A 68,786-nucleotide genomic window follows, 5' to 3' on the forward strand; every position below is an offset into this window, starting at 1 on the left:
CCACCACCAGTCACATCCACCACAGGATGTGTGACGATGTGTTCTCTGTCAGGACTGGCCTCCTCCTGGGCCTGCCTGGCTTCCAGGCCCATCCCTGGACTTGCCCTGGACGGGGGGGAGATGTTGATGAGAGGGGAGGCTACAGGGACCCTGGGAGGGCTGGGGGCACCAGCTGGTGAGGGGGGAGGAGAGGAGGGCGGGGTCTCTCGGTGCTGCCTGAGGAGGGGCAGTGCACCCTGCCTGGGGCCCCCTACCAGGCCTGGTGGAGATAGCAGCCTTGCTTTCAGTAATGAAATTTCCCTACCCGCCCTTTCTCACCAAGTGCACTCAGAGCAAAGGGCACACAACTAGGGAGGGACTGACTCCAAAAATGAACAAGGTGGGTTATGGCCAATGCTTCACTGTCTTCTCCCTTCTTTTCTGCTTGTTCTCAGTTTCCTATAGTGTGGATTGCTTTCTGGGACAACTGGGGACAGTAACAACTGTTGTGTGATAAGTGAGTGCAGGGTGCGTGTGGTGGATGAGACTCCTGGCCTGGGGGAGATAGGACTCAAGGGCACATAGTGGGTATCCTTGTTGCCAGCTTTCACCAGTGAGGCCAACCCCCTTGGATTTCCTTTTGGTAACCAAGGAAAGTGAGGCTCAGGTCACTTCAGGGCCTTGTCCAAGGCCACATAGCGTGTTGGTGGGAGAACCAGGCTTGGAGCCCAGTCTCCTGGCCCTGACCTGACCCTGACCCTTGTTCCTTCCCCCTTTACCTTGGTCCTGTTCTAAGCTGAGCCTGCCCCGTGAGACACTTGACACATTAAGACTGTTCCTTCAGGAGGGCAAAATCAAGTGCAAATTCCTTCAAGCCCCTAGGAGTTGAAAACAAGAGGCCTTTGCTCCTAGAACACCCGGGAAAGGCCTCATGAAAACCCAGCAGGCGGGGGTGGGGGCCCAAGGCTTGGGGCCCCAGGTGTCAGAGGGGTGGAAACAGGATGTGAGCAGAGAGGGGCCGTGAGAAGCAAGGTGGCTCCCAGCAAAGGCAGCCACCTGGTACAGCGTGTTCTGAGGCATGGAAAAAGACCCTGGGCTGCGTGGGAGTTGTCACATCCTGCTCCCCGACAGGCCTCCCCCACCCTGCCTGGCTCCCAGCCAGGGCAGAATCCGACCCCTGGGTGAAAGGGCAGGTGAGAGGACAGGAATGTTGCCTTTTGGAGAGATGGGGATTAAATCTCCCCAGCCACCCCAGGGAGGCCTCATACCCAAGGGCGAAACCAAACATGAAGGAAGAACAGGGCAGATAGCTTACTTGTCCATCCAGTGAACACTGGCGTGGGACTTGTTCGGGCCAGGCCTGAGCTACGACTGAGCAAAGTGAAGCTGCCAAGACCCATTCCCTGACTTCAGGGAGGCCCAAGTATTGGGAGGGTCTCCTGATGGGGCCCATGAAGGGCAGAGGTGAGCCTGGGCTCTGGGAGGCCCTGGGAGAGGCCCTTGGTTCAGCCGGAGGATCTGGGAAGGCTTCCTGGAGGAAGTGAGGCCTAAGGGAACTCTTGAAGGAGGGGCCGGTGAGGGGTAGGTAAAGGCATCCCAGACAGGGTCAGCCAGCACAGGGTGCTGGGGGACACCTGGCCTGAGGTGTGTGCATCAGTGTCACTGGGGGGCTCTTTGCCCCTGGCCAGAGCCCACCCCCTTGGCCTGCTCAGGGCTTGCAGTCTCCCCTCTGGCCTGACCCCTCACTGGCACTGACACTGACTGGCATTCTCTTCCCTTGTCAGCAGCTCCCCTCCCCCGCCCCACATCCCTGCAGCAGACCTCAGGTCCCTTCCCCTTGCAGTCCACTTGTGGAAGGCTTCTAGACGCTCGCTTCCCAGCCTGGCCCAACTGCAGTGTTGACCCTTGCACCTCTCGCCACGCTACCAGCCCCCTCTGGGTGGTTCAGAGCTTTTCCTCGGTTGTAACCAGACTTTTTCTCCTAGAGTGTTTTCTTTTTCTTTTTTTTTTTTTTAAAGATTTTATTTATTTATTTGAGAGAGAGAGAGCACATGAGAGGGGGGAGGGTCAGAGGGAGAAGCAGGCTCCCTGCCGAGCAGGGAGCCCGATGTGGGACTCGATCCCGGGACTCCAGGATCATGACCTGAGCCGAAGGCAGTTGCTTAACCAACTGAGCCACCCAGGCGCCCTCCTAGAGTGTTTTCATACATATTTATGTTTATATGGAATATAGAGCTTTCTCTTTTTTATAAAAATAGTATCATACCGTATGACCTTATCTGTAAGTCCTCTTTTTCTGCTTGGTCTGCATCAGTGTGTGTAGATTTACCTCACTATTCTTTTACAGATGCTTGGTAGAACTATAAAAATTGTGTATTCCATTTCCCCCCAATACAGACAATGCTGCATTGGAAATCTTTGTATAATTCTCTTTCCAGAGTGATACCCAGAGGGAGGGGTTGTGGGGTCAAAGGGCGTGTGCTTTCAACATCTGGATAGGTCTTGCCAAATTGCACCCCTCCTCCCCAAATGATACCAACGTACATTCCCACCAAAAGGGCACGAGGTAACCTGCTCTTGGTACTGAATGTTTGCCAACCCGCTGAGCAAATAACACCATCACATTGTTCCCGTGGGCAGAGCCTGAGGGCGTCATGTTTACTGGACACCTGCATCTCTTGACCTGAGAATTCTATGTTGCTCTTCTTTGTCCCTTTTTCTATTGCGTTCTTTGGCTTTTTCTTATTCAGTGTTGGAGGGCCTCACATCTTTGCTTTCCTTTGCCACACTCCCTTTCCTCCCTGTTTATTGTTTTCTGTGACTGCCATCTGACATATGACATGTTTCTTTCTTTCTTGCCTCTCCCTCCCCGCCCCATGAGAATGGAAGGACCCGGAGGGCAGAGATTTTGTTATTTAATGTGTCCTGCACCCAGGACAGTGCCCGGCACAGAGAACGCACTGCCAAATTAATTGTCCTATCAATGAGTTGAGTGAGTGAAAAATAACCCTTTATCTGTTACTTGTTTTTCAAATATTTTCTCCATGTCTGTCACTTGCCTTTTACCTTTGTTTATGGTGAGTCTGATCAGACAGAAAAAATTAATTTTTTTTTCAGATTTTATTTATTTATTTGACAGAGAGAGACTCAGCGAGAGAGGGAACACAAGCAGGGGGAGTGGGAGAGGGAGAAGCAGGCTTCCCGCGGAGCAGAGAGCCGGATGCGGGGCTCAGTCTCAGGACCCTGGGATCACTACCGAAGGCAGATGCTCAAGGACTGAGCTACCCAGGCGCCCAAGAAAAAATTAATTTATATGAGTTCAAATCTTTCAGTTCTTTTACATGAGGCTTTTGTGTTCTGCATTTTGCTTATGGCTTTTTAACCTTGAAGCTATAAACATATTCTGGTGTGTATTTGCCCTAATATTTGCATATTTTGGTCTTATTTTAAGTCATATATTCCACATGGTATGTATTTTTGTGCGTATGAGATGTGGATCAAAAATTTTGAAAAAGTGGAGAGCCAGCTGTCACTAGTGGGCTTTCGGACCTTCTAATCGGTTCCATTGCTCCATCTGCCTATTTCTGTGACAGAACCACATTTTAAAAATCACTAGACTGGGCCCCTGGGTGGCTCAGTTGGTTAAGCGACTGCCTTCAGCTCAGGTCATGATCCTGGAGTCCCTGGATCGAGTCCCGCATCAGGCTCCCTGCTCGGCGGGGGGTCTGCTTCTCCCTCTGACCCTCCCCCCTCTCATGCTCTCTCTATCTCATTCTCTCTGTCAAATAAATAAATAAAATCTTTTTAAAAAAATCACTAGACTGTTATAGTTTAGTTTTATATCAAGTGGGACAAGTCCTCCCTCTTTGTTCTTAATTTTCAAAAATTTCTTTGCTATTTTTGTACATACTCTCTTTCACATGAATATGAAAACCAGCTTGTCAGATCCCATTAAAGCATCTCATGATTTTGGTTGGGTCATAATGCATTCAAAGATCAAGTCAGGTTGGACCCCACATCTTTATGTGGAATAATCTTGTTATGGGGCATGACATAGTTCTCCGTATACTTAGCTCTATCATGTCCTTCAACCAAATTTTACAGCTGTCTTTTTAAAAAATCTATATATATATTTTAAAGATTTCCTTTATTTATTTGACAGAGAGAGAGAGAGAGAAGGGAACGGCAGGGAGAGGGGGAAGCAGGCTCCCGCTGAGCAGAGAGCCCGACATGGGGCTCAATCCCAGGACCCCGGGGATCATGACCCGAGCCAAAGGCACATGCTTAACTGACTGAGCCACACAGGTGCCCCTTTATAGCTGTCTTCGTATAGGTCTTATACATTCCTCTTAGGCTTGTTTCTTGGTATCTTACAGTTTTTGTTAATGTTTTGAATGGCAAAATTCTATTACAGTTTTCCATTGGTTTTTGGTTTGGTTTGGTTTGGTTTGGTGTGAAGGGAAGCAACGATTGTTGTATGATGATCTTGTCTCTGGTTACCTTGCTGATTTCCCTTTATAGTATGCATATTCATCAGATGATTCTCTTGGATTCTTCTGACTGGTAGTTATATTTTCTACAAATAACAATGGTTTATGTTCTCCTGCATCTCTTTCTTGTCCTATTAAAAGGCCAGGAACCCCCCACACTCGGCCCAGCAGCTGTTCTAGTGGGCTAGGTTGTCTCGTTCTTCCTTCTAGAAGAATGATCCTGTAGGCTTCACTATTAAGTATGATGTTTGCTGGACTTAAGAAGGCTTCTACTTTTCTATTTCTAGTATTCTAAGAATTCTGCTTTTTTATTATCTTGAATGAGTGTTAAATGGGGCGCCTGGGTGGCGTAGTCGGTTAAGCGTCTGACTCTTAGTTTTGGCTCAGGTCGTGATCTCAGGGTCATGTTCTCAGGGTTGTGAGATCGAGCCCTGGGGTTGGGTTGGGCTCTACACACAGTGGGGAGTCTGCTTGAGATTCTTTCTCTCGTTCGCCCTCTGCCCCTCCCCCCCAACTCTCTCTCAAATAAATAAATAAGTCTTTAAAAAAACAAACAAACTGGTATCAGTTATTTGACAAGCTTGCCCGGTGTGGTAGAGCCTGGGATTTTAGCTGGGCACACAGCGGCTGAGGATACTGGAAGCCTTCCTTGCGGTTAGGGGTGGCCCAGGTCCAACCACTGGGTCACAAGCCTGTTGTTCCATAATTTTTACATTATTTACACACACACACAGCCCTTCAGAGTTTCCAAAATGCCTTCCCGGAAGGCGGCTCATTCAATTCCCACAACCGGCAGACAGGCAGGCGAGGCGGCGCTGCTCTGGCCCCTTCCGGGGGAGGCAGCTGAGGCTGACTCAGTGGCCACAGCTCTGGCAGGGGGCTGCCTGCCCGGCTCACTGGGAAGGGGAAGGAGGCGCCTCAGTGCTGGGATGCAAGCAGTTCCTGTTTCCCTTATTTGACGGGGGCTATGGTGTCTCCTCCCACTGAGACCTGCCACCTGCCTAGGACCAGCCTGGGGCAGCTGCCCTGGCCCCCTGCAGGGTGGGGGCTTCGGAACCTGCCGGCTTCACCTCCAAGCTTCCAGGCTGCTGGCGACTGCCTTGCCCCGTGTTCCCCAGACCCATGTGGCCACCCCACCACTCCAGGTGCTCCAGCACCCATTCCTTCCACAGCCAGGATGCAGTAAACCTCTCCTCCGGCCCTGAGGCTCTGGACAGGGAAGTGGGAGACCACTGAGGCCAAGCCCAGCAGCTCCTCTGTGACCTGCCCCTGCCCCTTCCCCACAGGAACCAGGGCTGTCAGCTGTCCAGAGCCTCATTGCTCAGCTTGGCTCTGGCAGGGGGCTTTTTGGGGGTACACTGAGGGGACTGTGGTTGGCCCAGGGGCAGGAGAGCTCCGGAAAGGGGTAGAAGGAAGGGAGTGCTGCTCTAGGCCGTTTAAACAGGACCTGTCCTCCACTCCACCAGCCCCCTGCTCTGGCCTTGGCCTCTTTGGACCTGTTTCCTCATCTGTAGATTAGGGCTGATGAAAATCCCTGGGACAAGGCCTGGATGAGGCAAAGCAGGGAAAGCAAGGCAAGAGGCACAGAGCGCTTTGCACCTACCTCCTGGAATCCAGTCCTATGCCTGGTGCTGAGAGACAGAGAGACATCATGCAACTTCACAGGCAAAGGAAGGGAGGGCATCCTCGCTCCACCTGAGCACACGAGGGAAAATCTCTGAACCTCAGTTTTTTTCATCTGTAAAGTGGGGAGAAGTAATTCCCATCTCTTTATTTTTTAAAAATTCATTTGAAAGAGAGTGCGTGCACACAAGCAGGGGGACGGGCAGAGGGGGAGGGAGACTCTCAAGCAGATGCCCCGCTGAGCGTGGTGCCCACAGTGGGTAGGGGGAGGGCTCCGTCTCATGACCCTGAGATCGTGACCTGAGCCGAAACCAGGAGTCTGGACGCTTAACTGATTGAGCCACCCAGGTGCCCACCTATCTCTTCAAGTGACATAAAACTAATGAGAAATGTGAAAAACTGTAGCCAACACATGGTAGGTCCACAATAAGTGTGAGTTTGAAAACATTGCCAAGTGGTTCTTGCTTTCAGCTAGGATGAGGCAATACTCAGATGCCTGGGGCTACTGGAACAGAACTGAGGAAGCCCTGGCGGTTCCTGGGGTCTCCAATGGGGCAGCAGAAGGCAGGCCCTGGGCTTCTTTCAGGGCCGGTTTGGCCTCGAGGACCTGGAGAAGGTTGATGGTGTCTGGATAGCCCTGTGGCTGGGCCCATGAGCCATAGACATTCTGGGCTAGAGTCTGAGGCCTGGGCCTGGTGGGCGAAGGGTACAGGGAATTGATATTCTGATGTGTGGGGAAGCCACCAAAAATCTTGTTCTACCTGGTGAGCATCCTGTGCTGGAAGGAGCTGTCTAGGTCATGTTTGCCATCCCCCTGCCTGAGCAGGGGCTTCAGTCCCCAGGATAGAAAGATGTCCCCAGGCTCTGGGGCAACTTTCCTATGGAGGGCAGGGGAAGTTCGGCATTCTGACCTTGGCTGACCTCAGAGTGCTGCTTCCTCTCACTCCTTCAAGGACAAGTGCCTCAGGCTGGGGATGGACCTGACCCTGACACCAGGGAGAGGTGGCTGGGCTCCTCCTGGGGGGTGGGGGGGAGGGGGGGCAGGCCACCCCTCCGCCACAGGGAGTGTCCCTAGAGTGGCAGCTGTGCTGGGGTGGTGTGGGGCCGCAGGGCAGGGTAGGCTCCCAGAGACACTGGGCCCAATGGGAAATCCGCACTAGAGCCCAGGAAGTTTTCCTGGAGAAGGTGGCTCTCGCCATCCAGAGGCAGGGAGGAGCAGGGCAGAGTTTGGAAGCGCAGGATGCAGGGAGGATGGGGGGCATGGTGAGCCCTCAAGGCCAGGCCCAGGAGTGGGGACGGGCCATCTCCACATGCGGTCTCTGAACTGTGAGAGGTGGGCTCCACACTCAGGCCAGGCGTGTCATGAGGGGCCCCTGCCCTTCCTGTGCGAGAGAGGAGGCTGGTGGCCTGGGGGGAGGGCCCGCCCAGGACCACACAGGGTCTCTGCTGGGGGGTAGTTAATAAAGAGGGCTGAGGGTGGGAGTAGCTGGAAGGTGGGGGGGGGGGTTGCTGGGGGAGGAGAAGAAAGTGGGAGAGGCGAAGGGAAGAGGAGGGAGAAGGCAGAGGGGCCGGTGGCCTCTCAAATGTGTGTGGCACGAGATGTCTCCCTGGGCACTGCTCCGCTGCCCTTCTGTGGGGCCTCAGGTCCGGGCGAGGGCAGCACGCCCTCTGGCCCTCCTGTGTCCTTGGGGGCCCTTCCTGGATTTCTAGCCTAACGACTTGTCTCGGGGGCTGCCTCCTGGGGCCCATGGCCTGGGTCCAGCCTCCTGCTCTTTCTCACTCAGGCCCACTGCTGGGTGATCTTGCAGCCTCAGCCAGCCGGCCCCATGACGGCAGGAACAGCAGGCATCTGGGCCTACCTGGCAGCTACCTGCAGGTAGTGGGGCCTAGGTGACTACTGGTGACCTGCCTGGCCTAGCCTCCAGGGGCCTTTCCTGTGTCAGACTAAATCTGAGGCCCACCCCTGCCCCTGGGGAAACTGAGGCAGGCACTCCTTGCCCAGTTCCTGCTCTGCATGAGTCAGGCTGGGGACAGGGCCAGAAGCTACCCCTAGGAAAGAAGCAGGGACAGCAAGGTTAGCCTTTCTTGGTTGGGATGCTCAAAAAGGACCCGCCGGGAATAAGGCCAGACCTGGCCCCTTGGACAGTTCATCTGTATAGCCCTCTCTCTGAAGCAGGGGTTCCTGACTTGGGGTAGTGGGTGGGCTCTAAGGAATTGTGTCAGCGGGGATGCCAGCGAAGCCCAGCTCATAGTGAAGTGTCCCTGGGGCACCCAGAACAGTGCCTGACACCCAGGGGAGCCCTTGCCACTGTATGTGCAAAGTCGAAGACGAAGACGGGCCATCTTGTTTAGCCTTGAGATTGTCTAGGGTGATCTCCTGTCCACGGAACAGCACTGATGATGGAGCTCAGACCTTACAAGGAGTGTGTGTTTGTGTGTGTGTGTGTGTGAGGCTCCACAGGGCTGAGGCCAGGCCCCGAGAAGTGACCGTGCGTGGAACCCCCAGCTTCTGTCTGGGGCAGTGCAGACAGGGTGGGGTGGCTGTGCAGGGAAGGGGACTGCCCCCTCCCCCGAGCTGTCTCATGAGAAGTGGACCAGGGGGGACTTGTATCTAGGCTGCACAGCGTTCCAAGTTAAACAGGTGGGGCGCTGGCGGGTGGAGGCCGGTGTCGGGCAGGTGGTGAGGGATGAAGATGTGTGGGCTGCACAGGGACAGCTGGGTGAGGCGCGGCTGGGCCCTGGGGCCTTGGGGGCACGACTGCTCACACAGGGGTCTCTGTGGGCTGTCGTGGGGCTAGGGAGGCCACATCCTGGGGGTGTGCTCGGGTCTGTGCTTGATGGGAAGGTGCTTGGCTTTGATCGTGTGTGATGGTCTGTGACACCGTGTGTACATGGACAGGTAGTGAGTGTATGACTCTGTATGCACACATGTGTGTGTGTGTGTGCACGTGCACCCGGCCCTCTCTGGATGTCCAGGGGCAACTCCATGAACAGTGCCGGCTTCAGCTTTTCTTCAACGGCAGCATAGTCTGATCTGTGGCCCTGATCCCCCTAATCCTCTCTGGCGTCCCCCCCACCCCCAGCCATCTGTGTTGCTCCAGCCAGCCCCAGGACCAGGGCACTTCTGGGCACCCTGTCTCCCGCAGCCCCCCAGCTCCTCTCTGGCTGTGGCATAGGCAGCCTCCCTTCTCTGCCCTTTTCCCTCGCACCTGCTGCACCTGCCGAGTAAGGAAGTGGCCCTCTTCCCAACTGTGAAACTGAGTCCTGGGAGGTGGTGAGCACCCGCAACAGCTGGTGTCTCTTGGCTGGCTTCTGGGTCTCCTGGCTGGGGGAGCAGGTGCCTAGGCAGAGCTCTGGGTCAGGAAGGAGGAGAGGGAAGCTTGGCCCCATCTTTCTCTTAGCCAGCCATCCGCCCCTCCTGCAAGGCTCTGTCCACCGTCCCTGCTGGTTCTCCCCACTCCTGATCTGGACCCCTTCTCTGTTTTCACCACAGGGCCAGCCAGGTCCCCGAGCAGCTGCAGCAGCTCCCGACGGCTCCCCACGCAGGTTACATGGACTCTTCTGCTCCCCTGCTGGCGTGTTTACTCTCCGGAACCATTCTCTGCTCTGGGGACCCGGGGGACACCTCTTCTGCTCTGGAGCCAGGAGAAGGTCAGGGTGAGGGGCCTAGCAGGCTCCATCCTGACATTGGCTCTGTTCAACGTTGTGGATTTTCAACTTCCTATGTAATCAGCTTCCTGTCTGAGGGCTAGCTGGGGGCACAGAGGCAAGTTGACATCTACAGAGATGCATGGGGTGCCCAACTGTGGGCTGGGCACTGTGCTTCCCAGCGCCCTGGGCGTCCTGCATCCTCAAGGGGTTTATAGCTGAGCCAGGAGATAGCACTGAGGCCCTAAAAAGAGCCAGGTCCTCTTGGATGGTGGCCTGTGTGGCCAGAGCCCGGCCGAGAGAAGGGCTCTGGGTGGGTGCAGATCTGGACTCTGACGGCAGGACAGAGGGACACAAGATCGTGAGTTCCAACTCCAGCTCTACCATCTACCGACTGTGACAGTTTGGGTAAATTAGCCTCTTGGTGCCTTGGTTCCCCCATTTGTATTTGGGGTACCAGTCATTCCTGCCTCTTCGGGCTGTCTGAGGTTTAAATGTGATAATTCCCATAACGGTTTCAGGACAGAGCCAGGCCCATGGCAAGCATCAGGCAGTGTTAGTGTTTGTAGCCGTCTCTGTGAGGAAAGATGAGACAGGTGTGTGCTGGTGGGAGGGTGGCCACGGGACACATGTGGGCCCTGCAGACCTGCCTGAGACAGGGTAACCTAGTGGTGAAAACCCTGGTGCCAGTCCCAGGTTCCCCATTCATAGGCTGTGCAGCCTTGTTTCCGTCCCCTCCCCACCCTGGGCCGGGGTTTCCCTGTCCGCAGAGAAGGGTAATGATGCCGTCCCCCAGCCCTGCAGCCTAGGTGTGGCGCTGCTTAGAAGGCACGCAGTCCAGTGCCCGTGACCGTGATTGTTTAATGAGGGCACAGAGAGGTGAAATTTCTTGTCCAAGGCCCCGCGGCGAGGACGCAGCCCTGCTGTGTTGGAGCCAAGGCAACATGGCTCCAGAGCCCCTCGGGCTCCCTGGTCCCACAGCTGCCATTGCCCTGCTCATGCTGGTATTACTGGTCTTCAGGGGAGTGGACCGGCCCGGTCCTTGGTGGTGGGAAAGGTGTGGGGGTGACAGGTGGGAAGGAGCGGTCTCTGGCTTCTCTGGGCCTCCAAGCCCCCTGGCCACCGCTCTCACTGCGGCAGCCCCTGGAGTCCTCTTGTCACAGAGCCATGCACCCTGGGGCCGCAGTGTGGTCCCATTTCTGGGAATCCCTCGCCTCTTGCCTAACGGTTCCCACTGGTGACAGAGCTCTCCCTTAGCAACCTCTTCTTCCCTTCTCGGGGACTTCATCCTGAGCCGGGGGCACATCCGGCCGACAGGGTGGTAATGGGACCATTTCACTGGTGCACCAGCCGGGGGCTGGGGGCCCAGGGGGAGCTGGGGGTGGGTGCCTGCCCAGGGAAGAGTGCGGGGAGAAGGTCTCCCCTGGCCCCAAGCCCGGGCGCATCCGGGGGTGCAGCCAGACCCAGGTCACTTTGATGGACATGCCGGTGGAGCCTGGCTCTCCACCAGAGGAGCTGGCTCTGGCCTTGGCAATGGGACTGCTCTCCCAGATGCTCTTCCTCAGGGCTGTGGCCTCCTCTCCCCTCCATGCCTCGTGTCCTCTCTCGATGGGAGACCATGGCGGGAAGGAGAGCCAGACCCTACAGAATGGCAGAGAAGCTGGAAGGGGCTGTCTGGTCCTCTCCTGGGTAACGAGTCCTGCGTCGCCTACCTGTGTCATACTCTTTAACATCTTTGGGTCCCATCTGTACCATTCAACTATATCATTACTCTAGATGGATAACTAGTCTCACTTGCCATGAAGACAAAAACAAATATTATTGAAACAATGAGGTCAGCTCCCTGAGGGCAGTGGTTTGTGATTTATTGCTGTATTCCCAGCACCCAGAAAAGTACCTGGCACATCACAGGTACTCAAAATACATTTTTTTGAGTGAGGGGCCGGTAAATGAACAAATGCAGAAAGGAAAGAGTGATCTGGATATGGATGCTTGGGGAAGGCGCTAATAAAAAAGCCACACCGGGGCGCCTGGGTGGCTCAGTTGGTTAAGCGCTCTTGGTTTCGGCTCAGGTCAGGATCTCAGGGGTGTGAGATCGAGCCCCGCGTCAGGCTCCACACCCAGTGCGGAGTCTGCTTGTCCCTCTCCCCCTCTGTTCCTCTCTCCATTCTTTCTCTCTCTCTCAAATAAATAAAATCTTAAAAAAAAAAAGCCTTGCCAACTCCAAGTGGAAACTTTCTTCTTGACATGCTCATTGTGTGGAGTGGGCTGCCTGCCGGTGCTCCTGCCCCCAGATACATGTGACAGTGTGAGCCACGTGTGTCTCCCCTTCTGCCACGGGAGGACCCTCTTCTGAGTCGGCCTTTCTGAAGGCTGGACGCCCAAGGTGAATGTCCGCTCTGCCCCATCCTCCCCACCATGCTGGACAGGGCCATCTTCGAAGAGCGTGGAGTCTCTGTCCCCGCCTGGCAGGAGCCTGTGGGGGTGGCCGCCACGCCTCCTAGGCAGAGGCCTGGCACAGGAAACCTGATGTCATCCTGACTCACTGCTCAGATGAGGCTGGGGGTGGCTACAGCTCGTCACTCTCACCTTCATCCCTACCTGGCACAAGGATGCTGGCCACACCATTCATTTCTTCCTTCCCCCCTGGGCTTGGGGTGTAGGTTTGGAAGGAGGAGGAAGGCCCACATCAATACAGAGCTTGGCGCTTCATGATTGTGGAAGAGAAACCACTTTGCATGGGGGCTGGGGGGCTGCGCTGGTGGGGGCAGGGGAAGCCAGGAATTCCAAAGGCAGGAGGTGAATGACACTTCACTGTCAAAACAGGTGGTTACAAATAGTACAGCATCCTTTATTCCAGTTTGGTATTTTCATTAAAAAAAGAAAAAATAACTGAAGCTGGGCCCCAAACTGACTCGATGGTGTCTGCTCTGTAACAGCCAGGCCAGGAACACAAAATAACCCAAAGCCTCCGTGTCTGGCACCCCCCCTGCCGCCATCTCTGATGGTCTAGTGATGAGAAGCGGGGTCGTCCCTCCAGATCCTTCCGCCTGTGGGGCATCGGTCTAACCGAGACCCCTCCTCACACTGTCTCCACCTGTGTGCCCAGAGCCCTGCCTCGTCTCTGCAGCGGGAATGGTGTCCCTTCAGGAGGTGGCAAGGGAGGGAAGACATCCGGCGCCGTGACTCACCAGAGGTCTGGGGATCTTTAGTCAGAGCTGGTGTGGGGGTGGGACGTGGGTTTGCCTCTCTTCAAGGCTTTGGGCTTACACACAGTTATTGGGGGTGGGGGTTACCCCAGTTTGGGAAGAGGGGAAGGAGACAAAAGGGAAGCCCCGCTTTCATGGCTAAGTCAGGCCTCCGTAAGCCTGTGTTCCAGAGCCGCAAAAGGGACAGCCCCAAAGCAGGTGGCATTGAGGGGGTGACATACGTGCAGCCACCTGAGGCGGAGCGCTGGGCAGGGCCCCTGGGACTGCCGCTAGAGCAGAGCTTTCACAGTGCACTCCCACTCCCGAGCAGGACTTCCCAGCAGGGCGCAGGCCGTTTTCCCCAAGGAGGGAGAGAGTCTGAGCCCGGCGCGGGAGTCCGGGGTCTGCAGCCCCTACCATTGAGCTGGTTTTCACTCCTGAGCCAGGATCTCAGCTGGCCGGTTCTCTCTTCTCCTCCCCGAGGAGCTGGGAGGCTATGGCTCCTAGCAGGGCAGGTGACGCCAGCCCCACGGGTTAGCAAGACTGGACCTGACTATTCCTTTGCATGCTCTGTAATTTGCCCCCAGAATCAGCCATTAAGTCATTTGCCGGGCTGATGCCAAGGATAAGGGCCACATATCAGCCTCTGGGATCTGTGGCCCAGACTCCCCGGCTCTGTTGTGGGCTTTGCCACATCAGCTTCCAGACTGGCCTGTAGGGAGGGACAGGACACTGCAGTGCCCAGACAGTGGTGTGGCCTCAGCCTTGGAACCAGTGTGGGTGAATAGCTAGCTGGTCTATTATGAACTCCCATCTTACAGATGGGGACACTGAGGCATGAGAGAGTGACTTGGCCCCAGGAATCTTTGGAGTCCTTTTGTCCCCTGGGTCCCCTCTTCCTCATAAGCACACATGAGCTACAAACTGTCTCAAACCTTGTACAACTGCATTCAGATCATGCTCCAACATACACAGACACATCGACACACCTTTTGGAGGAGTTTAGAGTTTATAAACCAAGTGGAGGGCTTGGGGGGTCAACATGGGTCCTATCTGCAGCCCTCCAAGACAGTCTGGACATAGGGGACTGCAAGGGAGCTGGAAGGATCTTACAGAGGGCACTGAGTAGTGATGCAGGCAAATGGGAGCCTAGGGGCTTGGGTTCTGAAATCCCACGCAGCTAGCGGTAGGGATGAGGGCAGCTCCAGGATGCTCTTCCATCCGCCTGAACGTCTCTGCTTTGGAGTTCAGCTGTCAGTATCTCTTGCCCCCAACCCAGGGGCCCCGCTCCTCCCCACCACTCACACCTGGGCCTCACCACATCCGGTCCCTGGGCTGGCAGCCGGGGTGGGGTTGGACGGAAGGGATGTGGATGACCCAGCTTCCCATTCTCAGTGCTCACTGCCTTGCTCAGGTGCCAGTCCGAGGTCCCTGCTGCCCAGGGGGCCTGCTACGGCCCAGGGAGGGCTGAGAAGGGGCACGGTAAAGGGGTGGAAGAGGCAGATTCTGGTAGTTCTTCTTCTTCCCCTTCGTGAGGCTCCTTGAAATTCCCACAAGGCCCCAGGGAGAGCCCAGCAACGTCAGCAGAGTTCCCCTTCCGAGCTGGCCTGTGACTTGGGGAAGTGCTTCACCCTGGGCCTCTGGGGTTTCCCTGGGCCCCAGAGGAAGCCTTGCCCCACTCTTAACTGGAAACGTATCATGGGCCCCCTGCCTCTCCCCTGGAAGGCCCAGGGGGTCCTTCTCATGCCAATGTCCAGGGTCTTGGGCCCAGAGGATAACGGTCTGGACTAGCTTGGCCACTAACCTACTGCAAGACTCAGAGTGCTGGTCTCAGCCATGCCGTGCGGGAGGGGAGGGGAGGGGAGGAGAAATTAAAGTTCCTCCTGGGCAAGGTTTCTAAGTAGAAAAAGAACATCTCAGCATGGCTCCCCATTCCCCGGTGTAGAAATCATGGCCATGTCAATTTTTGTTTGTAACAAATTCCTAGAGGGAAAATCCTGGAACAGAAAGGGAGAGAGGAGAGGAAGCGTGGCAAGGGGCACCACTGGCCCCAAAGTCTCTGGGCATGGGGATGTGCATCCGAGACACCAGTTCCCAAGGACTGAGCGGCGTGGTCAAAGGGTGGGAGCGTTCTTCCAGGCCGGGGCGCAAAAATGGGGGGCTGGCACCGGGGCCCCACTGACCCCGGCAAACCCTTTCCCTCAAGAGCTAGTCTCCGCTTCCTCCCCCGGCTCACCCTCCCCCCTCAGCCCGCCCCGTCCCCGGGGCCGGCCCAGCTCGCGCCCCTGAAGGCCGCGGGGGCGGGTGCCGGCGCCGGCGCCTTCCTGCGCTGCCCTTGTATGGTGACCCGGGAGGCCGGCCCCCGGGTACTTAAGCCGCGGCGCCGCCCAGGGCGCCCAGAACACTCGTTTCGGGCAGCGCGGCCGCCGCGAGAGCCGGGAGCGCGCGGTGGAGGGGGGGCGGGGCACGAAGAAGCGCAGTGAGAGGGGCCGCCGGAGCCTGGGCCGGAGCTATGGGGCTGGAGGCGGTGCGCGAGCTGGACTGCGCGGCGCTGGGCGCGCTGCTGCGGGAGCCGCGGGAGGCCGAGCGCACGCTGCTGCTCGACTGCCGCCCCTTCCTGGCCTTCTGCCGGCGCCACGTGCGCCACGCGCGGCCAGTGCCCTGGAACGCGCTGCTGCGGCGCCGCGCTCGCGGCCCGCCCGCCGCCGCCCTCGCCTGCCTGCTGCCGGACCGCGCGCTCCGGGCGCGCCTGGCCCGCGGGGAGCTGGCCCGGGCAGTGGTGCTGGACGAGGGCAGCGCCTCGGTGGCCGAGCTCCCCGCCGACGGCCCGGCACACGCGCTGCTCGCCGCGCTGCTGCCCGAGACCCGCGCGGGGCCCACGGCCGTGTGCTTCCTGCGAGGTGAGCGCCGCCCGCGCCGGGCCCCCCACCCCCACCCCACCGACCCCCGCGTTCCCACCCACCCCGCCAAACCCGCCGAGCCTCTAACCGCCCCTCGCCCTCCCTGCAGGCGGCTTCGATGGCTTCCAGGCCTGCTGTCCCGATCTGTGCTCCGAGTCCCCCGCCCCGGCCATGTCGTCTGCTGGGGGCGAGAACAGCCGCTCTGACCCCCGGGCTCCCTTCTACGACCAGGTGAGCTGAGATCCGAGCTCCTTTCACTATTCGGCCCCCCCGCCCCCCTCTTTCGCGGGATAGGCACCTCTGGGGAAGGGGGCTGCCACTTGTGGATTCGAGGAGTCTCTCCATGTCCGCACTCACGTGTGTGTGTGTGTCCCCGCAGCCAACGGGAGCACATCTTTGTGTGTCTGGTGCGGGCTGCTCATGAGGGCTCTGTCAGTGTGTGCCTGCAGCGTATTGGGGGCTTTGACGGGGAGGTGTGTATTTGTGAGCGAGTATCTCTGTGTGTCCCCTTGTGTCCTATTTCCCGAGCGTGACCCTGGTCAGGACAGGCTGAGGGCTCCTCTTGCTGGGGCCAGCTGGCCCTGTCTGCCCCCACGGGTGCTCAAGACCTGGGGCGGCGCTGACAAAACCCCCTCCTCATTCTGCCGTTTCTCCCCCCCCCCTCATGCAGGGCGGCCCTGTGGAGATCTTGCCCTACCTGTTCCTGGGCAGCTGCAGCCACTCCTCCGACCTGCGGGGGCTGCGGGCTTGTGGCATCACCGCGGTCCTCAACGTCTCCCGCTGCCCCAACCACTTTGAGGGCCTTTTCCGCTACAAGAGCATCCCGGTGGAGGACAACCAGATGGTGGAGATCAGTGCCTGGTTCCAGGAGGCCATAAGCTTCATTGGTAAGAGGGGGGCCTCAGCCCAGGGAGCCCAAGGGACACCCAGGTGAGGGGCCTGGGGCGCCTGTCACCTCCCCTGCGTCCCTTCGTGCCTGACCCCCCTTTTCCCCATGTCCCTTGCAGACTCGGTGAAGAACAGTGGAGGCCGGGTACTGGTTCACTGCCAGGCGGGCATCTCGCGCTCGGCAACCATCTGCCTGGCTTACCTGATACAGAGCCGCCGCGTGAGGCTGGACGAGGCCTTCGACTTTGTTAAGCAACGCCGGGGAGTCATCTCCCCCAACTTCAGTTTCATGGGGCAGCTGCTACAGTTTGAGACTCAGGTGCTCTGTCACTGAGGCAGGGCCGCACCAGGCTGCCCCCGCCCCCCGGTGGGGGCGGGGGGCACTGATTCCCTCCAGGTCAGGGAAAGCTGCCCCTTCTCCGAAGTTTGAAAAGCCCCCAGGTGGTGGTGCTAGGAGTGCAGGAACTCTGGACTTTCTCACCTGGTGCTCTGCTGCTAGGTTTGAGGGCTGGCCCTCTTCTGGGGACCAGCATGGAGGGCATGTCTGCTCCCCCTCCCCCCTCTGTCTTCTGGCGGAAACTAACTGGACCGCTACACCCGTGGATTCCCACATGTTGAAGCCCTTGGCAGCCTGAGCGCTCCAAGGAACAAGCTGTGACAAGCGGGAGCCCCGTCTGGGGGGTGGTCCACTACAGGCCTGGAGCCTGCGCCTTGTGCTCCTGGGGAGCGCCGCGTCTGTTGCGTGTGGGCGTCTTGCGCACGTGCGTGCATGTGTGTGTGTGTGTGAGCATGTCACGCCTGTATTGGTGCTGGAAAGTTTTTTGTGTTCAGCTGACATTTAACACTCCCTCCCCCACTTCCTCCCAGCCCTGTGGGTGGGGGTTGGAAACTTAGCACTTTATATTTATATGGAACATTGAGGATGTGTCAATAAAATACTGTTTTGTTTAAAAAGCAACGTCTCAAGCGTCTGGTCTCAAGTCAGTGCCTGGGAAAATGCTCACAAGCCGTTTCCTCATCAGACCTCCCCTTTCCTTGGGCGGCAGTTCCTGAGGTGTGGAAGGAAGAAGGTGCTCGTGTGAGCTCCCCCGTAGGAGGGGCCCTCCCGGCCCTGGCCGCCCTGTGTCGGTGTCCTAGCCCGGGCAGCCTTCCGTCTCCTGAGCTGAAAGAGGTGGTTTCTGGGAGGCTGTCTCCAAACCTCATTCCTGTTACTGGCTTTGGGCCCTGTGGGGAGAAGCCTATGTCCATGGCTCAGACCCCACTTCCTTTTTGGAACACGGATGGATATGTACGTGTGTGCACCTAGGTACGTGGCTGTTCCCGCGGCTGTGGGTGTCTGGTGTTCTCAGCTTGCACACACCTGCGTGTCATGCGTGCCTGAAGGTATCTGTGCATGTGCCTGTGTGTGTGGCTCTTCCAGTGGCCGAGCGGGCGTGTGCTAGGCCAGGCCTCCTTTTCCCCACAGTAGGGCAACACAGCCTCTCCCCTCTCCTCTCGCATCCCCAGGCAGGGCCTCCAGGCCTCGGGATGCCCGTTTGTGCTGGGGCTCATGGCAGCCTCTGTTCCAGAGTTCCTTCTTGTCCCCAGAAGCCATGTGGCCTCGTGTCCAGTGCAGAGAACACGTCACCAGGGATGGGCTTAGTTGCTCTTTACACCCACCCACCTAGCATGTCTTGATTGAATATTGATTACTTGCCTGGCTCAGGACTATGCCGTCCGGGGGTGGGGGGCGTGAGTCACGGGCCCAGCCGCAGCCAGAGTGAAGGGGTGCATGCGGAGGCTGCCGGAAACAGGCGCTGTGATTTGCCTGGGAGCAGGGGTGCGGAGGCCCTTGAGGTCAGCTCTTGGACAGCTCCCCCCGCTTCATGCAGCCTCCGCTCCTGGCCACTGGGAGCCTCGCCTGGCTAACTCTTCGTCCTTCCAAACTCAGCTCAAGGGTCCCCCCTGCAGAATGCTGGCTCTTCCTCATGGCATTCTGCCTGCCTGGCAGGGTACGCCTCAGGGGTGGAGTTTGATGGCTAGGAGGCCAGTTTTGCTCCCTGTATTTCAGTTCCCTTGTCTGTAAAATGGGGTTTTGTCACTAGCCCCTGCCAGTTAGCATGGTATGGAGAATGGCGCGAGTCAATTCATTTAAGAGGCTTAGCCCAGCACCTACACGTAGTAGGTGCTCAGGAAATGCTAGCTACTGAATGCCCGTGAGGAGAAGGTTCTCAGGTGTGTAGCTGTGCGTCTCAACCATGCTCCTGAGGGCAGGGCCTGTGGTCTGCTCTGCCCTCGGTGCCAGGAATCTGGCACAGGTCAGCATTCATTCCAACAGGCCTGGTGAAGGACGAGCAGCCTGCCCCGTGCCTTGTTCCCTCTGCTGTCTGGGGGTGGGTGAGGCGCTCCCTGGTCGGAACTGAGCAGAGCTGGGCTTGCGATCAAGGCTTTCTTAGGCTCTGAGTGGGCTTCCGTTTGGACCTGCCAACAACACTTAGCTTGGGGTAGGAGTGGAGGGCAGCTGGGGCTCTGAGTCACGGGGGCCTTCCCAGCACACGGTCCTACCTCACAAACAGCAGGACTGGTGGCTGAGGCCCCTGCCCATCCCACCCTCAGCCCTACCCCATCCCTTCCACCCACCCTCCCTGTCCAGCTTCCCCTACCTGTGTTTTTAAGTTTGTTTCTTTTTTTTGAGAGAGAGAGAGAGTGTGCAAGTGGGGGGAGGGGCAGAGGGAGAGAGAGAATCTCAAGCAGAGTCCACGTGCAGCCCCACGCCGGGCTCACTCTCACCACCCCGAGATCATAACCTGGGCTGAAATAGATCCATTGCTTAACCAACTGAGCCACCCAGGTGCCCCTTTCTGTCTCTCTCCTTCCTTCTTATTTATTTCTTTAAAAATTTTAAATTGTGGGGCTCCTGGGTGACTCAGTTTGTTGAGGAGCCCGCTCTTGATTTTGACTCAAGTCATGATCTCAGGGTCCTGGGATGAGCCCTGAGTTGGGCTCCGTGCTCAGCAGGGGGTCTGCTTGAGGATTCTCTCTCTGCGCCCCTCCCCACCCCCCACCCCTACTCACGCTCTCTCTCTAAAATAAATAAATCTTTTAAATAAATTTAAATCATGGTTAAAAATATACAGCAAGTCCCTCCTTATCCAAGGTTTTGCTTTCTGTGGTTTTAGTTGCCCATGGTCAACCGTGGTCTGGAAGCAGATGATCCTCCTTCTGATGTATTGCTGGAAGGTCAATAGTAGCCTAACGCTCTGTCACAGTGTCGACATCTAGCACCTCGTTTCATCTCATCACGTAGGCATTTTATCTCACATCCTCACAAGAAGGGCAAATTCAGTACAATCAGGTATTTTGAGAGAGAGAGAGACCCTATTCACATAACTTTAATTACAGCATTTATTAGTTGTTAATCTCTTACTGTGCCTAACTTGTAAATTAAATGTTCTCATAGATATTATGTATAGGAAAAAATAGGGTTTGGTATCAACCACAGTTTCAGGCATCCACTGGGCGTCCTGGGATGTATTCCATGTGGATAAAGGGGGACTACTGTATAACATAAAATTTACCATCTTTACTATTTGTTTTAAGTAGTCTCCATGCCCAGCATGCGGCCCAACACAGGGCTTGAACTCATGACCCTGAGATCAAGACCTGAGCTAAGACCATGAGTCGGACACTGAACTGACTGAGCCACCCAGGTGCCCCATCATCTTTACTATTTTTTTTTAAAACTTCTTTTTTTTTTTTTTTTTTAAGATTTTATTTATTTGTGAGAGAGAGAATGAGAGACAGAGAGCATGAGAGGGAGGAGGGTCAGAGGGAGAAGCAGACTCCCTGCTGAGCAGGGAGCCTGATGCGGGACTCGATCCTGGGACTCCAGGATCATGACCTGAGCCGAAGGCAGTCGCTTAACCAACGGAGCCACCCAGGCGCCCCATCTTTACTATTTTTAAGTGTACAGTAATGTTAAGCATATTCAAGATCTCCAGAACTTTTCCATTTCGCAGAACTGCAACTCTGTGCCCATTAAACAACAACTCCCTATACCCCCTTTCCCCTAGGCCCTGGCAACCACCATTCTACTTCCTGTTTCTGAATCTGACTATGTACCTCCTATAAGTGGAATCATACAGTATTTGCCCTGTTGTGAAGGGCTTATTTTGCTTCGCATAATGTCCTCAAGTCAAACTGCATTTCTTTTTCTTTTTTTTAAGATTTTATTTATTTATTTGACGGAGAGAGACAAAGTGAGAGAAGGAACACAAGCAGGGGGAGTGGCAGAGGGAGAAGCAGGCTTCCCGCCAAGCAGGGAGCCCGATGCGGGGCTCGATCCCAGGACCCTGGGATCATGACCTGAGCCGAAGGCAGACGCTTAACGACTGAGCCACGCAGGCGCCCCTCAAACTGCATTTCTTAACTAAGAATCTGTTTCTCTATCCAAGCAGGGTGATTATTAGGATGATTTTAGCCAGCTCTCATCGGATGTGGCCAGTCCATGCATGTTTACATACACTAATACCCGGCCTGGGCGGCAGGGGCATCTGTCTGTTCTCCCCGTGGTTCTGACTGGTATCTTTTGAGAGATGTTGGATTCCAGGCATGGCAGGATGCTGAGAAGCACGTGTGGACAGTAGCTGGTGACCTTGCCTCAGCTCTGTCACTTCCCTTCACTGGGCATTGGTGGGGGAGGTCCCCAAATCCTTCACCTCCAGGATTTAAATCCAGGTGGGCCCCCTGGTGACCAAACTCTGAGAATGGGCATCTCGAGAGGCCCAGGAGCATAGAAGAGGAGGAATATGGGTAAGGAGCTTTAGTTTCTGGATCTGTGAAATGGGGATAAATGCCGATTTTGCACGGCTGTTGTGGGGATGACAGGAGCAGGGTGAGAAGGGAGGCATGGGGCATGCAAGAGTCCAGGTATCCAAAAGCTCCCCCATCTACATGGCAGGCTTCTCTGGGGTGCTGGTTACGCCGGGCGTTCAGTGTGTAAACTTTTCCGGATCCCTGCACTTGTGATTGTCCACTTTCCTCTATGTATATAAACACTTATAAAAATTAGTGACCTTTTCCTTCTTCCACAGATAGGCTGGGGGTGCCTCAGGGTCTCGGGCAGCTTTTCCCAGGTGTGAGCACAGGGCGGGGCGTGGCAGGAAAGGGGTCTTCCCCTGTTGGAGAACGAGGTCCCCTGCCCACTCCCCCCTCCCCGCCCCCCACCCACCTTAGCACCCTTCTGTGATGTTTCCCTGCCCCCTGGTGGTGAGAGGGGACCTCAGAAGAGGCACCCTCCCCAGTGGTACCCTCCCTCCCTGCAGGGTGCTTGGTGCCTGGCTTCTCACCTTTTCCCCCACTTCAGCCAGGCTGAGAAGGATTTGACCTGGGTCCTGAAGGCTCCGGCCTGGGCTGGGGGGGGTGGGGGCGGGGAGCACAGGTGGGAGCGGGCAGGGCTGCAGGTGGTGTTGATGGAGGCGGGGCTGCAAGTGAGGTTGGTTGGGGTGGGGCTGCAGGTGGGGGCTGGAGAAGTCGCTATTTAAGGGCTGGGTGGGGGCGGGGACTGGCGTTAGGTCTGCTATTAGGCGGGCTTGTCCTTGCGGGTGTTTGGGCTCCTGCTTGCTGTGGGGCCAGTGGGGCCCCCCACAGACCGCGTGAACATGGGAGGCCTCTGGCCGTGGGTGCTTGGTCTACTCTCCATGCCAGGTAAGTGGGCTGCCTCGCCCTTCTCTTCTCGAGTTTTGGCTCCAGCCACAGAGTGCGGGTAGAGGCGAGAAGGGTGTGGCCAGAGCCTGCAGGGATCCGAGCTGATCTGAATAGCTCAGAAAACGGGCTCTCCAGGGATGCTCCCAGAAACCCGTTCCGAGGGGTGCCAAGGGAAGGCCTCCTGAAGACCCTGAACGCAGAGGGCCTGCCTGGCAGGAGGTAGCAGGTGCAGGTAGCAGACGTCCCTGTTCTGCTTGCGTGCCAGGCTTGCCCAGTCTGAGTCCATTTTCCAGAGGTCTGGGCTGAGAAGGGAGGCATGGGGCAGGGTCCAGGCTAGCCCGCACTGCCTTCAGTGTGGGTGTCTGAGGTCTGTCCCCGCCTCTCTTCTGCTCCCTCCCCTACCTCATACCCACAGATACTCAGAGCCCAGTGTTGGTCCCCTTAAAGGAGCTCCTTCCTCAAGGTTGTCTAGCTATTGTCACCAGCTGGGACTGAGGGAAGGCCAGGAGGTCTTCCAGGACTACTTTCTGGAGGCCTGCTTTCCGTGAAGGGCCTGGCTCTGGCTGTCTGACCCCCTACCCCCCACTCCCATGTGCTATTGTCCTCTCTCACCAATGAGGGCGCTTCGGGCATCATGGGTATGCACCTGTCTGGGCCAGGTTTGATCCTAGGAGCACCCTCAGCCTGCAGCTCCCCCGAAGCCTGTGGAACCAGCTTCTCAGAGGGCCTCAACCCTGAGGAGACCCAGACGTCCTGGGACAAGGACATCCCTGCGATTAACCAAGGTGAGGGCATGGCATCGTCTTGTGGGGTAGAGGGGCTCTGAAGTGGTCCATGTGCTGTGGTGAAGACCATGCTGAACACGCAGCCGAGCGAACGAGCTAAATAGGTGCCAGCTCACTGGGCTCTGGATGAGCAGCAGTTCCTAGTTCTATGGGTAACTTTTTAAAAAGTCTCTATTTCTGTATCTTCTGTACTGGATTGTCATTTTATAGGAAGGTAGAAAAGCATAGGTTTTTAAAAAATGTCCTCATAAAAGTACGGGTCTTTGGGGTGCTCCAGCTAGTGTTGAGCGAAGTCATTAGTGGGGGTTTGAGATGGCAGCCACCTGGGGCAGGATGGTCTGCAGGTGTGAGGGCGTGCGCTGGGGGGCAAAGCCAAAGCCGCATGAGGCCTCACGCCTCCCTGTCTGGGGATCTCCGCTGAAGAAAGAACATAGAGATAGCCCAGGGTGAAGCTGCTGGGGGGGAAAAAAGTCTGGATTTTGGAGGTTGGAGCTGAAGTGTTCGGGGAACAGGGTGACTGCCTGGGGGGATGAGAACCTCCCAGTGACCGTGTGGTCATGCTCCTCTTTCCTGGGAGCCCCAGCATGGCTGAGCGGGAGCAGGGCCGTGTGCCACCTTTCGGCGACTGGTCCGGAGGGAGCTAGAACCTAGAATCTGAGGCTTCCCCGGGATTGATTTTTTTTTTTTTTCAGTTGCCATAGAGGCTACTTAGCTAGGGCTGCTGGAGGCCCACTGGCTACCTGAGATGCCCTTTACTGGGAAGGACACGCCATCCCCAGCTGCTGGGAATGTTGGCTGCTAAGGTCTCACAGCTGAAGGCCCTTGGCCAGGGATGGCTGGGAAGCTACTCCCTCCCCTGCCCAGGGTGGCCCACAGTGACTCGTAGGGGCCATGGGGCAGCCCCCTGCCTCAGTGTGGGACAAGTGTGTGGTGCCGGTTGGGGTCCAGAGCTCCTGTGGGGTCAGGTTGAGGCTGCACTCCAGCAGAGCCTGGGTCTTCCCCAGTGCCCCCTCAATAAATCACTTGCAGGTGCCTCCCCAGCTCAGGCTCTGCGTCTAGGGAACCCAACCTAATGTGCCTCAGGGCCAGACCCTCTTCCAGGACTCCTCGTAGGGCTGACCTCTTGGTGAGGAGGCTGGGCAGAACGGCTGCCTGCCCTGGCAGAAACCGAGCCTGGAGAGAGAAGCAGAGACAGGCTCACCGGAGCCAGACACCTTCCTTCTATGGTGGTGCGAGCTGGAATTGGTCACTTGTCACTGCGAGGGCCCTGACTATCACACAGATGGGGGATGAGGCTCCAGGAGAGCCCAGGGCATGTTGGAGTGTGGCCTGGGTAGCTTCCCAGCCATCCCTGGCCAAGGGCCTTCAGCTGTGAGACCTTAGCAGCCAACATTCCCGGCAGCTGGGGATGGCGTGTCCTTCCCAGTAAAGGGCATCTCAGGTAGCCAATGGGCCTTCCGCAGCCCTGGCTAAGTAACCTCTATGGCAGCTAAAAAAAAAAATCCCGGGGAAGCCTCAGATTCTAGGTTCTAGCTCCCTCCAGACCAGTCACAGTCACCGAAAGGTGGCACATGGCCCTGCTCCCACTCAGGCGTGCTGGGGCTCACAGGAAAGAGTGTGGCCTGGGTTGGAGAGGGGGATGACATAGGGGACAGCTGAAGAAATGGCTGCTCCTGATTAGCAGAGAGGAAGGAGTTGGGCCTGGATTTGCGTGGGCTGGGGGAGCCATGGACTGTGTTCTAACAAGGGAGAGATGTGATTGGGCTGAGATCCATCATGCATGTTTGTAGACTAGAGACTCAGAGGGACTGTGTGACTTGCCTGAGGTCACACAGCCTCAGGGTCCAGGGAAGCTCCACCTTCAGAGTCAGGAAGGCCAGACTCTGGGGTGGCTGCTGGGCCTGTCCCTAGAGTCTGGATTCTGGGTGGAGGGAGGGCCTGGGGTCATCCACATCCCTCCCTTCTTCCCAGGGCTCATCCCAGAGGAAACCCCGGAGAGCAGCTTCCTCCTGGAGGGGGATATCCTTCGGCCAGTGAGTGTGAGCATGTACACACATGGGTGTGAATAACTTCACAGATAGCGTTAGAGGCCTTTGAGCCCAGCCTCCGGTGTCATGGGGGCGTGATACGTGAGGGATCCAAAATCTGTTGCTCATAGCTTGATAGATACCCTTTCTTGCTAAAGTCACAGTGAATGCTCTAGTAGGAATCAGCCAGACTGAATGGGAGGGAAGGTAACCTCTGCGGTGGTAACAGCAGTCAGCCTGGGAGGCCTTCCTGAAGGAGGGGGTTTGAGCCTTCAAGGTCCATCTTGGTGCTCTGCCCAGGGGAGGTGCTCTGCCCAGGGGAGGTGCTCTGCCCAGGGGAGGTGCTCAGAAAGTACTGGAATGAAGGAAGAGATGAGCACAGAACAGCAGAGGGGCTGGTGGGGCTGTAGGGAAGTGGTGGTGGGGAACCCCAGGGGTGGTAGCCATGGTCTGGGACCCCATCCTGGTAGGAAGGGAGGGGTGGAGTCAGAAAAGGAGAAGGCTGGGTGGGAACTGGGGTGACTTGCTGGGGAGAAGAGGATGCTCGGTGTTCAGGAGAGCAAGGCCATCTTCTTAGGGACTGGGTGGTAGAGGTGTCCTCCTGAACAGGACAGTGACCTGGTGAGAGCAAGACGGTTTTGCTGGTTGGAGGCTGCCCACCATTAGTGCAACATGAGGCTGGGCTGCAGAGCCAAAGGCTGGGGCTGGTGGGTGGGGCGAGGCCCCTGTTCCTGGTCACCCAGTGAGGACAGGGGGGAAGCGCGAATCCAGTAAAACCTGTGGTAGCCAGTGGGGCAGGACCGGCCAGGGTGCCATGGAGCCTATGCCTCGTAGGGTTTTGGTTGGCACAAGAGTGGAAAAAGGAGTTGCTAAGGCCAGGGAAGTTGCCTTAACATCAGCCTGAGAAGGACCCTGCCTCATCTTTCTGTGGACGTTCAGGGATGCTCGGCTGACTGCTGGGTTTCAGGAAGGATGGGGCTGTGGCTGGAGCTCAGCCTTTCTAAATGGGGCCACCCTGGGGAGCTGGCACTCTTCATCAGCCTCCTCAGGAACAAGTGTCAGGTTTTATTCCGCTTGACGGAATAGGTTACAGTTCTGTTCTGTAGGACAAAGGGTCGTGTTGTATATCGTAACTCACCTAGCAGGCCCCCGGATGTCCCATCCCTCTGTCCCTACCCTCCTATGCCTGCGTCCTGCTTCTCCCGTCTTTCGGGTTCTTGGGGCCTGAGACACGGCACCTCTGGGGGCAAGAAGCTTGGCTGACCTGGGTCCCCAGCGGTCCCTGAACTGCCCTCTCTCCTCAGAGTCCCTTCCGGCTGTTCTCAGCGAGCAGCAACAAGTGGCCTAAGAATGGGGGGTTTGTGGAGGTCCCCTTCCTGCTCTCCAGCAAGTACGGTGAGTGAGCGTGTGCACTCCGTCCTGGGAGCTGTGGGCCTCCCTGTGGCCTCAGCCTTATGCCTTGTGTAGCCTGGGCTCTGCTGGGGTTCTTCCCTCTGCCTCTACTCGCCCTCACCACCAAAGAACCCTTCCCCGAGAAGCCTTTGTTCCTGAGGGCCTCGGGAGCTGGGAGGGCTAAAAGCCCGGAAGAGCTAATAGGGGTACATAGAAGGACTGTCTGCTCCATTTCAAGGCCGACTGGCCCAGAGGACAGGGACCTACCCAAGGTTGCACAGCCAGGGCCTGTCTGGGACCCAGCTTCCCCTCCCCGCGACACTCAGGCTGCCCTTTCTTGACCTTTCCATTTTGGAAGAGTGCTTGGAAGCTCCGTTCCCACCCTGCATGCAGACTTGCGAGGGGTCACGAGGGCTCTGGGGTCTCTGCTGGAGGTTCAGCCGCGGTGTCGCCTCCCCCAGATAAACGCAGCCGCGAGGTCCTCCTGAAGGCATTTGCCGAATTTGAGCGCCTCACGTGCATCAGGTTTGTCGCCTACCAGGGCCAGAGGGACTTCATTTCCATCATTCCCATGTCTGGGTACGTGCTCCTGGGGGTGTCCGTGTGTCCATTGGTGGGGGGGCTTCCTCCGCGTTCTTCGGAGTTCAGCCAGGACTTAACCAAGACCTCGTCTAAAACCTGTCTCGAGGCCTGGCTTCCCAGGTCCAAAGCCGCCCTGCCCACTGAGTGGTTTGCTGGGTTTTGGTACAGATACTCAGGGCGGAAGGTGGAGAAGGAGGGGCAGGAGGTGCTTGACTCTCCTCACAAAACCCTGCTCTGCGGAGACTTCATGGTCTGGGGAACAGGTGCGGCTTCTGTGGGGCCCACCTGGCCTCCGATCCAGGTTCCACAGTGTAGGAACCACCTGACACCGGGCAAGAGCATCTGAAATGGGGATGCTGGAGGTACCCACTTCCTAGCTTGTTGGGGACTGAAGATCATGTGTGAAAGCATTGACTCGGGGACCCCTGCATGGGGACGTTCACTCCACGAGCTGCTTCCATTATCGGTGCTCCTCTCCATCCCTCAGTCCTCCTTGTACCCCAGGCTGGGAATGGGAATTCAGTGTACCCATTTCACAGATGGCCAGGCAGTGAAGGGACTTGAGAACAGCAAGCCTGGGACTAGAATCTAGGATGGGGACTACCTGTTGGTGCTCATTCATCCCAGGACCTGGGAGAGGAAGGGGAAGGGGACCTGGGTCTGCTCCGGATCTCTGGGCTGGTACCTACCCAGTACTCTCTCCTGGCCCTGCAGGTGTTTCTCCAGCGTGGGACGCAGTGGAGGGATGCAGGTGGTGTCCCTGGCACCTACCTGTCTCCGGAAAGGCCCAGGCATTGTCCTGCATGAGCTCATGCATGTGCTGGGCTTCTGGCATGAGCACTCACGGGCTGATCGGGACCGCTATATTCGTATCCACTGGAATGAGGTCCTCCCAGGTAAGCCAAGTCACGCACAGCACAGGCCAGGCCTGGGGGTCCTGGCGTGAGAAGCCAATGGCCAGGGCCGGAGTTGCCTGCCACTTAGAAGAGCTTATCCATCTTCCCCACCATCTGCCTGTCTACTGTGGGGAAGGTGGGGCTCCTGGTTCTCTTTGAGACCGGGAGGTGGTCCCAATACTACCGCTCTGGGCTCCCAGCCTTCCATCTGCCTGCCCGTACTCCTGCCTGAGCTAGGGCATCACTATTTGCTTTGTGTCTCCTTTTTTTCTCATGAACACAGCCAGGTACCTGAGGATGGACCCTTGTTCATGGGGTCCTTCCTGTGCCAGACACTGCTGGGTGGGGTTGGGGCAGGGGGCTGTGTTCCAGGTGCACAGGTGGAGCCAAGACCGAAGCCCTGGAAGTAGTGGGCTGTGCATGCCAAGTGTCTGATGCAGGAGGCTGAGGACAGCCTGCAGGGGCTCAGTCCTTATGAGCTGGGTACCAATGGGCATATGGGACAGAGGAAGCCTGGGGAGACCATGTCCCAAAAGGTGGCAGTGGTAGAGCCGAGGCTGTTCCTCCGAGCAGGAGCTGTGTGCTGGGTGTGGGGCTGAGTGGTGGGCATCTGATCTCAGGAATGGTGGGATCCCTCGCTTGTGGCGGTGGGGGGGGGGGGGGCCGGGGGGGGGGGCGGGGGGGGGGAAGGGGGGGGGCCCCCGCTGGGGGGGGGGGGGGGGGGGGGGCACACAGCTTGAGTCAGGAGGTGAGAAGAGCAGAGGCCACTGCTTCATGAGGGATGGAAGTGGGGCAGATACATGATCAGGAATTTGGTCTGGGGGAATGTGGGGGTAAGGGGAAGTGTTGGAAGGCTTCCTGTAAGCAGAGAGCTTCTGGTGGGAGCACCTCCACTGCTGTTGTGGGGTGAGCCAGGTAAAATGGGTGGGGGAGGGTACTCAAGAGACCAGCATGCACGGAGCCCCGGAGAAAGGGTGCCGTGGGAGGGGGGGGGCACTTAGGTAGCACCTTATAATGAGACAAGGGATGGAGTTTGAGATCTGAGATTAGCCTAAGGAAGGGGGTGATGATAGTGACTATACCCTGAAAATAGAGACTTTAATCCTTCCAAGTGCTCATGGAATACTTGGGAAAACTTACCATATGATAGAAAAACTTCAAATTTGAAAACGTTAATTTAAATGTTTTGATCATGATATAAAATAAAAATAACAAAACCCAAAACTTCTACTTAGAAATTAAAGTTTAAAAAAACAACGATAATAATCCTTTCTTTTAGCTCCAGGGTTAAAGAATTGCAGGAATTCTTAGAAAAACAAAAACAAAAACCCAACACACTAGAACTGATGGTTCTCCGCTAAAGCAATGCTCAGGGAAAATGTGTAGACTTAAATACTTCTATCAATAAAAATAGAAAAAATTAAGCATTTCAATCCAAATTAAGAAAAAGGAAAGCAGGAGGGAATTAATGAAGTTAAAGACAGGAATTAATGAATTAAAAAACCAACAGCACTCAAACTCAAGTGGTTTTCTTAAGTAATTTTTCCCATTTATTAAGAATGAAGAAAAATGAGAATATATTTGTATTATGTGTAGAACAAACTGCTAAGATATACAAACTAATGACAGTAATGAACTGGGGATGGGGAGGCAGGACCTCAGAAGGGGGATGGAGTGGGAGGCTTATTATACATCTCAACATTGTTTGACTTTTGAACCAGATGAATGTATTGTCTGTTCAAAACTATTTTAATATCTTAAGGGTTTTTAAAAGGAAGAAGAACTCTGTAGAGGCAGGTATGGCAGTGACGGGGAAAAGTGGGTGCTCTGGCCAGTGGGAAAATGCTGGACTCAAACCTGGGGTGTGGGTGCGCCGGCCCAAGGCAGAAAGAACAAGGTGGCTTGCTGCTGGGGAATGGGAGTTCAACAGCAGCTGATAGGCTAGTGGGTCTCTAAAGCTGGGTTGAAGGGTAGGTACTCCATCTCTTGGGTAAGGGTATTGAAGACACGGAGTGGTATGCGACTCCGTGGAAAAGTGTAGGTTCTACAAAGATAGTTGCATCGGGTGAGCTTGAGCAGGGCTAGAAGTGGAGGGCGCTCTTTAGGAAGTCATGAGGTCCCTGTGCTTCCACATCAGCTAGTGCAGGTCTGGACCCCTCCTGGGGAGGGGAGGAGTAGGCAGAGAAGGCACCAAGGAGGTGGGGACCAGGGACTGGTGGTGGTGGGGCACATCTGGCTATAGTTTTGGATCCTTCAGCTCACATAGGTTACAAGTGGCTGGAAGGCCCCTATCACCCGACCCCTCACTCCCCCACCCTCTTTCCCATCACCAAGTTTTGTGGTTGTTCCTCGCCCCGCCCCGCCACCCCCAGGCTTTGAAATCAACTTCATCAAATCTCGGAGCAGCAACATGCTGGTGCCCTATGACTACTCATCAGTGATGCACTATGGGAGGTGAGGACCCCCTTTCCTTTCTCCCTTCTTCACTGCCCCTCCAGCCCCCATTGTGATCTGGACTCAGGTCCCCACTTGCTGGGTTTCAGGTTTGCCTTCAGCCGCCGTGGGCTGCCCACCATCACACCGATCTGGGCTCCCAGTGTTCACATTGGCCAGCGATGGAACCTGAGTACCTCGGACATCACACGGGTCCTCAGGCTCTATGACTGCAGTCCAAGTGGCCAAGGCCCCCGTGGGGGAGGTAAGTGACAAGGGGCAGAGTGATCTGAGGAATCTGGAGCAGGTTTCTATGTTGAGGGTGGTGTCCATGAGGGTGAAGTGGAAGGACTGAGGTTGCAGGGGTGAGCAGGGCGAAATCATCAAGGGTTTTCCACAAGAGATGTAGAAAAAGCATTTGAAAATTCTCACTTATGATTAAAAACTTAGTAAACAGGAATAGAGGTCACTTTCTTAACCTTAACATGGGTATCTACCAAAAACCCAGAGCAAAAATCATGTTTAATGTAAAAGCACTAAAATCAGGACCAAAACATGTTTTTCCACTATTGTCTCATCTGTTCAATGCTGTAGTGAAGATCTTGGGCATTGCAGTACAGCAAGAGAAATAATGAAAACTCTGAGGATTGGGAAGGAGGCAAAAACTGTCACTACTCATAGATGACGATTATCTACACTGAAAGCAACAAAACCTATTAAATTATTGGAAGCAATTAGAATTTTATCTTATTCTTTAAAGATTTATTTTGGGAGGAGGAGCAGGAGGGGAGAGAATCTCAGGCGGACTTCCCCCTGAGCCTGAGGTGGGGCTCAATACCATGACCCTGAGATCATGACCTGAGCCGAAACCAAGAATGGGATGCTTAATTGACCGAGCCACCTAGGTGCCCCAGCAATAAGAATTTTAAAAGATGTATAGAAATTTCTATATTGATTATATCAGTAGTTGGAAAACGTAATTTTAAAAAACCCATTATAATAGCAATAATAAGGTCCCAAGGAATCAGTCTGACAGAAGTTCTATAAAAAGTTCTATGGAAAATTAACCTTTATTAAAATCATTAAAGATTCTTAAATACATAGAGAGGTGTATCCTGTTCATTAATAGGAAGACAATGTAAAAATGTCAATTCTGATCTATAGATTCCATCAGTTCCCACTAAAAATCCCAAGAAGCTTTTTGGCAATCTTGACAAGGTGATTCTAAAACTTAAATAAAAATACAAGGGTTGGGACACCTGGGTGGCCCAGTTGGTTAAGCGTCTGCCTTCGGCTCAGGTCATGATCCCAGAGTCTTGGGATCGAGCCCCACATTGGTCTCCTTGCTCAGCGGGGAGCCTGCTTCTCCCTCAGCCTGCCGCTTCCCCTGCTTGTGCTCACTCACTCTTTCTGACAAATAAAATCTTTTAAAAAAATTATTAAAAAGAAACAAAACACAAAAGGCAAACAATAGCCAAGATACTCTTGAAGAAAACTAAAATGGTGGGACTTGCCCTAGCAGATATCAAGATATATAGTTTAAAAATATATTTATAGAAATGTATAGAAATGTATACCATACAAAATACATACATGAAATGTATGTATATAAAATGTCTAAATGCATAGAACTAGTGCAAGGATAGACAATTGCCCATTGAAACAGAATGGAGAGTCCATAAATGAATTCTACTCAGAAGTGGAGCCTTGATAAAGGGGCATTGCTGATCATTAGGGAAAGAATAGACTAGTCATTAAATGGCTCTAAGATAACTAGTTATCTATTAAAAATTCCCATCTCATGCACAAATACATTTCAGATATATACAAGACTTACATATAAATAGAAAATACTTTAGGAAAAAAAATAGTAAAATCCTTCATGACCTTGGGATAAGTAAGGATTTCTTTAATAAGACACAAAGCAAACCATAAAACTGGAAAGATTCACAAATCCAACTACATTAATAACTATTATGTAATTATTATAGTATAACTACTAATCAAAAGGCAAAGTGAAAATACAAATTACAAATCAGAAGACAACTTTTGTAACACATAACTAATTGTACCCAAAATACATATTATATAGTTAATATATATATATAATATACATAATAAGAAAAAGCTGGAAGTACAAAGTAGAAAAACAGGCAAGAGACCTAACAAGCATCTCACGGGAGAAACCAAATGAGAAGTAAACACAAGACACTCAACCTCCTTCACTTGTATGTGAGTGCCCCTAACCCCAGCTCTAGATGACTGCCAATCTACATTCCGTCTCTCTAGGTTTGCCTATTCTGGAAATTTCATGTAAATGGAATCCTACAATACATGATCTTTTGTGACTGGCTTCTTTTACTTAGCATAATGTTTTGAGGGCTCATCCATATTGTATCATGTATGAGTCCTTCATTCTTGTCAAATGACACTCCATTGTATGGATATACGACATTTTGTTCCTTCATCAGTTGAAAGATATTTGGGTTATTTCTACTTTTTGGCTATTATGATTAATGCTACTATGGATGTTTGTATATAAGATTTTATGCAAATGTATGTCTTTTCCTTTGGATATATACTTAGGAATAGATTCCTGGGTCCTATGGTAACTCCAGATTTAAATGCTATGTTTTCCAAATTGGCTGCATCATTTTTCACTCCCACGAGCAGTGTGTGAAGGTTCAAATTTCTCCATGTCCTTGCCAACGCTTGCTATTATCTACTCTTCAGATTATATCCATCCTAAGTGGGTATGAAGTGGTATCTCATTGTCGTTTTGATTTGCATTTCCCTAATGATATCTTTATATGCTTATTGGTCATCTATATATCCTCTTTGAGAAATGTGTTTAAATCCTTTTGCCGGTTTTTCATTTGGGTTGTCTTTCTATTGCTGAGTTGTAAGAGTTCTTTGTGTATTCTAGATACATGTCCCTTATCATACTTGTAATTTGGAAATATTTTCTCACATTCTGTGGGTTGATGGTGTCCTTTGAATACAAACATTTTTAATTTCGATGGGGGTCTAACTTCTCTATCCTTTAACTGTGCTTTTGGTGTCCTATCTAAGTAGCCTTTGCCTAATCCAAGGTCATGAAGATTTAATCCTAAGTCTTTTGCATGTGACTATCCAGTTCTAGCACCATTTCTTAGGCTATTCTTTCCTATACATAATATCCAATATTACATGCTTTTTTTTTTTTAAGTTAAAAAGAATAGATGATGTGGCAAGAGCTTTGTGGGTGGGTATTCCAGAGGTTGGACTACTATGAGGAATGGAACTGGGAGGTGGTTGGAAGGGGCTGTGGGTCAAGAGGAGGTTAATCATGATGGTAGACATTCAAGCATGTTTGGATGCTGAAATGACCTAATGGAGACGGAAAAAAGGGTGGATTTAGAGGGCAGAAGGAATAATATCTAGAACATTTGGGTAGGAGCTGCCCTTGGTGGATAGGTCTCTGAGAATGTCTGAGATTCCTTGGACCTAATAAGGAAGACAGGAGCAGACCTAACTTTGCACGTGGATCTTGATGTGCAGATGCATGGGCTTCTGAGGGCTTTGGTCACAAAGCATGACAGGTCACTAGCCTAGATGTTGGGGAGAAGGGGATGAATGTGCAGGGAAAGGTGCGACGCTGCTGACTAGGTGGCAGAAGAACTGGCTGGAGACACCCCATAGGGCTGTGGGTGGTGCTGGGGCAGCTGGTGGCCAGGTGGAGGCGCAGCATAGGTTGGCAACTTGGTTCTCCAGGACTGGGATTTTGTGGGCGGATGTGACAGAGGGGAAGGTGCTTGAGGAGTACTTGCAGTGAGGGCTGTGGAGCCCAAGTCGGGTGCGGAGAGTGGTCTGGAAGCGGGGAGGTGGTAGAGCAGGAAGACCTTGGGGTCCATGTGCTCGGTGGAGCTGAAGAGTTGTGATATTTAAACAAGTGAGCTTCGAAGTATAGGAGTAGGCAGCCAGGAATGGAGACTTCTGCAGTGGTAGTTTCTGGTACTGCCCGCGTCTGGGGGAGCGAGTTGTGAGGTCAATGAGACCAGGAGGGAGAAGAGCCGCTGGTTGAAGCAGATCAGCCCTGATATGGTCAGTGTCTGTTGATGGAAGATTGGGCTCATTGTGAAGCGTTCGGTGCATGGGCAGGTGTGACGGGTGAGAGGCAGCACCGAGGGGATGGAGGGGCCTGGCCAGATATAACTTGGGCTTAAGATGAGTTTTATAAAACTCTAGGGCCATGGTCCAGGAGTGGCCGTGAAGAGCGAGGAGGCCCTGTCCTGCTGAGTGCATGTGCCTGACCGTGATGGAGGTGGTTACAAGTGCAGGAGAAATTTGCAGGGGACCTCAAATGTGGGGTGAGAGGCAGGGGGTCGCTCAGTACAGAGGGCCCCAGGAGGTGGCGGGACAGTGGGGGCTGCTGTGCTATTAGCCCTCGGCTATCCGGTGAGTTGACCGTCCGCAGCTTGGGCTCGGGGTGGAAGGTCATGGAAGATCCCTGTGGCCTGACCTGCTGGTGGTGACTGAGACCAAGAGGGGAGGGGATGGGATGGTTCTGTGGTCCTTGTTTTTCAGTGGGAGCTGAAAATTTGGGTCTTGAAGGTGTTGAGCAGCGGCTGAGCCAGGGGTGTGGCAGGCTGTCTCCAACGAGCTGTGGATAAGACTGAAAATGGCCAGGGCGCTCTACAGCGGGGTGGTGTATCTTCCCTCTGGGATTCTGGGACATAACCTCTTATCTTTCCTGCTTCAGGGTTCCAGCCCCCCAGCGATGGTAGGAGCCCTACTCCTGTCTCTAGACCATACCTGCAGCGGCTTCTGAAGGCATTGTTGGCAGAATCTGGGAGCCCTGACACCGGTGGCCCCAAGGCTGGAGACTTGCATGTTGCTGCAGGGCCCGGAGAGAGCCCACGTAGCTGGGAGCGCCCTGCGCCAAGGAAGTTTGCTATGGGGGCATCTGCAGGGCTGCTTCAGACCCCAGCTTCCTCCCTGAACTCCAGGCCTGGAGCAGGTGTTCCTGGTATTGCTCTAGAGACGTCCTGGCTGGCCCGAGTGCCCTCTGTACCCCCAACCACGGCTCCAGAAGCAGAAGACCAGCTAGTGCCTATCCAGGATGCTTTGGGGACCCCAGATCTGCCAGGAGCACATGTACCTGAAAGTCCTTTCAGGGGGATGCCAGGAGGTCGAGCCTGTGGCTTCTGTCCCCAAGGGGGAAGGGCATCCTCAGTCTCCAAGAGCTGGGTTGTGTAACCCCTGGCCTTCCCGGACAGTACCCGCTCTTCCAGCCCCAAGATGGCTCCCCTGTCTGAGGCCTAGGACTCTCCCTCTGTCCCTTCCTTCCCCATATGTTCTCCTGAGGGCTCCTGGGGACAAAGGGGACTTCTAGTTCCATCGGGGGCGGGGGGGGGGGGGGGAGGCAGGCTTAGAGGCTGCTGGGAAGGGGAGAGGATACTCTCCAGGGCTCTGGAAGCCCAGGGGTCGGGGAGAGGTGGGGCAGAGGCAGGTTCCAGCCCCGAAGGCCCCTGGGCATCCTCCCATGGGTGAGTCCCATCCCCCCAGCATGCTCAGGTACTGCCGCCTCTCTCAGGCCAGGACTTGGGGAGCCTGTGGCTGGGACCCTGGGGCCGGCCTCCCATCCCTGGTGTTTGGGTGCTAGGAATATTACCCTGCAGCCTCCAGCTCCGCTCCCCAGGGGGCTTTCAGCTTGCTACCCTGCAGAGCGGGGAGGCTTCAGCGCCAGGAACGCTACCCCGGGGGTGCTGAGGAAGGGGTGGAGGCCTCCAGCACTGCACAGCGGGGAAACAGCAAGAACAGGAGGCCCTGAACACATGACTTCAAGCTCTTCTCCACCCTGCTTTGCTGTTCCCAGGAGCCTTCCCCTCTCTCTCCCCACCAGCCAGGGACTTGGCCAGCGGAGGTCCTGGAAGATGGGAAGGGGCTAGGGAGGTGGGGGGTGGGGTGGTCAACCTGCTTTTCTTCCTTCAGCAAAGCCCTGTCCTTACCTCCTGGCTTGCTGTGTGAAGGCTTATAGGCCAGGAGCCCCCCAGTCCTGGAGAGGCACTATTCTGGTGGCCTGTTGGAAGCCCTGCTTGGAGTAGGAGGGAAGTAGGAGCCTGGGTCCGGGCCCCGTGGGGCCAAGCGCCTCAGATGTTCTGGGGGAAGGCACAAATAAAATTGGGTACTTGCTCTAGGAACCAGGTACTGGGCTATGCATGAGCGCATTTAACCCTGCCGACTGACGTGGGAGGGGCCCTGGGGAGGAGAGGGACTCGGGGCAGCAGAGGGGCATGGCTGAGGGAGCAGCCCTGCAGGGCTGAGGCTTGCCATGTTTCAGGGCTGGGGAGAGCTTGGCCTTTGCCTGCCTCCTGAGCCCAGTCAGGGGACATGAGGGCATGCTCCTGGGAGGCTGGAGCCTCTGCCCTCGGTCCATCTTGAGTCTGGGATTTTCTCAGACCGAGCAGGGGCCTGGTCTCAGGTATTAGCATCAGGGAAGGATCATGGGTTGGGGAACACAGTCCCTCTGTTTGCCCCCAGACAGGAGAGGATGATTGGCTGAGCGAGCTGAGAGTGAGTGAGGAGAGGCTCGGGCCCCGTTCCTACCGGGGGCGGGGGGGGGGGCATTCCTCTGGGAGATTCCCAAGCAAAGATCGAGAGCATACATAGTACCCCCATTTATCAGAGAAAGGAGTGTGACCGCCTTACCCCTATGGGTCTCTTTAAGTAGTGGAGCCAGGCCTCTGGTGCTGGGTTGGGGTTTCTTAGTGGCCACACTAAGAGGGGGTGAAGTGCTTTGTGCCCTGTGAGGCCCTCCTAGCTCTCAGAGGCTGCCTGTCATTAACCTCCATTAGGATGTGGCTTTTAGATTCTCCAGAATTTGGGTTCTCTAGGTGGGGCTGGCCGAGCCTAGTGGCTCAAGGGGGAAGAGTGCTTTCCCCCTCTTCTTTGGGGGTGACCAGGGCCGAGGCTGTCCTTGTCCTTACCCCATGAAGTCCCGTATCACTACAGACCCCGTTTCCTAGGCTTATTCCACAAGCCCCACCCTGCCCCTGTGGTCCAGCCTTGGTTCAGCCCCTGAAGCCTTGGCATGGGGTGTGTGCTGTGGACAGGGCGCTGGCTGTTAACAAGAAGCTGGTGGCTAGCCACCCATCCCAGGGTCCGTGGCCTATTCCCTAATCCCCAAACACATAACTATGTGGCTTCACTCATCAATTTATTCACTCATTCGACGGAATCTGTTGAATTAGGTGCTAGGCTGGCTCGGCTATAGGAACTGGGAGTAACAAGGTGAGCAAGGCAGGGTTTCCATTCTCGTGGAGTTTATTTGGGGGTGGACGAAGGATGGACAGTAAATAGATAAAAGAAGTCATCAGGGATTTAGAAATGATGGGGGAGGAGGACATTCCTTTAGGATGCTGGCATTTCCACTGGGACCCGAATGATAGACGACTCTGAAAAATCCAAGGAAATAGGCAGTGCAAAGGCTCTGAGGCAGGAGGGAGTTAAGGTGTGAGTAGAGGGATGAAGTGAGGTGGGGTAGGGGGAGGTTGGCAGGGCAGGGATAGAGAGGGATGGTTTTATTCCAAGAGCAACAGGGAGCAGCTGCTGGAGGATTCTAAGGAGCAGAGTGAGAAGATCTAAGCTTTTAAGTCATCCTGGATGCCCCGTGGAGAGTAGATTGGCAGCAGGGAAGACCGGTGGAAGGCACTACAGTTGTGCAAGCCCGAGCGATGGGGCTGTGGAAAGGGGCAGAGTGGATGCTTTTGGAGCATGCTTCGGCAGGTGAGGCAACCGCACTTGCTATTGGCTGCAGGGGCTGAGGGCTTCCCATATGGCACGGAGAGCTCAGGGGAGGTGAGGGAGTGTGTGGGCTGGATGAGCCTGGGGTTCAGGACGGGAGACGGACTTCGGGGAGTCCTCAGCATCTGGTTGGGAGCTAGGGGCCTGGATGAAATTACGAAGAGTTTGGGTCTAGGAGAAAAGGGGCCCCAGGACTGAACAGGGGTGCTGCGACATTAGGGCAGCGTTATTAGTGTTTTGTGCCTCATAATTGTTTGTTGCGGGGGCTGTCCTGTACTTTGTAAGATGTTTAGCAGCATCCTTGGCCTCTACCCATTAGACGGCAGTAGCAACCCCCTTCCTCCTGCGTGACAGTCAGGAATGTCTCCAGGTGCCAGATTGCCAAATGTCCCTGGAGGAGAAGGGGCAAAAAAAAAAAAAAAAATCACTGAGACTTGGTGATTGGGAGTTCGGGGGAGAAAAGGAGGCCGAGAAGAAGGGGTGGCCTCAAGCCTGCAGTGTTCTCAGGGAAGGGGGTAGTCTGTGGTCTAAAATGTTGCTGAGAAATTAGGACACGCTTGGTGGCATGGAGTCACAATGACCCACCAGGAGTAGATGCAGCGGAGGTCAGGGTGCAGATACCCAACGGAGGGTTAAGGAGTGAGAGTGAAGGGTGAGAGATGGTGCAGTGAACAGTCGGAGACAGCTGCAGGAGGCACGGGGGGCTGGCCCTGGATCGGGGGAGGAGTGTTAGTGGGGGGGAGGATTGCAGCAGCAGAGTCCTGGAGGACAGGAGAGGGCTTGGGATACATGCAGAGGTCTTGCCCTTCCAGCAGAGCTGGGGCTCTGGTGAGTGAGTTCGGGGCGAGTTCCTGCCTGAGGGCTTTCATCTTCTAAGTTAGAGGCAAAGTCAAGGCTTGGAGTGGAGGAGGGTGTGCGGGTGAGGAGGATGAGCGGGATACTGGTTCTGAAGAGGGGGAAAGGTGAGCACACTAGGCAAGTCTGGAGATTTGTGGTCATAGCTTTAAAGCGAGGCCAGTCGATGCAGTGAGTGTTTTGCTCTGGAAGGAGCAGCTGTTCTGCCAAAAGCTGGGTGGATGATTTAGGTGGGCCCAGGATTGGGGTTTTGTCAGGTGAGGTGTGATGGGGGAGAGGGTGGCGGACTTGCATTATGGAGGGCATGACTCAAGGGTCTGGGAAGGTGGGGAGGCTGGGGCCTACAGGGTGGTGTGAGGATAGGGTCCCAGGGATTTGAAAGGCTGGGGCAGCTGGGGTGTGAAGCCCAGTTGGGCCTCATCCCCGTGGAGCCCTGGCATGGGAGAATCTGGGGCCACTCTTGGCTCTCAGGCCTAGACAAGTGGCTCCAGGGCTTTCAGCCAAGGGGGCATATCTCTTGCTGTGCTCTCACAACCAGGGATGGGACCACGGTCCCTGTGTCTTTGGAAAAGATGGTACTAGGTCACCTCCCCCCACCCCTTTCCAAGGGCATCCTTTGGGGACACCTTCATTTTAGGACACTACATGAGAGAGGCTCATGTATGTCATCCACTGATGCCAGGCTGCCACCCCCCCATCATTCAGCAATCTTGGCCAATATTGGGGACGGAGAAGGGATGTGTGCTGGGGGGTGGGGGTGGGGGAGTGATGCAGCAAACCCATCCACCAGCATCTCAGTACATCTCCGAGTGCGAACGTGGTACTGTGTACATGGCGTCAAAGAACTTGGAAAGCAGGGTACCTCTTTCTCCCTGGAAGGGCGGTGGGTGAGAGGTGAATGGACCTTGGAGAGTGGGGGGCCCACCAAGCACCTGGGAAGGACTAGAGATGTGGGAGCTCAGGGCATGTCCAGGGATCAACAGGTAGCCTGGTGGGGCCAGGACGGCGGGCCAGTGCCCATCACGGGCTTCCTCTCCCGCTGCAGGTGGCTGGGGATGCTCTAAGGCAGCTCCTGCTGCTGGCGGTTCCGGGTCTGGGTCTGGGATTGAATTCTGCCAGCCTGGTGGAATGCAGGGACAATGGAAGGTCAGCTCTAGTCTGGGGACGGCTGATGCCATGGCCTGAGGCTCGGATTCATGCAGGGCTGGCTGGAGGGCAGCACAGGAGGGTGTATGTGGGGGGGACAGAGAGCTGCAGAGAGGAATGGGAATCTACTTATGTGATGGCTTCTGCTGCCCCAAGAGCCAGCTGCACATCTGGGAGGTGGGGCTGGTAGGGGGCACAGACTCTGGGGCTGTGGCTGAGCCCCACAGGTGCCTGTAGGCTCTCCTGGCTGCCCCTACCTGGGCTTGGGCCCGGTAGGGCGTGACACTTGGTAGATCCAGAGCTGGCTGCCACTTCGGGGAAGGCCCAAGTGGAGGGAAGGGGCAGGGGGGAGAGAGTGAGCAGCCCTGGCCACAGCTCCTTCAGGGTCCTGGTGCCTTTCAAGGAAAACTCGGGCCAGGAAACAAAGGGCTGATGCTGATCACAGTGTCTGGGGAGATAGCCCCTGGCCCCCCAGTGTGAGTATGATTGGAGCAGGTGAAAGAGTGGTCCCTCAGTCCTTCCTCAGGGAAGGGGCTACTGAGACTTCTCCATCTCTGGCAACCACAGGCCCAGGTTCAGCCCAGCCAGCGGGTGGGGGATGCATCCATAAAACCTGTCTCTGGAGGGGCTGTCCTGTTCACCATCAGGGTGTGGCACTTAGACTTCACAAAGGCACTAAGTAGGATGGCAGGAGGCAGGGATAGCCCTGGATCGAGGAACCCTTCCACCCCTGCTGTGTGAGCCTGGGGAGGGGTAAGACATTGTGGGCACTGTGAGGTCATTCCCTGGTCCCGTGAAGATAGAGCAGGCAGGCAGGCAGGTCCAGTATGCCCGCTGTCTCAAGGCCGGGTCTTTTGGAGGAGCCCTACTTTCAGGGGTGGCTCGATGCTTATTTATACAGAGGATGTCATGCAGAGCCACGGGCTATAAATACAAGGCCTGGCTCTAGGCTGGGGTTATAACACCAGGGGCTCCAGGAGTGGTGAAAAAATGTGCTCTTGAGGCTGCCCAGGCTGACACCGGTGGCAGTGGCCACAGGGAGAGTGAGTAGGGCTGGGGGTGCCTGAGGGGGAGCCTATCGCTCTTGGAGTCTGGCATGGGGATGGGGTGGGGTGATTAATCTGAAATTTCTTACCCAGCTCCTTCTACAGCCTCTCCAAGAGGGGTGTGCAGCATGCATGTGGGGGGGAGGGGACTCAGCAGGAATGCTCTGTGTGTGTGTGTGAGAGAGAGAGCGAGAGAGAGAGAGAGAGAGAGAGAGAGAGAGAGAGAGAGAGAGACAACATAGTCAAAGGGATGCTCCTCCTTGCCTAATTGCCCCGGAGACCTACTTTTTCTCTGAGCTGTGTTAAAAAGCTGAGATTGGAGTCCAAGCCAGTTTTCCTCTTACCTCTTTGCCCTTAGTGGAGGAAACCGAGGCATCTGCGGGGGAAACCGGAGGGCTGAAGTCCTAAATCTTTGAGCTTGCCCACCGGCCTTGGGAACCTCAGTGCCCGCAGAGCGCAGCGAGGACGCGGGTCTCCCGGGGGCCGCGGACCACCGCCACGCGGGCGGCAGCAGGGGGCGCTCGCAACCTGGCCGCCGCGCCTCCCAGGGCTCGGCAGGCCCGACGGAGTCCGGTCGGGGCAAGGAAGCACCTGGGGAAGGGGCTCCGGGCAGTCTCCCCGCTCCGCCCTACTCCTTCCACTCGGCTTCCTCCTCGAGCGCCGGGTAGGAGGTGTGGTTCATTACGCTGCGGTGCCGCAACACACCCACCCACCCTCTCCTTGGGGCTCAACCGCGGCGGGAGGAGAGATCAGCCGGAGCCCACCGTCCTAGATCCCGGTGCTCGGACCGGGTCTGCAGGAGAGAGGTCTCCCATCGGTCCCAGCTCCCCGCGCGCACCAACCCTTCTGCGTCTGCAAGCGTCCTTCCCGGAGTCCCGAAGAACCCAGACACCGGTCTCTGACCTCCCGTGGCGCGGAGGCCGGGAGGACAAGGGGTAGGGGCGCCAGGGCGGAGGCCCGGGGCTGCGGGGAGGCTGCGGCCGGCCAGTCCTCCCGCCAGGCGCACCTTCCATCCGTCCTCGGTCCGCCCGCCCGCCTGCCCCACCTCCGTCCCCTCCTCCTGCTCCCGCCTCCAGTCTCCTCCCTCCTCCCGCGCGCTCGCTCTCCTCCCATTCCCCTGCCGCGGCGGACTGCCTGCAGGCGCGGCTCCCGGCTAGAGCCAGCGAGCGGAGCGGGCGCCTCGGCCTCTGCACCGCCTCCCACAACCGGTGGCGCGCCCCCCGCCCGGCCCGCCGGGCCCTGCGCCCCAGCGCGCGTCCAGCAGCCTCGGAGCGGGAGGGCGCAACTTTCCCCCGGTCCCGGGCGGGGCGGGGACGGCAGCGGGACAACTTGGAAAACTTCGGGGAGGACGGCAGGGGTGCCGGGTGCTGGTGGAAGAGGATGTAGGAGGGCAGTGGCTGGCCCCAGGCATCCCTCGATCTCCTAGGCCCCGTTCGGCCTGGCCATGGGGCTCCAGCGCCTTCTGCGCCGCCAGGGGGTTGATCCTCCCGTCTAGCCTAGCAGGGTAGGACAGCGCTGTCGCCGGCTGAGCAGGCGCTGGGAGAGCAGCGACCCCTCTGGCCGCGTCCCACTCCGCCATGGACCACCAGGAGCCCTACTCGGTGCAGGCCACCGCGGCCATCGCGGCGGTCATCACGTTCCTCATCCTCTTCACCATCTTCGGCAACGCGCTGGTCATCTTGGCTGTGCTGACGAGCCGCTCGCTGCGCGCCCCGCAGAACCTGTTCCTGGTGTCGCTGGCCGCTGCCGACATCTTGGTGGCCACGCTCATCATCCCTTTCTCGCTGGCCAACGAGCTGCTGGGCTACTGGTACTTCCGGCGCACGTGGTGCGAGGTGTACTTGGCGCTCGACGTGCTCTTCTGTACCTCGTCCATCGTGCACCTGTGCGCCATCAGCCTGGACCGCTACTGGGCCGTGAGTCGCGCGCTGGAGTACAACTCCAAGCGCACCCCGCGCCGCATCAAGTGCATCATCCTCACCGTGTGGCTCATCGCAGCGGTCATCTCCCTGCCACCGCTTATCTACAAGGGCGACCAGGGGCCCCAGCCCCGCGGGCGCCCCCAGTGCAAACTCAACCAAGAGGCCTGGTACATCCTGGCCTCTAGCATCGGGTCCTTCTTTGCACCCTGCCTCATCATGATCCTTGTCTACCTGCGCATCTACCTGATCGCCAAACGCAGCCACCGCAGAGGTCCCAGGGCCAAGGGGGGCCCTGGGCCGGGTGAGTCTAAGCAGCCCTGCTCAGTCCCTACGGGAACTTCAACCAAACTACCAACCTTGGCCTCTCTGGCTGCTTCTGAGGAGGCCAATGGACACTCTAAGCCTACGGGGGAGAAGGAGGGGGATACCCCTGAAGATCCTGGGACCCCTGCCTTGCCACCCAGCTGGTCAGCCCTTCCCAGCTCAGGCCAGAGTCAGAAGGAAGGTGTGTGTGGGGCATCTCCAGAGGAGGAAGCTGAAGAGGAGGAGGAGGAGGAGGAAGAGTGTGAGCCTCAGGCCTTACCAGCATCTCCTGCGTCAGCGTGCAGCCCACCCCTGCAGCAGCCACAGGGTTCCCGGGTGCTGGCAACCCTACGTGGCCAGGTGCTCCTGGGCAGGGGTGTAGGCACCGCGAGTGGGCAGTGGTGGCGGCGGCGGGCACAGCTGACTCGGGAGAAGCGGTTCACCTTTGTGCTGGCCGTGGTCATTGGCGTTTTTGTGCTCTGCTGGTTCCCCTTCTTCTTCAGCTACAGCCTGGGAGCCATCTGCCCACAGCACTGCAAGGTGCCCCATGGCCTCTTCCAGTTCTTCTTCTGGATTGGCTACTGTAACAGCTCGCTGAACCCCGTCATCTATACCATCTTCAACCAGGACTTTCGCCGTGCCTTCCGAAGGATCCTTTGCCGCCAGTGGACCCAGACGGCATGGTGAGCCACCTGCCCGCCGCCCATGTAGGGTTGGTGTCAGGTGGCACCAGGGCCACCCTGATTCCTGCCCTGTTTTCTGTGGCCACCTCCCTGGGGCTTTCTGGCTCCTGCCCGGGTCCTGCAGGCCTCCTCTTGGGAGCCCCCCTGGAGGGGTAGGGGCAGGGGTGCTGTTCACTGGGGGTCCATTTGAAGCCTCCAAAGCCAGCCAGGATAGAGCCCCTCCCTCCCAGGACCCCAGACCCCGGCAAGCCAATGGGTGGGCTTTCCTTCTGGACTCTGTGTTCCCTGGCCGGTCACTTGTTTGTGGTGGTTTGTTTCTCATCTTCCCCGGGTAAAGAGCAGGAAGCCAGCTTTCCATTTTTCCCAGGAGCACCTGCCACTGAGGAGGAGGCAGAACTGAGGGACCCACGCTGGATGCCCGGGGTCCCCATCCGGCTCTGGGTGGGGGGGTTTATGGTCTGACGCTGCTTCTGGGGCCTTCTCCCCTTTCTACCTACTTTTGGATTTGTAGCTCCTTTAAAAGCCCAAACGTTTTCTGGAATCATTTTCCTCACCTGGCACCCCTCTGGGAGGTGGGTGTGTGCCAGTGGACGCCTCGCCTTGGTGGGGTGGTCTGGAGGCCTGGCGTCTGCCTGACGGGAGATCCCTGATCACTAGCATTCACCCCCTGCAAAAACCCCGGGGACTTGCTGCTGGGAGATGAGAGGCTTTGCAGAAAGCTTTGAGCTCCGTGGGGGAACACACTAGAGAAGCAGAAAATGTGATTGTTTGGTGATATAAAAATCCCCTTTCTCTGTGTTTACCACCACCTGTCTTCCTGTAGACTTTTGTTCTGTGCCTGGGGTGTGTGAATTCTTACCCCAAACTGGACGTGGGGAATGGTAGAGAGAACCACTATTTCTTCGAGAACGTGTTCTTGCGCCTGCAAGGGTTTAGTTATTATGCTGCATGACAACTTCTCGACATTTCATCCACAACACCAACGGGGTTTTCAGGGGCTTGGGCCCCCCAGTGGGGGAAAAGTCTTTTGTCATCGAGCAGGCTAATTGTTTTCCCAAGATGGCTAAAAATACCCACACCATGGGAGCAGCCTGAGATGAGAGCCTGGGGTGGGTGACAGAGCCCCCAGGTAGGGTGCTGCGGCCAGAACAGGTGAGTGAGGGCCCCGTGGACTCCTGCAGGGGCCTCCCACCAGAGCGCTCAGGCAGGTCTCCAAGCCCCCAGCGGGTCCCTGTGATGTATAAGCGACCCTACCCCAGATGGGGTGGGGGCCGGCTGGCTATCTCTGCCCCAGCCACGTTGCTCCATCCCACTGATGGGGCTCCAGGGGTCTCTCCCTCCTGGTTGTCTCCCCATCCCCGGGACCTGGCACCCAGAACACTTGGGAGCATTTGAAGGACGTTTCCCATTCTTCTCCAAGGAGCGCCTGGCTTGGGCATTAAGTCAGCGGGCAGCTAGCGTGCGACAGGGGCTGAGCAGCCCAGGCACTGTCGGCACTCTGATGGGCCTGGCTGGACCTGGAGAGGTGCTGAGAGTTTTCCCGGGCGGAGAGAATGGAGGGGACCAAAGAGAGTCCCTCCTGGGGAGAGGGGCTGTCTAGCTCCTTCCTCAGTCTCAGGGTGAGGCCAAGGCTGTACCCAGGGGAGTGGCTGACTTGTGACATCTGACTGGTCTTGTGTGTGTCCTGTGGGACTCCTGCTATTGTGGTTGCCTGTGGGCCCCTTGTTGTGATATGCAGGTGTTTTTGTTGTTGTTTTTTTAAAGTCTGAGCTATTTTATCAATAAAAGATATTTTGTAATAAACGAGCTGTGTCCTTGTTGCCCAAAGGCTGCCAGGAGTAATTATTTCTCAGCCACTCGGATAGTATCTCTAAGCATGGGCTCCCTCCCGGGGCCAGTTGCCCTTTCCTGCCCTAGGCGTGGCTGCCCAGTACCTACCCACCTGCACACCTGCTTTGTCCCCTCAGCATCCCTTATCATTGCAAGCCTGTGGGAAGAGAGTGGCCAGAGAAGCCTGAGATTGGCCTCCTGACAAGGAAAGAGAAGGAGGGCTTCCCAGAGTAGGGGGCCTTGGGGCTGGGTCTTGGGGGAAGAGACGGAGTACACCAAGAAGCAAGATAGGAAAGGTGTTTCAGGCAGGGGACAGCACGGGCAAAGGGTGAGTTTGGTGGATTTGTGACAGTTGGAGAGTCAGCCTTGTGGTCAGGTGCAGCAGCTGAGGGCCAGAGGAGGTCGTTGGACACCACCCCCAGGGGGGCCGGAGGAACATGGGGAGGAAGGGCAGGAGGACGGTAACTGCAGAGTGTTTTCAGTGGCTGCCTTCAGGGAGGGCAGGAGAGTGGACCAGAATGCTCTGCTTCGGGCTCTCCCACACTGAGATTCAGTCACCAACGCCAGAGTTGGAAGACCTGTGGATGTCACTCCTATCAATCTTATTTCCCAGATGAGGCCTCCAAGGCATCTGGTCCCACCTCGGTGAGGGCAGCCTCTGGGGCCTGAGCCAGCGTGGCCTGGTTCTGAGGGCAGGGGAGGCCCCAGGGAGGGGTGAGGCCTGGGAGGGAAGGGCAGAGGGAGGAGCGCTGAGGTCCCAGGGTCGGGTGGTGGGAGGCCATCTACCATATCCAGGATTCACATTTCCCCCGGGCCGGGCCGTGGCTTCCGCCATGGGCAACCAATGGAGACTCCTGGGACAAGCGGCTTCACGGACTTGATGAGAGAGCCACACCCTGCCCTGAGGAGCTCCCAGCAATTTCTACCAGCCTGGCTTTCCAAAGCCAAGGTCCTGAGGCTTGATGAGGGTAGATTAAAGTAGCTCATTTGTTCCCGTTTACTGAGCCAATCACTTTTCTGGCATTTTGTCTAATTACTTTGTTTAATCCTCATGCCCACTGTGTAAAAGAAGTATCAGCCCATTTTATCCAGGGGAGACTGAGGCTCAGAAAGGTGTACTGACTTGCCAGAGGTGCCCCAGGCCCACACTCTTTCCATGGGACCGCACTGTGTTGCCCGAGGGTCTGTGAGGGGCGGGCCCACAGGCCTGGGGGAAGGGCTCCCCGCCCAGCTTCTAGGGACAGTGACAGAGTTAGCACGGTAACTGAGTACATTATTTTACTTAATCCTCACAATCTTGATGGGTGTGGCCATTTTGCCAAAGCGGAAACTGAGGCTCAAGTTCACCCAGCTGGGTCCCTGAATCGCAAAGCTTCAAAATTCAGGTGTAGAGGAATCGTGCTCCTGTCTCTCGCTCCAGCTCTCGTTCGGGGGTGCCGGCCGGTGGGGGACCCCGAAACTGCGCCTGGCTGGGCTCAGTAGGCGGCGGTGCGGTGACAGACCAATCATGTCTGTCACTGCCACAGAATATGTAAGTGATGGTCTGGGCTCCACAGGTTTTCCATTCCTGACAGCTCAGTCAAACCCCAAAGTTTATTAAAGAAGTGACTGAAGCCCAGAGAGAATTGACTTGCCTTGGGCACCCCCCCCCCCCAGCCAGGGGTAGCAGGGCTGGTCTAGAAGGCAGGTTGTCCACACCTTCATACAGAAGGGATTTTTTCCAGACTTAAGGAAAAACAGGTCCACATCCAGGAAGCATCTGGGACAGACTGCTGTGTGCGAGGGCCTGTGCCTGGCTTGTCCCCATTTTGCTACTTTGTTCAGTTCTCAGATGAAGAGCCTGAGGAGCAGAGCCCCGGGGGCCTGTCCATGGTCACACAGCTCATAGGTGGTGTGGCTGGAGCTGGACCCCGGGACCCCTGGCTCCTAGGCTGTCTTCTCCTCCTCTCACACCCCATTCCTGCTGTTCTGTGTGAGTAGCACCTACTTTGGATTTCACCCTGAGCCCATCTGAGGGTTAGTGGGTCCAAAAGGTGGGCTCAGAGCAGCAGGGATGGGGGTGGGGGGATCGCACGCCCCCTCCCAGGAGCAATCAATCCCCCACACACCTTGGGGGTGAGTGTGGGGGACAGGAGGCGGCACGGATTCTTGGCAGTTCACCAGCTGCATGTGAGCTGTCGTGGAGGGGCACTTCTACCTTCTGGAGACCCTTCTAGCTTCTGTCTTAGAACATCCCTGACAAAGGGAGGGACCAGTAAAGAAGACAGTTAAAGAAGAGGTGGGATGGATGGCTTAGGAAGACGTCTCCCCTCCCGTTTCACTCGCGGCGTAAGAATCTGGGTCCTTTGAGCACAGGGGATACCCTTGAAAGGGAGTACAGTCCTACCCTCTGCCTCAGATCAGCTGCTGAGAAATTCCGGGCTGCTGGGAGTTCCTCTTGGGGGCATTGCTGCGGGAAGCCCCCCCCGGCCCACCTGCTCAAAGGGTACCTGTGCCGGGAGGGCTGGCTGACCTGCTGCCAAGACTCCAGGTGGAGGGGGCTTGTGAGTTCATTAGGCCCCTGTGTCTCCCCAGCCTCGTTTCTGTGTTTGGGAGGTGGCGCTGAGAACTGGATGTGAGACCGTGCAAACGGGGTTGCTGTTGGCTGGGCCTGGGGAGGCATCTGCCCAGGTGGAGCTGATCCCGGGCGACCTTTGGCTTCCCTGGTGCTGGCCAGGAGTTCTGCTTAGAGGGCTCGGTCGCTGGGAACGGCCAGGCTGGTGTAGGACTTGGTGCCAGTGGAAACCACAGTGGGGACGTGGTGGGGAGGCCGGGGTCACGCTTTGCTTCTGCCCTCATTTGTCCAGCTGCCCCTGAGCAGAGCTGGGTCCTTCTTGGGGCCTCAGTGTTCCTGCCTGCCCACGAGGTGTTGACCCCGTGGTCTCTAGGGTTCCCTAGCTTGAGGCTCCATCTCTGCCGTGGCCCTGGCTTTCTGGAAGGTCCAGATTCGGAGGTTCCTGGAATTAATCCGTTGTTGTTAGGGGCAGGCTCTTGGGCAGGCTGAGGGCTGTGTTTTCTTCACCTTTGTGCCTTTAGTGCAGAGGCAGGCTGGGTCTGGGGTGACCGCTCAGTTTGGGGCCCTCTGAGATGGGCGGTGGCAGAGGAATAATGACAGTTCTGAGTCATCGGGACTAGTGCCGGACATGCATCATCTGGGATTAGAGCAACGACTATTCCCATTTTATAGGAGAGGAAACTGAGGCTGAGGGAGATTGAGCATCTTGCCTGAGGTCATCCAGAGCCAGGATACCAACACACCCAGTTTAATCTCAACTGTGTCACTAACTGGCCTCAGCATCTGCCTCCTCAACAATGGGGGAGCAGGCCTGGGGCCCTCCCAGCCCAGCAAAGCCCCTGCTCTGTGCTAGCTGGAGGGCCGCCCCTACAGAGACCCCACGGCTTCCGGGTGGGGGGTTATCTCCTGGCCTGCTGGTACCTCTGTTAGAGCAGGGGTGGGAAGCTCTGTTGACTGTTAGCAGGGGAGGCGGGAGCACTCAGCTAAAATTAGATTCTGGGATTTTTCGTGCTCCTGCATCCGTCCGTCCTTCGGTCCGGCGTGGGGAAGCCTGCTGTCAGCACGCCAGAGCTGGAAGGAGCCTGGATGTCAGCTTGCACCCTCCCCAGGGCTCGCTGGCTCTGATCTTCTCACACCCTCCCCTGGCCTTTGGCCAAAGGCTCCTGCCCTTGGCTTGGCCTTGTGGCCATCTATTGATTAGCAGTGATTTCAAAGGAAGAGCGCCCCCCCACTTAATACCCATCCTCTCCCCCTGGGATTCTTCCCCTCTTCCCTCCTCTCGTCCTCTCTTCCCTTCCTCTCCGCTCTCCTGGCCCTTCCCACTTCTGGGTCCTTAGAGGCTGGCTCCCCCTTCCCTGGCTGTCCCCTCTGCCTCCTGTTGACCCTCTGCCTCCTGCCTCCCCCCTTGGGGATAGTCCTGGCTCTTCATGGGGCCTGCAGGCTCCATGGACAATTGTGGTTGCAAGGGGACCAGAACCTACTAGAGTCTAAAAAAGAGCTTCCCTTCCTGGCACGTTGGGGCTATTTCTGGCCCTGCTGCAGCCCTCTGGGGTCCCAGTGCTCCAGCAGGTGGGGGAGGTGCTGGGCCCCAGCCCCAGGGTGCAAGGGTCCTGACCTTTGATTTCCCCGGGTTGGAGTGGGGGCAGACCCCTTCTGGAACTGGGGGTGGGCCCTCCAATTTCCGAGCAGCCAAGGCTCAGATGGAATGCCACTCCCTCTGCTCCCATGGGGACCTGGGCTGCTTCAGGAGGGAAAAGGGCTGGGCCGTGGAGTGTGGGTGGCAGTGTGGAGCCCAGGTGTCCCCGTGTCCCCGTTCCCACCCTAAGCTGGCTGCAGCTGGGAGAGAGGGAGCGTGGGAGGCTGCCTGAGCCTGCTGCTGGGGTCCCTGGACACTGCAGTGGGGGGGTGAGGGTTAAACCCAGCCCTCCCTCCCAGTGTGGGAGGGGGCTGTGTGGGGGGAGCCCCAGGCAGCAGGCTCCACGAGGTCCCTGGGCGCTCTCGGTCTATCCCCCGCTGCCACTGTAGCTGTCCCGGCTACACATCTGGGCAGGCTACGGCCTCTCCACCCCATGCTGGCCTGGCAGCCGGAGTTAGGGTGGGTGCAGGACTGGTGACCGTTTCAAGGATTTCCTCGGCTCTTGCAGAAGCATTGGCCAGGGGCCAGAGGCTCGGGTCATGGTCCCAGTAGGGCCATCAAATTGCTCGGTGACCTTGGGCAAATCCCTTTACCTCTCTGGGCTTCAAATTCCTCATTGTCAGATGAAGGAGTTGGACTGGAGCATGTTCCAATGATGTCCTGGGTTCTGCCTAAAGAACCACTGGGCAGGGGCAGAGAGAGGAGGGGGGCCCAGTCAGTGGCCTCCTGCCCCCAACCTACCCCTGCTTTTTTCTACCTATCCATTTTCCGGAAGCAGCTCCCCCCTCCCGCCCGCCAGGCTTCCTCCTCTGTGGGAGCCTATGGCCTCCATCCCCTTCCTACCCCAGGCTCACGTAATGTACCCTCAGCCACCTCCCTGTCCTGCCCTTGACGCCTGCATGCCCAGGGAAATCTTGGGGGCGTGAACTTCAGAAGGGTCACCTCAGAAGACATCCCTCCGTGGCAGGTCAGGAGCTGGTGGGACGGGGGGAGTGGACATGTGCGTATGGGGTGGCAGATGGCAGCCCTTGGTCTGTGTTGGGTCTAAAGTAAGGCAGGGAAGGGGAAGGAATGTGGGTGAGGTCCCCTGGCAGGGCAAGCAGCAGAAGGGCTCCTGGGGAAACCATGCTCCCATAGAGTCCCGGACTAGAATGACGCAGAGAGATGCGGCCCCTGAAAGGAACCCCACTTTAGCCCCAGCTGTGGTGCTGTGCCTCTCACCTTCCCGGATGACGGAGGACAAGGGCAGAGACTCGGCTGCCCTCTTGGTACCTTTGCTCCCCTCACAGCCCAGCTCAGAGCAGCTACCAGGACACATTGCTCATTGAGTGAGTTTTCCCAGCAAACTGGGGCAGCCTTGGCCTTAGTCACCTAAGGCTGGGGACCCTGCGCTCTGGGAGTGTGTCTCCGATTTGGGGTTTAATTGTTCTGTTTTGTTTTGTTTTCCATCGTTTCCTAGAGAAATTCTGTTGGAAGATTCCATCCTGGTCTTGGTGGAGCTAGGGGTGGGAAAACTGTCCCACAGAGCTAGAGAAGCACCAGGACATCCTAGGAGGTGGTGGCAGGGACCTGTCCAGGAGTGTGGAAGAATCCACAGGGCTGGACAGAGAGGGGGCAGGTAGAGAGTGTGCATGGTTGGGTCATCCCAGTGGCAGCATGAAAAGGGTACTGACTTTGCAGTCAAACCTGGCTTCATTGTCAATGGGTTGTGTGGTCTCAGGCAGACCATGAAACCTCTCTGTGCCTCAGTTTTCCCTATTTGAAATGGGATGATAACTACATTAAGATTGGAGAGGGGTGCTGAGGGGTAGAGGGGTCCTGAGAGGTAGAGGTGCTGGAAAATGTCCTGGTAGAGTGAGGGGGGTGCAGAGTTGGTCCCCGTGAGTGGCAGAGCCAGTATGATTACTCCTCTCAAAGCCCAGGTCCTCTCCAAGGTCAGCTAGCAGAACCCCTTGTCCCCCGGTGTCCCCTGAGTCACTGCTCAGCAGCCTGATGGAAGGAGGGTAGGCTCTGTGGCCAGGAAGATGGCCCCATATGGTGCAGGGAGTCTCTTCTCCCTACCTTCCCTCACCCCTTCCTTCCAGGAGCTCCAAAGCCTCTCCCTCCAAGAGCTTCTGCCAGGCTCTCTCCAGCGTGTAGCTGGGAAGGGAAGGTTTTCGGGCCAATGTGTCAAACGTACCATGTGTATGCCTACCCCTTTACTGCTGTGCTCATGACGGACATCAGGACGGGATCCCTGAACTCTGTGAGCTGAGACAAGGCAGTGCTGGGCAGGCCTCCTCAAACAGTGGCAGCTGCTGTGCAAGATGAAACCTATTTGGCCCCTGGGGCTAGGGAGAATCCTGGCCTTGGCCTGGGCGGGCGTGGGGGCAAGGGCTGCCCAGCCTGATGGCAGGGGAGCCACTGGGGGTGGTAAGGAGAGCTGTCTCTGGAGACCCGGAGGCTATAGCAGGGGGACCCAAGGGACAGGTGTCAGTGCCCAGGAGAACCCCAGAGAGTCTGAGAAGTTTGCAAGTGGAAACACAGCTGCCAGCAGAGGGAACGGGGCTAAGCAGCATGGCGGATTGGGTGAGAGTGGGGGCTCCTTGGGCCAGCACACCTTGATTGGAGCCAGAGCTGGGCAGGAAGAGGGGAAATGGGGTGCAGGGGCACTAGGGGTTCTGCTTCTCTTGAGAGTGTGTAAAGCAAGGCAAGGATGGTTCGAGAACCACCCAACCCCCACAGCTGAACGGCCTGTTATGCTGCTTGTGAGTCTGATCACCTGGTTGGAGCAAACGTTGTTGCTCCCTGTGTTCTAGGAGTGGACTCTGAGCCCAATGTCCCTCCACCTGCAGAGCAGAAGGCCACCCTGCAGCCTCCATCCCTCAGGGTGCATCAGGACCCGCTGAGCCTCCCCCGACCCCTCCCTGACCAAACACCCCCCTTTCCTGCTGTAACTTTTCTCAGCACTTATGACCAGCCATCATGCTGGATATTCCACTTACCTGTCTGCTCCCTGTCTTCATTCCCTACTAGAATGTAAGCTCCGTGCGGGGTGCGATCATTAACTGTCTGGTCCACTGTGTATCCCAGGCCTGACCGTGCCCGACACATAGTGAAAATGGCTAGCTGCCCGGACACCAATCTCCAGGGCTGTTAAAATATCCCTGGAAATGTGGTGAGGGGCAGAAAACCGTATTTATAAGAACTCCTTCCAGGGAGGGAAGAAGTGTGGACAAGAAAGAGGGTGGGAAGTTAGAGCCTCAAGAGATGGTCTCGAGCAGTAGCAGGTGTTGGTTGCTGTTTGGGTGAGGCCACGTGGGCTGTGAGACCCCCAGCCTAGCTTTGGTTTGGCTGGGCAGCATGCGAAAGTCTGGGGTCCAGGCGGATTGCTGGGACTGTGGAGGCGGGTAGAGGTTGTCCCCCCTGATGCCCTCCACACCTCACTCTCTGCCCCATGCCCGTCTTGACTGTGGTCATGGGATGGACAGCTGGTCCATGATAAGCAGAGGGGAGAACCCTGTGTCTGAGAGAGAGACAACACCTAGGGGTGAGGTGGGGGGCCTGTTGGGGGATCCAGGGGGCAAGGAAGGGCCCCCACCACCAAGGTTACAGAGCACGGGGGATGGAGGGCGGCGGCAGAACACTTAATACTCCCGGAGGGGAGGCAGGGTGGGGGCCGGGGGAGGGCAGGAAGCAGGAGGGAGGGCTGCGGGAGGGCTGCCTCTGCAGAGGACTGGTGGCTGGTATCTCAGGCAGGAGGGGAGTGGGAGGGGGAGCAAGGGGGGGCCATACTGTCCCCACTATGGCTTGGGTGTGGGTTTGCTCAAGATCTGAGGTGCCTTCTGGCCCTGGGCTGCACCCCCAGGGGCAGGGGACAGGGTGGGGGAGGCCCAGGGCCAGCAGCCCTGCTCCAGAGGCAATGGACTAAAAATAAGTTGGGATGTCAGGGTCTCCTGGCTCCAGGAAGTGGGGAAGAATGCTGAGTGTCAGGAGGAGGAGGAGGCAAAGGGGAAGGGACAGTCACAGCTGAAGGCGGCCAACAAACTTGTTTGTTTATTTTCTTCTCTCTGGCCTGAAATCTCTCAGGCTGCTGCTCCCTGGGCTTGGGTGAGGGGCGCGGGTCTCCACGGACCTGCGGGCGTCCCCAGACTCCTGGCTACATGCTGAGGACCCCATTTCCCGTGCACTCCTTTGAGACTCTTTGTCAGTGGAGAGCAGGAGGTGGGAACTCTGTGGGTAAAGGCAAAAGGGACCAGGTTATAAAGACCCTGTTGGGAGGAAGAGAATAAACCCTGTGCATCAAATTTCATTTCTACCCTTCTATTCTGCACATGCAGAAACCGGGCCCAGGTAGTTTAGGGACTTGTCCCGGTCACAGAGCTGGCTTCGCCTGGAGCCACCCCAGAGCCCGGATCCGCCTGCAGGGGACTTCTGCAGGGGGCATCAGCCCAGGTATGGGACAACTGCCCACACGGCCCTTGGAAGAAGGGGCAGTGTGAGGGCATATGATGGGGAAAAGCCCATCCTGCAGGTGTGCTAACAGGCCTGTAGGTATGGGGTGGGGGAGGTGTGAGGGCAGGACAGCACAAGCTACCCCACGATCGTCAGGGTTTACACAACACCCACCTTAGCCCACCTGCCAGGCTTCCAGACACCTTGGGGGCACGGCTTGTTGGCAATACGCCTTCCCCTCCACCCTGCACTCCAGAGGTGGGGAGTGGCTTTTTAGATGCCAGGGTAAACGTGGTGGATCCTGTTCCCTCTGCCCCCGCCTCTGGGACAAAGGCCCATGGGGAGCTCACCTCTCATCCTGGCTGCAGAGCACATCGGGGTGATATGGACACAGCCCCTCTTGTCCTGATCCTGGGCATCCTGACCTCTGGCCTGGGTGGGCCTCAGCAGGTGCGGGTTCTCTCTGTCTGCCCAGGCCTCCTTGCCTACCCCCTGGCACCAGCTCTACTAGACTTGGTCCGGATCCAGCCTGTGACCAGGGCAGCCTGCTTTCCTTCCACCTCCTTCCTGTCCTCACACAGAAGAGCCCCTGTTGGGGTGAACCTTGACCACCCAGAGGTCCCGATCCACTCCACTGTCCTTGAGCCTCAGTGCAGGGCTACCCTTGCCCTGCCGAATGCCTGTCGACGTTTATCTGCACCCTGTGCGGTCACAGTTGGCCTGGGCAGTGTGAGAGGGCAGTGAGGTCCTCAGGAGGGGCTGGGCTCAGGCCCTGTGCCACCTGCAGCTGCAGGGACGGGCCTGCATCCAGGGACCAGGGGAAGGGTCCACGGGTGGCAAGCAGCTTGCAGGAGGGACCCCCGTGCAGGGCTGTCCGTCCCCTTTATTTGCTCTTCTTGATTCCTCCTCCTCCTCTTTGTTTTATCAAGTCCGTTGATAAATTCTCTAGAAGGGCTCAAAATCCTCAGTCCTGCTTCACCAACTGCAGCTCCATCCAATTAGTGACTCCCCCCACTCACAGGCAGGTGCATGTTCATCCTCCTTACCCCCCAACAGCCCTACTTCCCAGTGGCAGGCAGCCCAGATTCTCTGAAACCCCCAGCCCCTTGGCCCTCTCCCCTCCCAGCTGGGTCATGCTCCAGCCCTGGCTAGCCTTTCTAGATTCTGGGGGTTGTTGTAAGGAGGCCCTGATCTGGGTCTCATCCTTGAGGAAGCTCCCTTGGGAGGGGCCTGGGGGTGTTAAGAGGGCCCCTGCTGTCACCCTGACGCCAGCCAGGCAGAGCTCTGGGCCCGGGGCATGGAGCCCTGAAGGCATGTGAAAGGCCAGAGCCTTATCCTCCCAGAGCCGGATCGCTAACAAACATGCCCTCCTGCCGAGGCCAAGCATGCACTTCCGGCTGCCCTGCATGGCCTGGCTAGGCCTAGGCCACTCCCTCCCCTGCCCTGGGTGAGCTCTGGGAGCTGGGGTGTCCCATCCCCCGCCCCTCGGCCTGGTAGCCCTGAGGTAGACATCTGTCTGGGGGCTCTGTGGATGTGAGGCCAATGGCCTGGAGGACAGAAACAGCAAGTGCAGCTGGGGACTTTGCGGGCTTCCTGGTGGGGGACGGCCCTGGGCTGCAGGAAGCTTCATGGGAGACTCGGCCTGTGAGCTTCCCCAAGGCCTCAGACTCAGGACCCCTGACGATCAGAGTCCAGGCCCTACAGTCTCCTGCAAGCAAGCTCCTGCAGTCCCCAAATCCTGGGGTACCCCGTGATTCGCTGGGCCACCCTGCCACCAGCTCGATCAGGCCTGGAACAGCCCCAGCACAGAGAGCTGCTCATAAACAGGGCAAGTGGGCTCCTTGGGCAAGTCACTTCTCTCTGAGCCTGTTTTCTCAGCTATAAAATAGAAAGAATGATCTCCAGATGACATGGGATGTCTGTAGAGAGCCAGGGGCATTGAACATTTTCTGTAACACACCCCCTCCCCTTCTTCTCGCCCACAAATGCTGTCTCGGACCCTTTCCAGCAGGTGCTGGTGGTGAGGTGCTCAGGAATAGCCGGTGTCTAGGCCAGCCCAGGATCAGCCTAGGCCCCAGGAACCTTCTAGGGAGCGCTGTGCAGAGAAGCAACGCTGGGTTCAGATGCTGGCTTATTTGCTATGTGACCAGAGAAGTTTCTCAACTTCTGAGTCTTGTATTGTCATCTGTAATATGAAGTCCCTGCTGTACCACACTCCGAGGGTCGCGGAGAAAGTTGCGTTGAAATGATTGTCACGGAGACCGTACCTGTGTTTGCTGGCAGGCCTGGGTAACCTAGGGACGTGGGTGTAGCTCAGAAGGTCGGCCCCGGGCCAGACTTTTGGACTGGCAAGGTCCTGGCTAGGTCAAGCCTGAGGCAAGGGTCTGGGATGGGGCCACGGCAGAGGGGGCCCTGGGACTGCCTCCAAGACCACCCCCTCCCTCCCTGGGCTGCAGCACCAGCGAGGACTGCCACCTCTTCTCTCTGTTATTCATCAGTAATTACCCTAAATGCTACATCTGTTGTCATGACAACATATTACCAGTCCTTAGGTAAAGTCCCGTTTGCAGGGGAGTCAGGCTGTCTCCAGCTCCTTGAGCTCCATCACTGTCCCTGAAGGCCCCCCCTTGGGGTTCCCCAGCTGGTCCCATCTCTCCCTCCCTCCCATTTTGTCCTTTTAGAGAGGTCACTCCTGTTTTCTAAATTTCCAGAATTTTTCTATTACTTTTGTTTTTGGTCTCACTTTGTGACTACAGGCCTCCCTCCTCCCTTCATTTCCTCTTGGCTCTCCTTCCTTCTCCCCTTCTCTTTCCTTTTCCTGGATCCTGGCCTCTTTCTTGGTTTCCTTCTGTCTCCTCCGCTCTGCCTGTCTCTTGTCTCTCTCCCTCCTTCTCCCCCCTACCGTTGAGTGCAGTGGGGTAGCATGAAGGTGGGTGGGGACAGGGGCCTTCTGTCTGGGATGGGTCTGATCTGCGGGGCCTCAGGAAGCCTATGGGGCTGTGCGGTCCGGGCAGAGGTGAGCCCAGGTCAGGCATGCCCCAAGAACCTTCAGCCTATGAGGTGTGTGGCCAGGACGGCCTCCAACTGCTTCTGAACAAGGGTGGGCCAAAGAAGCTGTCCTTCCTCCTCCCCTGCCTCCCCCAACCCCTGCCTTTGTCTGTCTCTGGGGCTCCAGCTCAGACACTAGCCTGACCGGGGACTTGCACACTTACGGAGCGCTCACTGCACGCTCAGCACCTCGTAAGGGCATCAGTGTAAGGAGCCTTGCAACAGCCCCAGGAGGTAAGAGGTATTATTCCGTTGTCCAAGGCAGGAAATGAAAAATCAGAGGAGTCAAGCAAGTTGCTCAAGGCTGCACAGCTGGTCGGTAGAGGAGGCTGGATTTGAAATTCCCTTCCCCAGCAATGCCCTTAACCATGGCGCCGTAAGAATACCATCGATGGAGTGCTCGCTGTGGGTCAGGCACTGTGCATTTAGTAAGAGCTGGAACTCACGTAGCCCGCACAGCAACCCTCCAAGCTGGGGCCTTGGGCGTCTGTTTTACCAGTGAGGGAGTCAGGCCACGGAAAGGGGAGGTAACTTGTGCAAGCTCACTCTGTGATCAGAGCTGTGGCAGGATTTGAACCCAGGTCTTTCTGTTTCCAGGGCCTGGGCTCTCAACCCTGAGTGCTGTTGCCACCCTCTTCCTCTCTTACAGGGCAGAGGCCACAGGAGAGAGGGACAGGACATGGGCTTCCCATGCATACAAGTCCCTCCTTCTCTTTCCTGATCCCCTGCAATGTTCCCTCTGGGCCCAGCCAGGGATGTTTTTGGGAATCCAAGGAGGAAGCCACATGGGTCGGCAGCATCCTCTTCTTTGCTGGGTTCCATGCAAGGGAGGGAGAGTTCCAGGTCACCAGGAGAAGCCCCCAAATCCTATAGCTTCTTGCGGGCCTCCAAGGCAACCAGAGCACCCCACAAGCACCCCCGGGATTGTCGCCACTAGACCCAACACCCCAGGATCTTGGGCGGGGGTAGGAAGACTGATGCGGCTGGGGAGCCCGAACGGAGTCAGGCCTGTGGGGTGCCAGCCTCTGGGCATGCTCTCCTGGCCTGGGCACAGCCCTTCTTGCCCTGTTGCTCCAGTCCCCAGAGAGCAGCTTGGGCCTTGGAACATGCTGTCCCAGAGTGCGGCTGTCGGGATGATGGAAAGGCAGGTTATTTTTAACAGCGGAGACTCACTCCAAGATAGAGCCTCTTCCTCGCCGGGGGAAGAGACCTCAAAGGAGGGTGGGGACCCAAATTCCAGGTGTTCCTGTCTTATCCCTGCCCTCCCTTCTCTTTCCCCCCACTTCTGGGCCTGAGAGTCTGGCTGTTGACAGTGAGGGAGGGCCTGGCAGTGGTGGGCACCTCAGAAGTGGGTCCCTCTTCTAGAAGCCTCAGGTCTGGGAGCTAGTCAGAGCTCACATGCCACACAAAGCCTTCCCCATCCAGCCCCAGCGGTCCCGGACCCCCTTCTTTTCCTGTGCCTCTGATGGAACTAGCTCATTCTCAAGATTCCCCGGCCTTTCTCAGCTTGAGCTGGAACGACTGGATGATGGAGTATGGGCCCCACTGGGTCCCAAACTTCTTTAGACATCTCAGGGCTTGCTCCTACCAGTCCTGACACCCAGTTTATTGGGTCCTACAAGGAGCCAGGTGTGTGCTGAGCACCTGGCCTGTGTTCCTTCCTCCCTTTGAGCCGTTTACCCAGCTGAGGATGGGTGGAAATGCCTTACCCACTCCCATCTGGATGCTGAACGTTTCAGTTCTTAGGATGACCCTCTCCTGCCCTCCTTTGTCCCCTTTTAGGACTTTCAAAGGACACACAATTTCTTCTCACAGAGCGGCATATGAGAGCAGCCTGCTACCTGGAGTGAGGACCAGGCTGGGAGGCCATGACTTGGTTTCTCCCCTGTTCTGCTGCCACCTGTGTGGGATGAGTCCCTCCTCGTCTCTGGCCCTGAGTCTCGTCACCTAGTCCAGGGCAGGGTGGGAGAAAACGCTCCTCAAGACCCTTCTTGCCTGAGGCCCAGACTGAGTCCACTCTGTGGTTTAGGCCTGACCAGCCAGGTCAAGGAGATGCTTGCTGGGCGGATGTACCCGTTACATCATGCCCCCCACTGCCACCTCAGCCCCTGCCAGCCCCTCTCCACTCTGCACTCAGAAGGGCCTCTAAGAACAATTACTCCGGTCAGAGAAGTGCACAGCCCCCATGGGCGAAGCTCTAGGACCATTCATGTACATGTGTACGCCACCCAGATCAAGGTGCAGAGCGGGGACGCCTGGGTGGCTCAGTCGGTTAAGCATCTGACTCGATTTCAGCTCAGGTCATGACCTCGGGGTCCTGGGATCAAGCCCCACGTCAAGTCCCACGTTGGGCTCTGCAGCTCAGTGTGGGGTCTCCTTGAAGATTCTCTCCCTTTCCCTCTGCCCCTCCCTACTGCTCGTGTGCTCACGTGCTCTCTCTCTTAAATAAATAAATACATAAATAGATAAATCTTTAAGAAAAAATGGTCCAGAGCATTTCCTTTACCCTGGAAAGTCTCTTGTCTCCCTTCCCAGTCAACATCCCCCAGGAGAGGACATCATTCTGATTTCCATCACCACAGATTAATCTTGCCTCCTCTAGAACTTTCATATACATGTAATCAAAACACATCTATTCTTTTGTGTCTGGCTTCTTTTGATCAATATCACTCTGGGAGAGATGTCCAGGCTGTCTCAGTATTGGTCCAATACCACAGTTTACTTATTCATTCCCTGTCGATGGACATGTGGATGGTTTCCAGTTTCTGGCAACTCTGAATAAAGCTGATAGGAATGTTCATGGATGTGTCTTTCGGTGGACACATGCACTCATTTCTTCTGGGTAAATATCTAAGAGTAGAATTACTGGGTCATAAGATAGGCAAAGATTTAGCTTTAGTGGAGATTGCAGTCAGTTTTTCCAAATGACTCTACCAAGTCCACTTCTATCAGCCGTGGAAGAGAGTTCCTGTGGCCGCAGCTCCTCACCAGCACTCTATGCCAGGCTGAGTGTGTGGTGGCATCTCCTTGTGGTTTTAATTCGCATTGTCCTATTGGTTAAAGATGTTGAGCACCTTTTCATGCACTTACTGGCCATTTGGATATCTTCTTTTATAAAGAGCATGTTCAAGTCTTTTGCTCATTTAAAAAGTTGGGTTGTTTGTCATTTTCTTATTGATTTATAGGAGTTCTTTATGTACTCTGAATATAAGTATTTTGTCAGAAAATGTATTTTTTGTTGAGGTAAAATTCATATAACATAAAATTAACCATTCAAGAGTGTACAATTTAGTGGCATTTAATACATTCGCAATGTTGTGTGACCATCACCTCTATCTCATTCTAAAACATTTTCATCTCTCTAAAAGGAAAACTCACTCCCATTAAGCAGTTTTTCCCCATTTCCCTCTCCTGCCACCCCTGGCAACCATGAATCTACTTTCTGTCTCCATGGAGTTACCTATTCTGGATATTTCATATAAATGGAATCCTACAGGGGCACCTGGCTGGCTCAGTCGGTAGAGCATGAGACTCTTGATCTCGGAGTTGTGAGTTCGAGCCCCATGTTGGGTGTGGAGATTACTTAAAAATAAAATCTTAAAAAAAATAAATGGAATCGTACAATATGTGACCCTTTGCAGCCGGCGTCTTTCACTTAGCATGGTTTTTTCCAGGTTCATCTACATCGTAGCTGGTATCAGAACTCTATTCCCTTTTATGGCTGATTGTTATCCCACTGAATAGATATACCACACTTTTTTTTTTTTAAAGATTTTATTTATTTATTTGAGAGAGAGAGAATGAGAGACAGAGAGCATGAGAAGGAGGAAGGTCAGAGGGAGAAGCAGACTCCCTGCTGAGCAGGGAGCCCGATGCGGGACTCAAGCCCGGGACTCCAGGATCATGACCTGAGCCGAAGGCAGTCGCTTAACCAACTGAGCCACCCAGGCACCCTATACCACCCTTTTTTAATCCATTCAGCAGGTGATGGGCATTTGGGTTGTTTCCACCTTTCGACAGCTGTGAATAGTACTCTTATTTTTAAAAAAATTTAAATTCAGTTAATTAACATATAGTATATTATTAGTTTCAGAGGTAGAGGTCAGTGATTCCTCAGGTGTGTATAACCCCCCAGTGCTCATTACATCACGTGCCCTCCTTAATGCCTGTCACCCAGTGAATAGTACTCTTATGAACACTTGTGTACCTGTTTTCAATTCTTCTGGGTATATACCTGGGAGTGGAATTGCTGGGTCGTATGGTAATTCTATGTTTATATTTTTGAGGAACTGCCAGGATGTTTTCTAATGCAGCTATTCCATTCTACATTCCTACCAGCAGAGTGTGAGGGTTCCAATTACTCCACATCAAAAAAACTTCTTACTCTTCATTTAAAAAATTCTGACCATTCTCATGGGTGTGAAGTGGTATCTCATCATGGTTTTGATTTGCATTTCCCTGATGGCTAGTGACATTGAACATCCCTACACGTGCTTGTTGGCCATTTATAGATCTTCTTTGGAGGAATGTCTATTCAGATTTTTTGCCCATCTTTTAGGTGGATTATTTATCTTTTTATTATTGATTTATAAGAGTTCTTTATATATTCTGGAAACTAGAGTCTTTTCAAATCTGTAAGTATTTGATTTATAAATACCATCTCCTATTCTGTAGGTTTTCTTTTCACTTTCTCGATGATGTCCTTTGATGTACAAAAACTTTTTTGTTGTTGTTTTTGTTTTTTAAAGATTTTATTTATTTATTTGAGAGAGCGAGAGAGAGCATGAGCAGGGGGAAGGGGCAGAGGAAGAGGGAGAAGCCCCCTGACATGGGGCTCGATCCCAGGACCCTGAGATCATGACCTGAGCCGAAGGCAGACACTTAACTGACTGAACCACCCGGCACCCCGATGTACAAAAGTTTTAAAAAATTTTTGAAGAAGCTTAATTTATCTGTGTTTTCCTTTTGTTGCTTGTGCTTTTGGTGTCATGTCTAAGAAATCATTGCCAAACCCCAGGTCATGAATGTTTTCTCCCAAGAGTTTTATAGGTTTAGCCTTACATTTACATATTTTGAGTTAATTTTTGTGTATGCTGTGAGGTAGGGGACCGCCTTCATTCTTTGGCAGATAGACAATTCTGTTGTCCCCAGGACCATTTGTCAAAAAGATTATTTTTTTCTCATGGAACAGTCTTGGAACCCTTGTTGCAAATCCATTAACTATAAATATGAGTTTATTTCTGGACTCTCAGTTCTATCCCGTTAGTCTACGTGTCTATTCTAATGCCAGTACAACACTGTCTGGATTGTACAAAGTATTTTTGTTCCCTGGAGAAGACAGGCTTTTCTTCTTTGCACTTGCTCTTCTCTTTGCCTAGAATGTTCTTCCCTTCAGTTTTACAAGCTTCCCTTTTGTCATTAAGATCTTCTGGAAACGGGGCGCCTGGGTGGCTCAGTCGGTTGGGCGTCTGCCTGCGGCTCAGGTCATGGTCCCGGGGTCCTGGGATCAAGCCCCGCATCGGGCTCCCTACTCAGCGGGAAGCCTGCTTCTCCCTCTCCCGCTTCCCCTGCTTGTGTTCCCTCTCTCGCTGTATCTCTCTCTGTTGAAAAATAAATAAAATCTTAAAAAAAAAAAAAAAAGGGGCGCCTGGGTGGCTCAGTTGGTTGGGCGTCTGCCTGCGGCTCAGGTCATGGTCCCAGGGTCCTGGGATCGAGCCCCGCATCGGGCTCCCTGCTCAAGTGGGGAGCCTGCTTCTACCTCTCCCTCTGCCCCTCCCCCTGCTTGTGTTCCCTCTCTCACTGTCTCTCTCTGTCAATAAATAAATAAAATATTAAAAAAAAAAAAAGAAAGAAACAGACACACATGGGGGCGCCTGGGTGGCTCAGTCATTAAGCGTCTGCCTTTGGCTCAGGTCATAATCCCGGGGTCCTGGGATCGAGTCCCACATCGGGCTCCCTGCTCGGCGGGAAGCCTGCTTCTCCCTCTCCCACTCCCCCTGCTTGTGTTCCTGCTCTCGCTATCTCTCTCTCTGTCAAACAAATAAATAAAATCTTTAAAAAAAAAAAAAAAGATCTTCTGGAAACATTTCCTTAGAGAAGCTTCCCTCTTGCTATATTGCTAGATATACTGCTATATATATTCCTTCATGCTGTATTTTATTTTCTTCATAGTACTTATTGCGTTTGAATTTGTAAACTACATGAGAGCAGAGTCTTCTGTCCTAGTTACTAGACATAAGTTGCCTGCACACAATAGGCACTTAAAATATTATTGAATGGACGGTTTGCTGTTCCCTAGCCTGGAATGCCCTTCACCAGCTCTGCACTGATTCCAATACTCCTTGGTTTTTTTTTTTTTTTAAGATTTTATTTATTTATTTGAGACAGAGAGAATGAGAGACAGAGAGCATGAGAGGGAGGAGGGTCAGAGGGAGAAGCAGACTCCCTGCCGAGCAGGGAGCCTGATGCGGGACTCGATCCCGGGACTCCAGGATCATGACCTGAGCCGAAGGCAGTCGCTTAACAAACTGAGCCACCCAGGCGCCCTACTCCTTGGTTTTTAATATCTCATCCAAGTGCCACCAGTAACCTTCCCAGTCTGTCTTTGTGGACAGTTCTGTTGGTGCCCCTCCTATGTCATGGAGAAGGTTAAACAAGCCAGCTTTCTGCATTAAAGGGAAGTTTCCTGAGGCTAGGGCCCCACCTCCATCCCCACCCACACCCCAGAGCTCATATAGAGGGCCCTTGCCGTGGACAGGATCTGGTCTTGACCTTGGTCTGGGTATGGAGGACTGGGATGAAGGCAAGTTCGGGTGAGGGACTTACCCAAACTTGGTGATCATTGGGTAGAAGGATTTAAGCCAAGAGAAAAAGTCAAAGATGATTTCATAGCTTTTAGCCTCAGTGTCCGGGATGATCATCATTCTCAGGTTGGAAATGTGTAAGTTACATGGGGAACCTGGTGTGGAGACCAACAATGAGTCCAGCTTTCCACAAGTTGACTTGGAGGCCATGGCAAAGTGGATAGACAGAGTGCCCAGAGGCAGCCAGGATCCTGGGCAATCAGAGTGGGAGGTGACAGGGTCAGCTCTTGACCGTGAGCCCAGGTGTGGTCTGCACTGTAGCCATGGGATCCTCACAACCGTGCAAGTTAGGCTATGTTGGCCCATTTACACTCCAGGAAGCTGAAGTTCAGAGAGGTGAAGTGACTTGCCCAGGGGCACAGGGCTTTTAAATTAGGGGTTCAGAACGACACCCAGGTCTCTGACTCCACAGGCTGCCTGCTCAGCAAGGCTAGTGCTACAGGGTTAGTTCTATTCCCCAGAGGCGCCAGCTGAAGGCAGAGAGACGAGGCAGGTCAAGGCTCAGATATGGAGGAGGGTGTGAGGCCATAACTTTGGCCCCTGTAACTGTCTGTGAAGGAGCTTGGACAAGGGGAATTTTCATTCAGGCGCTGGCTTGGAGATGAGACCCCGTTACACCAAGCGGCTGAGGTGAGGAGAGATCCTAAGACAGCACTGGGCCTCCCATTGGCCTTTTCATCCGTCTTTCATGTCCTCTTCTTAAGCCCCTCTCAGCCCCCCTTCCGCTCTCCACAGAGAGAGAGCACTCAGAGCCCACCTGCAGGTGAGCCTCTCGCTCAGCTTGACCTGCTTCCCTAGCCAGCGGAGATCCTCTCTGGCTGCTTCTGCCAGTAGGAGGCAGACCTCTGGCTTGCCCCTGCTGGACCCCCCGCGGTCCTGGGCCAGCAGGGAGGTGTGGGGAGGGAGGTAATAACATCCTGGGCTCCATGGGGACCCACCCACCGCATGCAGCTCCCTTAGACAGAGACTGCTTTCTCTGAAGTTACTCCTGCCTTCCCTTTGCTCCTGTCCACTGGGATGGAGCCCTAAGGCCACCCATCAGCCGATTTCACCCTCCCAGACCTGAGGGGCAGGCTGTGTCCATAGACATTGCACCCCCCAAAAAGCCTGAGCTCTTCTCCCCAGGATGGGATGAAGGATGGCTGGAGTGGGAGAGCAGAGGGAGAGGACAGAGGGCTGAGGACGGGGCAGGACCCGGAGGGGAAGAGATAGCATTTCTGGCTCTAGCCACTCTTGCTGTGTGACCTCAGGCAGACTCCCTGCCCTCTCTGGGCAGCAGTCCATCACCTGTGGATGGGGGAAGCACAGTGCTCACAAGCTTACTCATGGTGGGGTGAGGTAATGCAAGTGGAGCCTGAGAATAGGTCTGCCCATGGCCAGCGTGGGGGAACCGGGTGTGTGATGGCAACCACTGGGATTAGCTGGGAGGCTGTGATGGGGAGTGAGGACAAGGGAGGGGGAGAGCCAGCAGCTATGGTCAGGGGCACGGGGCTGGGAGGAATCTTGCAGGAGTCCCTCCCAGCACTCTCTGAGAAGCCTGGGAGGGACTGTGGAGAGGAGAGGGTCTAGAGAGGACAAAGAAAGGAGAGGTACTGTCACCAGGCTGCGTAGGGACAGAAAGGGGTATGAGGAGGTTTATAGAGGCTGGCATGTACCTGGACACCAGGTGGCCCATCCACATCAGGAAACACCTGTCCTTCTCCTTGGGCAATGAAGAGCCAAGATCCAGGGCCAGATGCCTTACGTGCCCCACCAATGATTTCCCCCTGGGGAGGGACACCCCCAGTCTCCCCAGTGGCCCCACCTTACCCACCCCCTTGTGTCTTGCTGTAAGGCCCTGTCCTAATGAGGCTGCTGGGAGATGGTTTCCCTGCAGGGCACACTTGATCTAGGTTAATGGCTCCTCATTGGGCTGAGTGACGTCCCGGCGCCTGCCAGCTCCCAGACACAATAGAATTACAGCCCCATGTCCACCCTCCCAGAGCAAGGGCAGTCTTCCCTTAGCTGTCCTTTGGGGTGGGGCTGTGGTGTCCTGCCTAGGGCCCTTGCAGAGATCCTGTGGCTGAGGCTTCCATGATGGGCTGGGACAGAGGAGGATGAACACAGGAACAGGGGTCCAGAGACTCAACTCTGGGTCACAGGGGACACTGGGCCGTTCACATGACCTCCTGATCTGGTTTCCTTACCACCCCCATCCCCAGCAGCCTTATCTCTTTAGAACCCAGACTTACCCATGGCACTTCCCTGCTTGAAGGCTATCAGTGGCTCCCCATTGCCTAAGGAGAAAGTCCAGACACCCCGGCGTGTGCTGGAGACTTTCACATTTGGCCTGCAGTCCTCCGGGGGGCTATTTCTTCCACACCCTTGCATTTGAGCTATCCCAGCTGCCCGCCATGTGGCCAAGGTGCCTAGTTCCCCCAGAGTGTGTGGGAGGCGTAGCCTATGGTTAAAGACACAGGTTCAGGGTCAATTGCTCAGGGATGAGTCATCCAGTATCCCTGACATCCTTGGGTTCCCCTTCTTCCTGAGCACCCAGTAGACCACACTTCCTGGCCCCCTTGACCTCGGGATGAATCCGGCCAGTGGGGGGGGGGGGCGGGCAGAAGAGACGCATGCCACTTCCACTTGGCCCATACAACTCTCCCATGGGCAATCCTCAGCTCAATTTCTGCTCTGCAGCAACCTCCAAGGCCACGGGCTAGACACGGTGGTACCAGAGGACAATGGAGCCTGGGTCCCTGAGTCACGGCTGGGAGGAGGGGTGCCTGACTCACACAGGACTGTGATGTGAGCAAGAAACCAGTGTGCACTAAGCCACGGAGATCTGGGGGTCCATTGTTAATGGCGGTTCACCCCGACTTAGTAAAATCTTAGGAGTAACTGTGGGCAAGTCGGTGACATAACACTCAGTTTTGCCATCTGTGAAATGAAACAGGAATGCCTACCTGGCAGAATTAGGCAGGCACTTAGTGAAACTGAAGCTATCTGATGTCATCCCTAAGCCTTCCCACATATTGCCTGGCCTTCTCTCCGCAGCCTCCTCCGCTCTGGGCCCGGCTGCTCCGGGGGGCCCTTCTGAGCCCCCAGCGCTCGGGCTGCCACACCTGGGCTCGGCAGCCAGCCCGACGACGCGTTCTGCCGTCCTCCTTCCTCACTGGGCCATTCTCCATCATCTGTCTGTCTGTCTCTCTCCAGACTGGGCCTGCCAGCAGCCGGTGCAGATCCTGGCACCACACAGGACCCACAAGTGGCTCTTTTGTTTGTAAGACGAGGCTTGTCCTGCCTGCCTCCAAGGATAGGGCTGAATCTGGAGGGTTGGAGGCCCTGCATGTGAAACTGCTTTGCAGAACGGAAAAGCCTGCGTGAGACTCTTAAGAGTCGGTTCCTTGACCCAGGGCACCCCCTGTCTCCTGCCCTGGCCTCAGCCCCACTCCCAGGAGTCTCGGCCACTGAAGTTCTTCTCTCTGCCTTGGCTCTCTCTGTCCCCGAGCCTTGAGGACAGCAGTGGCCCCACCCAGACCTCCGGTGAGACCTGTAACCTCGACCGGAGCCCCACCCTCTTCCCCAGCCCCGCCATGCCCCAGACCCCGACAGACACTGGCCAGGGGTGGCTGAGGACAGCCAAGTTTGACCAACAGAGGCCACCAGACAGTAAGGGGCTCTCAGGACAGAGCCCAGATGGAAGCCAGCTGCTCAGTCTTCCCTCACTCCCTCATCTCCTGTCGCTCTCCTCCCAGGGGCAGGGGGTCGGGTCAGGAGTGTGGGATTCCCCTTGGCTCAGGTAAGGCCGTGTGGCCAGCCTCCTTTGTCCCTGTGACATGGAGGGTGGGGGTGGGGCTCCCGAAGGCTTGCAGGGAGCTACCCATAGGAGGAATGGGGGGGGTGGGAGCTCACAGAGGTGAGGAAAGACCATACCCACTGGGCCCCAGGGCTCTGGTGCGGTTGTGACCTGGGCCTGTGGAAGGAGCGCTGTGCTGAGTTCACTGGGCCAGACCTGGCTCGCCCCTCCGCCCCTGCCCCGGCTGCCAGGCAAGTCTGGGAAGGGGAGCCCCCGCCTCGGGCAGTGGGTGCCCGGGCTGGACCATGAGGCGACACCTCCCTCCCACATTTCCTCCTCACTCCTCCACTGATGCTCCTCCTTGTCGCCCAGGCCGCCTGCCCCGGG

At 55.9% G+C, this 68,786-nt stretch overlaps 3 protein-coding genes across 3 annotated transcripts; all 3 read left to right on the top strand.

Annotated features, from left to right (window-relative positions):
* The first annotated feature begins 15,440 nt into the window (after nt 1-15,440).
* On the top strand, nt 15,441-17,667 carry DUSP2 (dual specificity phosphatase 2). The gene is made up of 4 exons (XM_021697654.1): nt 15,441-15,828; nt 15,938-16,059; nt 16,499-16,715; nt 16,836-17,667. The coding sequence occupies exons 1-4, from the start codon at nt 15,441-15,443 to the stop codon at nt 17,048-17,050; spliced, it is 942 nt and encodes a 313-aa protein (XP_021553329.1). The 3' UTR covers nt 17,051-17,667.
* A 4,688-nt stretch (nt 17,668-22,355) lies between these two features.
* On the top strand, nt 22,356-35,754 carry ASTL (astacin like metalloendopeptidase). The gene is made up of 9 exons (XM_021697714.1): nt 22,356-22,401; nt 23,061-23,186; nt 25,158-25,219; nt 26,518-26,608; nt 27,067-27,184; nt 27,902-28,083; nt 30,456-30,537; nt 30,627-30,781; nt 35,258-35,754. Exons 1-9 carry the CDS (start codon nt 22,356-22,358, stop codon nt 35,752-35,754), a joined length of 1,359 nt encoding a protein of 452 aa, XP_021553389.1.
* Nucleotides 35,755-42,917: 7,163 nt separating this feature from the next.
* ADRA2B (adrenoceptor alpha 2B) lies at nt 42,918-44,260 on the top strand. The gene has a single exon (XM_021697667.1). It carries the CDS (start codon nt 42,926-42,928, stop codon nt 44,258-44,260), a length of 1,335 nt encoding a protein of 444 aa, XP_021553342.1. The 5' UTR covers nt 42,918-42,925.
* The last annotated feature ends 24,526 nt before the right edge of the window (nt 44,261-68,786 follow it).

This window comes from Neomonachus schauinslandi, chromosome 10, assembly GCF_002201575.2.
Source record: "Neomonachus schauinslandi chromosome 10, ASM220157v2, whole genome shotgun sequence".
NCBI lineage: Eukaryota > Metazoa > Chordata > Mammalia > Carnivora > Phocidae > Neomonachus > Neomonachus schauinslandi.

Bases quoted from the DNA above. Each gene is read 5' to 3' on its own strand.
- ADRA2B (XM_021697667.1), top strand. From the start codon at position 42,926: ATGGACCACCAGGAGCCCTACTCGGTGCAGGCCACCGCGGCCATCGCG.
- ASTL (XM_021697714.1), top strand. From the start codon at position 22,356: ATGGGAGGCCTCTGGCCGTGGGTGCTTGGTCTACTCTCCATGCCAG. The intron at 23,187-25,157 runs GTGAGGGCATGG...CCTTCTTCCCAG, and splicing joins CATCCCTGCGATTAACCAAG to GGCTCATCCCAGAGGAAACC. The intron at 26,609-27,066 runs GTGAGTGAGCGT...CGCCTCCCCCAG, and splicing joins CCTGCTCTCCAGCAAGTACG to ATAAACGCAGCCGCGAGGTC.
- DUSP2 (XM_021697654.1), top strand. From the start codon at position 15,441: ATGGGGCTGGAGGCGGTGCGCGAGCTGGACTGCGCGGCGCTGGGCGCG. The intron at 15,829-15,937 runs GTGAGCGCCGCC...CCCTCCCTGCAG, and splicing joins GGCCGTGTGCTTCCTGCGAG to GCGGCTTCGATGGCTTCCAG. The intron at 16,060-16,498 runs GTGAGCTGAGAT...CCCCTCATGCAG, and splicing joins GGGCTCCCTTCTACGACCAG to GGCGGCCCTGTGGAGATCTT.